Source organism: Helianthus annuus, chromosome 10, assembly GCF_002127325.2.
Source record: "Helianthus annuus cultivar XRQ/B chromosome 10, HanXRQr2.0-SUNRISE, whole genome shotgun sequence".
NCBI classification, from domain to species: Eukaryota; Viridiplantae; Streptophyta; class Magnoliopsida; order Asterales; family Asteraceae; genus Helianthus; species Helianthus annuus.
The window spans coordinates 115,983,772-116,055,860 of record NC_035442.2 but is presented as its reverse complement, the minus strand read 5'-3'; the positions used below and the strand labels follow the sequence as shown (position 1 = coordinate 116,055,860).

At 40.7% G+C, this 72,089-nt stretch overlaps 1 protein-coding gene and 2 long non-coding RNA genes across 3 annotated transcripts; all 3 read right to left on the bottom strand.

Moving 5' to 3' along the window:
* Nucleotides 1-59,853: 59,853 nt before the first annotated feature.
* Nucleotides 59,854-60,853, bottom strand: LOC110881807. Its single transcript, XR_004869389.1, has 3 exons — nucleotides 60,753-60,853; nucleotides 60,166-60,219; nucleotides 59,854-59,900 (listed from the first exon to the last, which is right to left on the bottom strand). It is a non-coding gene; the product is annotated as an uncharacterized LOC110881807 (long non-coding RNA).
* Nucleotides 60,854-63,218: 2,365 nt separating this feature from the next.
* On the bottom strand, nucleotides 63,219-64,952 carry LOC118482682. The gene is made up of 2 exons (XM_035978276.1): nucleotides 63,751-64,952; nucleotides 63,219-63,291 (listed from the first exon to the last, which is right to left on the bottom strand). Exons 1-2 carry the CDS (start codon nucleotides 64,950-64,952, stop codon nucleotides 63,219-63,221), a joined length of 1,275 nt encoding a protein of 424 aa, XP_035834169.1.
* Nucleotides 64,953-66,592: 1,640 nt separating this feature from the next.
* Nucleotides 66,593-67,621, bottom strand: LOC118482969. Its single transcript, XR_004869390.1, has 3 exons — nucleotides 67,533-67,621; nucleotides 66,946-66,999; nucleotides 66,593-66,680 (listed from the first exon to the last, which is right to left on the bottom strand). It is a non-coding gene; the product is annotated as an uncharacterized LOC118482969 (long non-coding RNA).
* Nucleotides 67,622-72,089: the final 4,468 nt, after the last annotated feature.

The window sequence follows — 72,089 nt, the reverse complement described above, 5'->3', positions numbered from 1 at the left end:
CAAGTTCGTCATCGTTTTCATCGACGACATCCTGATCTACTCCAAGAGTCAGGAAGAACACGAACAACATCTACGACTAATCTTGGAACTTCTTCGAAAGGAACAATTGTACGCCAAGTTTTCAAAATGTGACTTCTGGCTTCGTGAAGTCCACTTTCTAGGCCATGTGGTAAACAAGGATGGGATTCATGTTGATCCATCCAAGGTAGATTCGATCAGAAACTGGCCTGCACCGCGTACACCAACGGAAATACGCCAATTCTTGGGTTTGGCGGGTTATTATAGACGGTTTATCAAAGACTTCTCAAAGATCGCGCAGCCGCTTACGCTACTGACACAGAAGGGTGTCACATATCGATGGGGTAATACCCAAGAAGCCGCTTTTCAGCACTTAAAGGATAGACTCTGCAGTGCACCTATCCTCTTGTTGCCAGAGGGCACGGACGATTTTGTGGTCTATTGTGACGCATCGATACAGGGGCTTGGTTGTGTATTGATGCAGCGGGATAAAGTTATTGCTTATGCGTCACGTCAACTCAAGATTCACGAGCGGAACTACACAACGCACGATTTAGAGCTGGGAGCTGTTGTTTTCGCGCTTAAGGTATGGCGACACTACCTATACGGTACCAAGTGCACTATTTACACCGATCATAGGAGTCTCGAGCATATCTTCAAGCAGAAGGAATTGAACATGTGGCAACGTCGGTGGGTTGAACTACTGAACGACTACGAATATGCCATCAAGTACCATCCAGGCAAAGCCAATGTCGTGGCTGACGCCCTCAGTCGGAAAGATACTACACCTAGGCGCGTACGAGCATTGCAGCTTACTATTCAGTCTAGTCTTCCTGCTCAGATACGAGATGCTCAGGTAGAAGCATTGAAACCAGTAAATGTCAAGGCTGAAGCCTTACGCGGTTCAAGGCAGCGATTAGAACAGAAGGAGGACGGCGCCTACTATGTAACGGGGCGTATTTGGGTCCCACTTTATGGCGGTTTACGAGAACTTGTAATGGATGAAGCACACAAGTCTCGCTACTCGGTACACCCAGGCTCAGATAAAATGTACCATAATCTCAGAACAACGTATTGGTGGCCAAGCATGAAGGCCCACATAGCAACTTACGTCGGCAAGTGTTTGACCTGCGCGAGGGTCAAGACGGAATACCAGAAACCATCAGGCCTACTTCAGCAACCAAAGATACCACAATGGAAATGGGAGGAAATTTCCATGGATTTTGTTATTGGCTTGCCTAGATCCTAGCGTGGGAACGATACTATTTGGGTGATCGTGGATCGACTCACAAAGTCTGCACACTTCTTGGCAATTAAAGAAACGGACAAGTACTCCACATTAGCAGACATCTACTTGAACGAAGTGGTCTCGAGGCACGGGGTGCCCATCTCTATTATTTCGGATCGTGATGCACGATTCACATCAGAACTATGGCAAGCAACGCACAAAGCTTTTGGCTCGCGGCTAGACATGAGCACAGCATATCACCCTCAGACGGACGGGCAGTCTGAGCGCACGATTCAAACCTTAGAAGACATGCTTCGGGCATGTGTTATTGATTTCGGCAACAGCTGGGAAAAGCATCTCCCTCTAGTGGAGTTCTCGTACAATAACAGTTATCCCACCAGCATACAAGCCGCTCCATTCGAGGCATTGTACGGACGTAAATGCCGGTCACCTCTCTGTTGGGCAGAGGTGGGGGATAGTCAAATCACAGGTCCAGAACTTGTAGTCGATGCTACCGAACGAATTGCACAGATACGACAACGCATGGCGGCAGCTCGCGACCGTCAAAAGAGTTACGCCGATAAGCATAGGAAGCCTTTGGAATTTCAGGTCGGGGACCGGGTTTTACTTAAAGTTTCACCCTGGAAGGGTGTGGTTCGTTTTGGTAAATGAGGCAAACTCAATCCGCGGTATGTCGGACCATTCGAAATCACAGAAAGAATAGGCAAAGTGGCCTACAGACTGAACCTACCAGCAGAACTCGGGGCAGTTCACAATGTCTTTCACGTGTCAAATCTGAAGAAGTGTCTGTCAGATGAGACCCTCATAGTTCCTTTGAAGGAACTCACTATCGACGAGCAGTTACATTTTATCGAGGAACCTGTTGAAATCACGGACTGGGATGTTAAGGTCCTCAAGAGCACCAGAATACCTCTTGTTCGAGTTCGTTGGAACTCCCGTCGTGGCCCAGAGTACACCTGGGAACGAGAAGACCAAATGGAACTCAAGTATCCCCAGTTATTCCAGAACAATGCACCTACTACTGAGGCTGAAGCTACTACAGAATTTCGGGACGAAATTCCAAATCAACGGGGGGATGATGTGACACCCCAGGGAAACCAGTGAACGATACAACTTACCTAGCTTCCTCAGTAACCGCATGCTAAATTTCGGGACGAAATTTCTTTCAAGTTGGGGATAATGTGACAACTCGAGTTTCCGACTTTCACTTTCGCATTTATTGCACGTTGACTTTGACTGTTTAGTTGTTTGACCTGTTTGACTTGTAATTGTACGCGTTGTATAATGATGAAACTATTGTGTTTGTTGCATATATGTGATTGTTGATTATTATAAAACACTTAAACTACCAACTCATGAACGAACCCCGACGAAACAGAAATTGATTCGCCAAATAACGTCACGACGAAACAAGACCTGTTTCGTCAACCCAATCTCGACGAAAGGGGAGGGTTTCGCCGAGCCCGATTTGCCGTGGCCCAGTAACGACCCAACACGTTATATCAAGTATTTATCTCATGCCACTAGTTATTTGTTACAACCTTTGCAAACACAAAACCCTAGAACTCTCCTGCATTTGACGGCAGCCCTGTGTACCCCCAAGCTCTTGTGAACGATCAAACCTTCGTACCATCCACCTCGGTTAGTTGTGTGCTTGTTTAAGCGATTTCTTGATTCTTTGGTTTCTTTATACATGTTTGTGTATGCTTGATTTCTGAACGGATGTGTTTACATGTGTAGAATAATCTTGATTCGTTAGGCATGATAGATTACGTGACTTTGTGCGAAACATGATGTCGATTTAGGGATCCCAACAAACAAGACGGATTGATGTGAATAAGTGATTGGTAGAACTGGATTTAATGATGTTATGTCAGGTTAATGTTTGTTAATCTTGTTGATTGAATACTGATCGAATACGTGTTATGGTCATGAATCTATCTACGTTTAGTTAACTTGCGAATCATGTATTGATTAGAGGATGACTGTACCCTGAACGTTTTCTGTATGATTGCTGCTTGATGTTGATGACGGCTATTCCAATGATTAGGGTTTTCTGCAAACTGTAACTGATGTACATATTGTGACGTAACTGATGTATCACGAAATGAAGAGGTCGACGAAACACAAATGTGTTTCGTCAACATTAGTAACCACGAAACAGAATGTGCGGCGAAACAGGATTTGTAATTCGTCAAGGGTAACCGGCGAATCAGCAGTGTGTTTCGCCAAGGATATGAACGACGAAAGGGATGAGTTTCGTCGAAGAGGGCTCACGGCGAAACAAAGGGTGTTTCGCCGATTTGGTTAACCTGCACAGTAACTATTTCTGTTAAAACTTGACTGAGTTAACTAATTTTTGTTAGATATTATGCATGACTTGTATGATCATGAATACGTGCAATGTGCTACTCGGTGATTATTGAAGCGTTGTCCATTATAATTAGACTTACGTGCCAACTTCGTGAATACGAACTGATTATGTATACGTGCGTACCTTAGGACGTGATTGATTAACTGTGAGCACATACATAGCATACCGAGCAAACCAAGGTGACTTCACACTCTTACCAAGGCATGGGATTCCCAGGGTTGGGAATGGGATTGGATGATTTGCTTGCACTTACCTAGTTAATGGAACTTAGTGATATTGTCCCCGCGAGAGGAAGGTTATGGATGAAATACTGCTAGACTAGTGATACATATACTTCTCTTCGCACACACGCCGGGATTGGCTGCGATAATAGAACTAATCTTCGCACACATGCCTAGAATGGCCGCGAACTGTACACTAAACTTCACACACATGCCGGGTGGGCTGCGATACAAATATACCTAGTCTAGAATACTTGGGAAATTTCCCCTAATCTTCGCATATATGCCTAGAGGGCCGCGATACGAACTAATACGATACATGGTTTAATGAACGAACATAAGGCATACTATACTATTACGATTACTGAACTATCAACTGTGAACTCGCTCAACTAGTTGTTGACTCTCTGTTACATGCCTTGCAGGACCTTAGGTACTATGGAGCTTGCACGGGAGGCGCGGTCGTTGTGGGCATGGATTGTGAACGTTTGATAAACACTTTATGACATTACGTACTTTACTTATGTTGGGTTTTATTTATACGCTTCCGCTAAACAGTGATATTATACTTAAGTTTTGAACACCTTTCATATTGGTTGGTTTGAATGACATTCACTTATACTTATTATTTACATGTCAATATGATTGTTGGCTCGATCCTGGTCAGCCACGCCTCCGAGCGGTGATACTTCGCGTGTGGATTTTTGGGGGTGTGACAACTCTCTAAAATTTCTTCACCAAATGTCCTAAGTTCTTGTACGTTGTCTGCACTCATTGGGGGTGAAGGTTCTAGGACTGGGTTCGGAATCTGGGGTGCGGGTTCCTGGTATGGGGTGTAGGTGCCTGAAATGGGTAAGGATTCTCTAAAATCTCCCTAATGTATACATCGTTATCGAAATAGGGATCTAGAGGTTGTAACGCCCTCAACACGTTTTAACCGAAATCGCCACAGCGGAAATATGAGTCATAAAATTTCTTTTCTTGACAATCATACAACTTATTAATAAACCATTCGAATCAACTTGATTTAAATCTTATACATTATTCATACCTAATCAAGAAAATTACATTACAAATGGTTTCCAACATGTGATCACATCCCCGTACAATCCTTGATCTTAACTCGATCCTCGATCACTCGTCCGTCATGAATATCCGACTAACCTGCAGTCACCCGACATGTTAGTAATTGGTGACATCATATTCATTAGTATAAAGACAAAAAAAATATACATAACCACTTAGCAATCTATCATTTTATACAACTCCGATATAATATTCATTTGAGTTCATTCTTTACACCGAGCATCCAATCTTTGTAAGCCCAATACTTACGTATCTGCATTCCTGTTCCATTCTCAAGGCACACCATTAGTAACGTGACTATTCAAACATGTTAGAGCCATATATAAGCATATATACAAGATCCTTTCTTTCATGCACAACAAATCCTACTTCATGGATAAGTACCTACACATGTATGTTCATACACATTTCATACCTACATACATACATGCATACATACTTACGTACATACATACATACATACATACATACATACATACATACATACATACATACATACATACATACATGCATGCGTGCGTGCGTGCGTGCGTGCGTGCGTGCGTGCGTGCGTGCGTGCGTGCGTGCGTGCGTGCGTGCGTGCATGCATGCATGCATACATACATACATACATACATACATACATACATACATACATACATACATACTTTATTCCTTTGTGTACATTCAATCCCATTTAATACATACTTACATACTTTCATATATGTATACTAATACATTTATTTACATACACCCGAAAACATACATGCAAACATAAACATGTCTATACGTATATGCTTACATACTTACATATAGTTATACAATGCATATAACGTAGTTAGATAGCCTTCACACAAGTTTGGAGTTGAAGAATGCGAAAAATATGAAAGAACCAGCAATTGGCGCAAGAAGAAACCCATCTGGCGCAACCTTGTGCTAGTTCTGGTGTAATACAGAATACATCAGTCAGGGGCGCAACCTTGTGCCAGGGGGCGCAACCTTGCACCTGGTTCAGACCTGCAACTTTCAGCTTAACGAATTTTTACAATTTTGGTCATAACTTTCTCATTTTTTGTCCGTTTAACCTCCCGTTTCTTCCCACATGACCGTAAATTGGTCCTCTATCATAAGGACTCGAAATCTAACATCTGGATTAAGGAAATTTCTTAACCTATAAGCTTTCGGCTAAATATTCAATTACGAATTATTCGACCCGTTCATGTTTTTAATAAACAACTCCTATGTTTATGCCCAAAACTCACATGAATGTTATAACTATAAAACTTTTACATTATCCAGAGTGCCGTACATGGGGTTTATGAACCCGATTCCCGGTATACGTTAAACTTATTCATTTCAATCAATTTTACGTAATTGAACTTTATTAGCACAATTTCCTTACACAAAATTGTTCCCTTTAGTCATAAATCAAACCAAGTCTTTTTGCCCATTAACCCGTTTCCCCGCTTCTCGGTTCGTGCACTTAAAAGGAATTATACCCATTATCCGGTTACAATACCGTCGTCATAACTTATGCAAATCATACCCTAATTTAATAACCGTCATTTTGACCTGTTTGGTCCACTTAGCGGAAACCTCCACTTCTATATATCCAAACCTTTCTAGATTCCAATTTCATTCTTAATTAAACTAACACCCATCCATACTTTAATACACTAAGAAGTGATTCCGTAAAATCACTCACTTAATACTCTTTCTTGATATTATCATCAAAATCACGTTTCGACATATCTACTAACATTTTTCTTGCAATTAATCACTTTACTAATAAAGAGGGAGTCCGGGAAATTACTTACCTCGTGCGTCCAAATTTACAAATAGCTTCCGTTTTTACCTTCGACCCGTGGCGCTTCCATATTTGTGCTCATGTTGACATGACTCCTATCCGTACATGTCGTCACATTCATAACACGGTTAGCTTACATACATTCAATCGTTCGGCTTTCAAATCATGCAATATTTGACTTTCGTTAGTTTATTAGCGCATATATGGGATATGTATCATCATGCTTCATTACTACCATACACGGCACATAAATTAGTTAGTTCATAACGCATAAGTTCTTGCATACGAATTTTTACCTTCTAACTACAACCCTATACATAATCCATTCTCCTTTTAGATTACGCCATTAATTTACATAACAATTACATTCACGCATCATTTGCTTTCCATAACACATTTCACAAATTATTAACTTTACATTTTCCATATACAATGCAAGACTTCCTAATTAATTCAAAATTTACAAAATTAACCATTCAAGCATTTAATCGAACACTTGGTGTGCATACAATATTTTAAGCACTATGTACCTGTGCTTTATGCATAACCTACTCATTCACACCACACTTGATCAATTCAACCAATTTCAGTTAGCTTCTTAGCCTACATCAAGAACATCTACCAAAACTCTAATACTTATACATTCATCTTTCAATTTCTCATAAGTTTCATCATCTAAGAATTGCTAAAATCTTATCATGTAACTAGCACAAATGGGTTTTACTTCAATCCTTTGATATAATCAAATTCAAAGATAATTCACATTCTACATAATGATATTAACCCACATATAAACTCAAATTCATACAATTTTCATGGATTAATCAAAACCCACTTAACAAAAAGCATCAAAACCTAAAATTGAACTCACCTTATGATCAATACACTTAGATTAAATTGTATCTAGCCTCATGCATTCGATCTCTTCTCTAATTCAGCTTCAATTCTTGAGTTCTTGTATGGAATTGAAGGAGAAGGGTTTCCCTTAATCCTGCCCCTTTCTCGCGACCCACACACCTCACACACAATCACTGTGTTTTAATTTCCTTTCTTTTAATTATAAAATTTACACATTCAGCCCCTGAACAAGCTTTCATTGTCATTCTTGTATAATCCTTCTAAGTTTATAACTTCCTTCATATTTATTAAGAACTTAGCAAATTATTTAAAACATTTAACACCAAAATAATTTATTAAAAAATTGGGGTGTTACAGAGGGTCCAACCCTGGGTAGGCACCTAGGTTCGGCATGGGCATGTCTTCGTGTATCGGGTAACGTTGCACATAGTCCCTATTGTCGTCCCACCATGGGTCGTAATTTGGGTCTAAGAGATTTGGAGCCGGTACCCTAGGTATTTCTTCCAGGTTGAGGTTATGCATTTCTACTTGATTTTCAGGGTTTTCTATTTCCATTGGTTGGTTGGGAATTGGTGGTGGTGGTTGGGGTGCTAGTATTTGTTCCAGGTTAGGGTCAGCTAGTGGTTGCTAAGATATTGAAATTAGCTAAAATCCTATTAATCATGTCCTGGGCATGGGCATCGGTTTCTCCTATGGCTGCGGCTAGTGCTCTCTGTTCTTGTAACTTTTTCATACGCTTTCTACGCTCATGTGCTCCCCGACTGAACCATCCTCTCTTTTTCTGAGGGAATGGCTCTTCAGACTGAGCCTTAAATACGAATATTCCTTCTTCAGTATCAGCAGAGTACCCTGAGAGGGCAGGCTGTGAAGAGGTACGCGTCAGATGGTCCTTGGTCGCTCATACTGTAAACTAACAAATAGTCAAATAACACTTAACAATAAAATACAATTATGCACGTATTTTCGTAATTTATTTCCTAACAGATTGAATTTTGGTGTCAGCAGAACACTTCTATGGCTGAATCAGTGGCTTAGCTCTGATACCACCTTATGTCGCAACCCACGCCCCCTATCTGTCCTGGGAACGGGCGGCTGCGAACAACAATGTTGGTGGTATCGGTGTTTATTAATTTGGCAGCGGAAATTACATCAGGACCGTAGTTAGGAAATATTTTATCAGAGTAAAATACCACATTTTATATAAATAAACATATTGGGATAAAACCCAAGTTTTCATTACAAACTGGTTTATAGGGATAAATCTCATTTTATTGAAATAAAACGCCTTCTTTATTTAGGTAACTTTTCTAGCCACTTTTCCAAGCCTTCAGTGTTGTCCAGATGGCTTCTAATTGACTTTCACATTGTGTTACCTGAAACGCGTTTAAAACATTTTGTCAGTGAGAAATACTGGTGAGTGAATCCCAGTTCAATCAAGAAAAGTTTTATTAATTTAAACAGTATTGAGAGCGATTACAATGTTTACATCTACCCAATTACTCATTCAGTACTGTCAATCCTGACTGGTGAGTCATATTGCACATTAGCTAACTCTTCGTCCAATGGTAACGTGTCTCACATTTTTATACAAAACCCCAATATACCGGCAGTAATTGTAGGATTACAAATACTCAATCACTGCTAAATTGCATTGTAAAATGTTTAAGGTTTTGTAAAAACTGTTTACAAAAAGGAGATTACTCACATTGCTGTCTTAGGTTTTCTGTAAGGATTTCCTGAGAATTATCTATAATTTACACAAATGCACACGTGTTAGTATAATAACCCATTTTAACATTAGTAATACCCTCCCCGAGACGGCATTCCAACGACTACGTCGAGCAGAACCACGACAGCCGTTACGGAACCCTAGATCAATCGGGTAGCGTATCTAATACGTACCCAGGGGTTATGATACTTACAACGGAGCAGAACTTCGTTATTTAGGGGGATATTATACCCGAGTATAAGGTATACTATGTGAAAATTGAGAGAAAGATCGAAGAATTGAGCGACGTTAACTGAAGGCCCGAGCTCCCACTTTATAGGGCCAGATTTTGGGTTTTACGCGGCCCGCGTAAGACGTAGCAAGGAGCTACGCGGCACGCGAGACCCCCTAGGGTAGGCCCTAGCTCGTTCGAGTCAACCCTAGCTTCGACACGATGCATGACACGTGGCAGCACCGGGTGTCGCCTGATCGCCTTGCTGTCGCGACCTGCATAAGACGTAGCCATGGGCTACGCGGCCCGCAAAAAACTCAATTCTTAGGTTTCTATTTAATTTAGAATGTTATATCGTATTTTGGGCTCGGTTTTCACATACGGGGTGTATTTTAAGACATATTGGGATATTTTATATATTTTTAGGGTGTCGAAAAATTTAGGAGGGTGTCGGTTTATTTTAGGGTTGTTATAATGGTTATGTCTTCCCATTTCCAAACTGGTACCTCTAAAGGTTGCAATTTACCATACGGTTTTTGGTGCTCCGCCATCACTTGGGAACATGTCAAGCACTTAGCCACGTAATTAACAATGTCGCATTTTGTAACACCCCGTGTTTCGAAAGTCAAAGTCAAAGTCAAGATTGAAGTCAAAGGGAGACAAGATTGCTAATTGCGATATGTCATTCCTTGCTCAATTCCTGTTTTGACTTATTTGACTTGTGGGTAGTCTATTTTATGCTTCACGTTAGTTGTATTATGTGGAGTATCTATTGATAACCGAGGTTTATTCGATGTTTATCGCATGATTGATCGCTCATCGCTTATCGAAATCGCACTCGCAACCCGAATTATGCGCTCTAGATATTATTTTATGTGTGTATGCGCCTTATGTGTTACTTGTGCATGTTTAATTATGTTATGTTGTGGTGATTAATCGAAACTCAATCGCAATCGAATCGCAAACGTGAACGCAAGATAATTATGATGATTATATGTTGGATATAGTAGTTAGGATTAAAAGTAATTTGAATAGGAAACTCTATCGCATCGCAACGATCGCAATTGCTATCGAAACGGAAAAACTCGTCGCGCCGAACACTCGAATCAAGTGGCTAATCAACCGATCGACCAACCGCTCGATCGAGCTACCACTCGATCGACCAGCCATTCGATCGGGCTGCCAACTCGATCGACTAGCCACATTCCACCCTTTCCTTTTTGGGAATCCCTATAAATACCCCTGTCAACATCACAACTTACCACTTTTGCACTCTCTCGTCCGACCAGCGCTCCAACCTCACTTTTTCTTCGATTTCTTGCGATTCCGGTAAGATTTCAACCTAAATCTTGTACTTTCTTAATCTACACGCACTCCTACACCTTTCAATCTTTTGAATCTTAACTTTTAACCGTGAAATCACTAGATTTGAGGTGTTCCAGGATGATGTCATCATGGTGTTCTTGAGAACTTCATGTGTTAGCCTCAATCCACTAAAAACAACTTAGATCTGAACGAGTTCCACAGAAATAAACAGAGATCTTTCATAGATCTAAACATATTCACGATGAAAGGGATTGGAAGATGGTTTTCCAACTTTCTTTCAACTCTTTTACACTCAATGCACTCAAGACCGATAGAATCGGAGCTCGGACTAACCTTCCACTCATTATTGTGGTTGTGTTGGTTCAAGATCTAGATTCTATCCGCGAGAACACCGATTTCGAGTTAACCAAGAACAGCCGCCTTGAACCGGTTAACTGGTTGAACTTGGGTGATTCCTGTTCAACCGGGTCACTGCGGTCAAGATGGGGTTCTGTTGATTGGCACGTTGTCACACCGTCTCGATAAAACTACAAACTATCAAAATGACCAAGGAAGAAGAGGATCAGGTCGACCAGGTCGGAGTGTCGTCCGATCGGACTACGGTCCGAACGGATTACCACCCGATCGGGTTGCCACCCGATCGGCTTGCACTTTAGGTCCCACACTTAACCCATTTTTTTTTAAATATTAAAAGTTTGAACGTTGAATGAATTGTTGTCCAATCGAATTACCACCCAATCGGATTACTACTCGACTATGAGACAATTAGACTTTAGCACTTAACAATTTTCAACATGTTCAGTACAAACGGATTACCACCCGATCGGACTACCATCTGGTCGAGTGACAAACTGTTGTGAACTTGTTCTCACAGAAGTGTCCAACCAATCGGGTTATCGTCCAATCGAACAACCGTTCAATCGACCGACCTGAAAGGTAGAGATGCTTCTATATTTTCAAAATGCTACAACAAAAACTTCAAAAGACAAGCCATCATACACAAACACATCCTTCCCAAAGGAAGTAACAATCCACTCGAAAGGTCACCCGGTCGGATGACCATCCGAGCGGACTGTCACCCGAACGACTGGTTACTCGATCGGATTACCATTCGATCGGATTGCTGTCCGACCCACTGTCACTTGTATCGTCTTACGCGTCACTTATTGTTATACTATCGTTCTGATCAGGCTAACCTTACTCTCTAGCGCTCCCTTCAATCCACCAATCGCTGTGAGTATACTCGATCCCTTTTTGCTTTACGCACTTTTGGGTGTTACATACGTTACTTATTCTAAATCACATAAATCACACTATGCAATACTTTAAACGCTAACCGTTGCCGCATGTTATACGTGACTTAATGAATGCTTGTTTGTTATGTTTACACATGGAATGCTGTCTACCTGCCTTAGCTACGATAGTACTATTTGTTTGGACTCATCACCTGTTCACTCAGGGGTTATTAAGGACAATTTGTTACATGGCTCACAGTGGTGAGTGTGCATTACAAACTGCCTTGGGCAGTCAACCCGCAGTCATTGGTATCGATAGGTTCATATCGATAACTAACATGCCTCATTTTACACTGTGTACGTACTGGTTATGCGTAACGATTTCGAACTCTATTATATCTATTAAACTTGTATGCTCACCCGTTACACTATGTGTATTGACTTTTACTTTAATGTATGTGACAGGTGCTTCGGAATTAGGATGCTTATATGCTTAGCTTGCTGTGAAATCGAGGCTAGGAAAGGTCTAGAAACAAATAAACAATTGTCTGTATTTTGAAATCTGAGTTGTTGGAACAGAACAATTTGACTAGATCTTGTCTGTAATAATTATATTATCTTTTATGACATGGTATGGGACATGTTGCTTAAATAATTGGTAAATTATAGTTGTTATGGAAACTTCTGGACAATCTGTTTCGCTCAGTGTCGCGCCTCGATGATTCCGCCATCGGTTGGGGTGTGACAGATATGTGTCAGTGCCATAACTATAGGGAATTAGGCAAGACTCGACCTAGTCCGGGTCGACGTCTTAGAAATGACCTAGTCTATAGTTAGGAACTAACCGACCGACTTGTACATACCCTGTAAGGGTAGTGTACGAGCTTACTTGCTATTTCTCGCTATCCTCGCGCACGCTACACTATCACTGCACTCTAATTTTCGAAAATGAACAAGTGATTAGGTTGAGATTAGGTGTGAAAACCGCAAACTCTCGACTAAATTGCTTGTTCGACCTGTATTTTTATCTATAAACACGAGAATTTGCGTTGAATGAGGAGTGAAATCCATCTTTAACACAGACAGGACCAAAGTTGTTAAGTCAGGGGTGAAACCCGAACCTTGATGACTTGTTCCGATCTCTGTCTTGGTTTTACAAACTCTCACCAAAGTCTCAACGGACTCCAATGACTTGAAGTCACGATATGACTGGAAAGATGCGTGCCGATCGCCCAGCTTCGAGGCGAGAGCACAAGTCCCGAAGGCCAAAGTATGCATGAAAAGTCCTTGTGAATAGTCGAATCACTTTGGGTAGTCGATGTCTAATAGCCGCAGGCAATCTATTTCTCGATTTTTATATGTTTCGATTCTGAGCCCGCTACTGCCGACTCTGAGAATTGCTATTTTTGTGGATTTTATGTACCTGTTTATATGTTACGATTTTTGGTGATTTACTCGCTTTCGCCTTTCGCTTTGATCGGCACACATGACTCACACTGCACCTTTATCTCAATACGCTAACAAACCGCTACTTTGGTTAATCGCATGCTACGCTACTCTCTTATGTTATACTATACGCTATACTACGCGATGTATCGATATTCCTAAACGCTCGCAGACTTTGAATGATAGGTTTCTGTATTCCGACTGCATCTTGTGATTACATGAGTATGTGCTTCTGTGTTTCTGTGCCCTACGTGCTTATGTGCTTCTGTGCTTCTGTGCTTATGTAAATCAGTGATTATGTGACCATGTGGTTAAGTAATTATACGTGTTCCTGAGCTTTAGTAGTATTAGACTTGTGAGGTGAGATTCGATTATGTTGTGTTGAGTCCTGTGGCGATGTCTGATGCAGACAATGTCGTCATCTGGATCTCGCGCTACTCAAGCTGCTCGTCGAAAGCAAGCAGATAAACGCCTCGCTGCCATGGTTACTAAGCAAATGGCAAAGGTAGTGCCTCAGATCATGGGTGAATTGTACGAGAACATGAGCAAATCGTCTGAAGAATCCAGGACCGAAACCCCAAAAGCTGCTTTCAGCTTCAAGCAGTTCAAGGCATGCAGACCGAAAGAGTTCACTGGCGAAGAAGGCCCTACAACTTTATTCCAATGGCTCGACTCGATCGAGGTCACCCGGCATCAGAGTGGATGTCCTGACAATCTCCGCACTCTGAATGCTACCGGCGTCTTCCAGTCCTGCGCTTTAGACTGGTGGACGGTCGAGAGGAACAAACGCGGAAATGATGCAGCCTATGGTCTGTCATGGGATGAGTTAAAGAACGTTATGCTCGATGAGTTCTTCCCTCCCCATGAGCGCCAAACGCTGGAGGATGAATTCTGGCACATCAAGCAGAAAGATGGTGACAACGCTGCCCTCACTGCTCGCTTCAAGCAGCTCAGTATCATCTGCCCCGATTAAGTGAAGACTGCCGACATGACGATCAAGAAGTACATCCGCGCTCTGCCGGATTGTGTTGCAGATTTTGTGCATGCTTCCAAGCCAGCAACAATCGAAGAAACTTACTTGCTTGCCGCTGAAATCAACGATAAGCGAGTAAAAGCTGGTTTTTGGGATAAAGCTTCAAAGAACCTGCACCAAGCTACGACCGCCGCACCAACCGCTGACACCACCATCACCACATCGCAGTCATCAAAGTCCTCTCGCCACAAGAGGAAGAACAACAACAGCAGCTCCAGCAACAAGAACTGTGCTGTCACAACCACTGCTGCTCCACTTCAAGCCGTAGCGGCTCAGCAGCAACCCCAGCACCGATCAGCACCAGCTCCAATCACCTATGCACCGCCTACAAAGCGTGCATACACAGGCCCCCATCCTGCCTACCCGACCTGTACTTATCATCACCCAGTGGGTATCGCCTGCCGATTTGTGTGCACTGCAATATGTACGGCTACTTCACCGCAAACTGCCGTACTGGTTCCCGCCAAGCACCTGCGCAAGCTACTGCACATCAAGCTCTACTTCCAGCTCCTCAAGGCCAACAAGCGGCTCAGGCACCCGCGGCCAACGCCAGAGTCTGCTTTGCATGTGGTGATCCCAACCACTTCGCGAACATGTGCCCGAACAGGGTTGTGAAACAAGAGCCCCAGCAGGAGCAGCCTCAACAACAGCAACAATAGCAGCAACAGCAACAAGCCGCCCGTGCCAGAACTTTCAACATCAATGCGCACCAAGAACAAGCCGAAAACAATGTGGTTAATGGTACGTTTCTCGTGAACGGTATTTATCCTACGTGTTTGTTTGATACTGGAGCCCATAACTGTTTTGTGTCGTTTGAATTCGAGAATCTCCTTAATCGTAAGCGCTTTCCTCTCCCTTCGACGTTCGATGTCGAAGTCGCCACCGGAAGAACCATCGTCGTTAATTCCGTTCTTTGTGATTGTACTCTTGAACTTAACAATCACATCTTTCCGATTGACCTTATTCCGATGCAGCTCGGAAGTTTTGACATCATAGTAGGCATGGACTTTCTTCGTGAAAACCATGTTGAAGTTGTGTGCTTCGATAAGATGATTCGATTCGCCCTCGCTAACGGTGATGTATTATGTGTTTATAGTGAAACTCCTTCGAAAGATCTCAAGCTCATGTAATGTGTCCAAGCTAGCAAGTATCTCCGCAAGGAATACAAAGCTTTCTTGGCTAACATTGTAGTAGCGGAGAAGGAAAAGAAAAAGAAGATCGAAGTGAAAGATGTTCCTGTTGTCTGTGAATTCCCTCAGGTATTCCCTGATGATTTTCCCGGACTGCCGCCAAGTCGTGATATCGACTTTCGTATCGACCTCATTCCTGGAGCCAACCCTGTTGCTAAAGCCCCTTATCGACTCGCTCCGTCCGAAATGCGTGAACTTTCGAGTCAGCTCCAGGAATTATTTGATAAAGGCTTCATTCACCCGAGCACCTCTCCATGGGGCGCACCAGTCCTTTTCGTCAAAAAGAAGGATGGGTCGTTCAGGATATGCATCGAGTATCGGGAGTTGAATAAGTTGACAATTAAGAATCGCTACCCCCTGCCTCGCATTGATGTTTGATCAGCTACAAGGTGCTACTTGTTTCTCGAAGATCGATCTATGCTCAGGCTATCACCAACTACGTATTCAAGAGGAAGATATACCCAAAACCGCTTTTCGCACTCGATACGGCCACTATGAGTTCGTTGTTATGCCTTTTGGTTTAACCAACGCACCCTCGGTTTTCATGGATCTGATGAATCGGGTGTGTAAACCACTTCTGGACCGCTTCGTTATAGTGTTCATCGATGATATGTTGATCTATTTCAAGTCGAAAGCCGAACACGCGCAACATCTACGTTTGGTTCTCAAGCTACTCCAAGGGAATCAACTATATGCCAAGTTCTCCAAGTGTGAATTTTGGCTGGAGGAGGTTCAATTCCTCAATCACATTGTCAATAGTCAAGGTATTCATGTCGATCCCGCGAAGATTGAAGCAGTCAAGAGTTGGATTAAGCCGAAGAACCCGTCCGAAGTCCGTTCTTTTCTCGGACTAGCGGGCTATTATCGTCAATTTATCGAAGGATTCTCTAAGATCACTGTGCCCCTTACCGCTCTCACTCACAAAGACAAGCCTTTTGTTTGGGGAACTGAACAAGAGTCTGCTTTCCAAACCCTCAAGCACATGCTTTGCAATGCTCCCGTCCTTGCTTTACCCGACGGAAACGATGACTTCATTGTCTATTGAGATGCCTCAAACCTTGGTCTTGGTTGTGTTCTCATGCAACGAGACAAGGTTATCGCATACGCATCCCCTCAGCTCAAGATCCACGAGAAAAACTATACAACCCATGACCTCGAGCTAGGCGCAGTTTTTTTTGCGTAAAAGATTTGGCGACACTACCTTTATGGTACCAAGTGTACGATCTTCACCGATCATAGGAGCCTACAACATATCTTTGACCAGAGAGAACTTAAATGCGTCAATGCCGATGGGTAGAACTTATCAACAATTACGACTGTGAGATACGTTACCACCCAGGCAAAGCAAATGTCGTTGCCGACGCTCTCAGCAGGCGAAGCTATCTGCATAGCATTCCCAACATTCCCGCCCAGCATCATCTCGAAACCCTTATTCGCGAAGCCCAGCATGTGTGTTTTACTGAATGCACCTTGAAGAAGGAAAGGATTCATCACGATGGAGCCCATTTTGTTAACAAGTCGAATGGGATATTCCACTATCTGGACTGAATTTGGATCCCTAACCGGAACGATTTGCGACATGTTTTGATGGACGAAGCCCACAAATCCTGAAAGTCAAGGCTGAACATCAAAGACCCTCTGGCTTACTCGAACAACCCCCGATCCCTATATGGAAATGGGAGAGTATAGCCATGGACTTCATAACTAAACTCACGCGCACGCCATCAAGTCACGACAGCATCTGGGTTGTCGTTGATCGTTTGACCAAATCTGCTCACTTTCTACCAATACAAGAAGACTACAAGGTAGAACGATTAGGCCAAATCTACACCGATGAGATCATTTGTCGATATGGGATGCCTCACGACATCATCTCTGACCGTGATGCTCGGTTTACCTCGCGACTGTGGGAAATGTTTCAAGCGGCTCTCGATACTACGCTTAATATAAGTTCCGCATTCCACCCTCAGACCGATGGTCAGACTGAAAGAACGATTCGAACCCTTGAAGACATGCTTCGTTCGTGTGTCATAGATTTCGGTGGTAATTGGGACGCTTACCTGCCGTTAGTCGAATTCTCGTATAATAACAGTTATCATTCCAGCATTCAAATGGCACCGTTTGAGGCTTTATACGGAAGAAGATGTCGATTGCGTATTGTATGGCACGAGATCGGGCACTCGCAATTAACCGGTCCTGAGCAATTGCAAGAAACGATTGACAAAGTCCTCCAAATTCGAGACAATCTGCTGAAAGCTCGGAGTCGTTAGAAAAGTTACGCCGATAGACGACGCAAGCCCCTTGAATTTGACGTTGGCGACTGTAGGATCGTGATCTGACCCGAACGAGTCGTTCAGAGGTGTTCAACTTCGTTTCAGGTGCGGAATAACAAGAAACGGAGGTAGAAATAGCTGATTCTTCACTAAATATGCTGATTATATTGATTTGACAACGTTTACAGCTCGATCTTCACACCAGCAGCACTTCGGTATGGAATACAAGGCTATGTTCTATGTGGTTTCGCTCATATGACTCCTATTTATAGTGATGATGGTTTCGCTCCAAGGTACATGTCCTTATGAGCGAAACCCTAACATGTACGCATAAGCGAAACCCTAACCTATCCACATAAGAGAAACCCCTAGCAAATGTCCCTATGAGTGAAACCTGCTTTCTAAACACATATACTTCCTATTTTCTCGTAAAATGTGCCCTAATCTATACAATACAATGTAAGACTCGATACAAGACGAAGTCGACAGATGTAGTGCACCAACAGACTCCCCCTAGATGTTGACGAGTCGACTATCGAGTCACGGCAATGCTGTGTCTTCACATCTTCAGTCTTGATCAGTCTCTGGGCTTTTCTCTCTCTCTCTCTATCTTCATTAACAGACTCCTCTTTAACAATATCTGCTTGAATATCTTCAGACTCCCCCTCTCGATTTGCTGGCATTTCTTTGTTCATCAGCAACATTTATTTCAGGATCATAGTCTGGCTTTTCATGTTCTAAGATCGAAACTTGGCTCAAACTACAGAGTCCTCAATTTCCAGGATCGAAACTTGGCTAAACCTACAAATTCTTAACCCAGAAATAAGATTTTAACAATTTAAGTATAAATGAATTCACCAACTCTCTGAAATAATCAGATGACTCCATCTCAAAACATATACACCAACATCACTCTCCCTCAGATCACACATACATGATGAACCACTTGTTGATTTAAAAACACATTTTGACAATTAAGACACACTCCCCCTCACAACAATGTCATCATGTTTAGCACTTGAGATTTTGAAAATCAGCTTTCCAACATCAGTTGTCGAAAATCTTTTTGACTTTTTCAAAAGTTTATGCTAAAACACACACAAAATCTTTTTGGATTTTCTGAAAGAAAGTAAATGACACCACTTGTATATACAAAGACTGACACCAATTGTAGAAACAACAAAATGCAGAAATGAAATATTTACAAACAATATTTTTTGTGAGTTTGTGTAAGAGGATCATATCAGTTTTTGAGACATGTCACCAACACCGTTAAGCTGATTACATTATAAGTTCTAAATAATTCACCTAGATTGTCAGTATATCTGTCCACTTAAATGTTCACACAAATTTCAATTGATTCGAGATACGATGTTAATGTTTTAAGCTCTTGAACTTATTCGTGTGTCCTACTAACTTGAATATACTCCCGTATCCAGATCCCAATATTCAGTCTTACAGGTGAGTATACCACAGATGATATCTGTCAGGGGTTAAATGCGAGGGCCGTGAGAGCTCAGGTCGATACTTCCGTATACGCAAAGAGATGACGGCTTCGACTTTTCGGTGTGTCCCCTTTAGAGGATCTTTTGATTACAACAGCAGCGACTATCAATTTTATTGTTTCATCAGCTTGCTGAGGGCGATGCTATGTTTCAAGCATTTGCGGAAACCATTATCCGGGGACTAGGTCAGTACTTCCATACAGCAAATGTCCCGGGATAATACCCCAGATATCACTGAGCATAAAGACCTAGTATCTCAGAATAAGGGACCTTTCAAACAAGATTTCAGGGGTTACCTATATATCCAAGAAGTTGTTAACCCACAGAACAAGCGAAGTTTGAAATTTAGGTTTATATCTCATCACAATTTACTAAATGTGTAAAAACCTACTGGCACATCTTCAGTGAGATTGTTTATCACATTTTATCTTTACATTTCTTTAGCATGCTGTGACAGTCCACTGATGTACTATCATTTCCTCTTTTCACAGCAAAACTCATTTTTGGTTTTATCATGTTTTTGGCTTTTTCAAATTTTCTAATTGTTTTGGATTTTCTGAAATTTTCTACTCCCCCTAAAATTCAAACACATTAAAGAGAAATTTGAAAAACAACTAAGCTCTTGACCTACTTGAACACAAAACTAAACAAACTGTACAAAAACTTGACAACTGACATCGAATTGCATCGATTCGCCATCCACTCGGCATAATCAATCAGAACTCCCCCTTTCACAAACCATTTTCTCATTTAGATCTCAAAACACTTAAGTTTGTTTTAATCAAAATGATTTTTCCGGAAAATGAATTTGTGTTAACCTTTTGAAGGTTTGCCACTTGTAAGTTTATCACTTGTTAAGTATGGGGATATGGTTCATCATCTTGTTTATCAATCACATATGTAATAAATCAAGTACAACTTAATGTCCCTGATTTACCATTTGCAGTTCAGAAACCTCTGTACCACTTGTAAATGAATAACCACTTGTAAGATCACAAACAATACCACTTATAGGTATGACTAACAAATACCAACTGTAGGAATATTACGTCTACATTTACCAATCAGGATGCCAATTCCTGCTTCACACTTACCAACCTGGAAGCTCCGGCGTAGTCCTTTCACCTGTAAACATTCAAACATTTGCAAAAATTTTCATACAAACTCATTAAACATGAATGATGCCGATTTCTGATCCACAATACAAACTTGGGATCTCCGGCATAGTCCTAAGACTTTAAGGAAAACAAACTTCCATCCAAGTCTTTTCAGACTTGATGGCTTTCAATTCTTGCGCAGTGGGGTTGTATGTTGCCTTTTTAGTTGCATAAAAATCTTTAACCCCTTTGCTTTCCCAGTCAACATTTTCCCAAATATTTTCTTTACACTTCCATTAAATGTTTTCTCGACATCAAACTTAGTTTTCTCGTTATAAAATTGATTCGAGATGTCAACCTTTCCACCCTTCTGTTTAACCTCTTCAAATTTCAGTGATGGAAACTCATCATCATTCACTGAAATTTTTCCCTCAACCTGTGGCTCTTCTGGCTTTGTGGAACCATATTCATCGCCAACTTTATCATCAACCTTCTTAGCAACCCACACTTGGTTGTCTTTTTCTTTCTTTTTATAAAAATTCTTCTTCGAACACTCACCAACCTCATAAGTTGAGTTTTTAAAAACTTTAAGTTTTTCGGTTGGTGGTTCAACATCAACAATCTTTTCTTTCAATTTCTGAGAAACTCCCTGTTTTGTTTTAGCGTTTTTCTGACAGTTCCATGCAATGTGACCAACTTCATTGCATCTGTAACAGGTACGAGTTTCCTTTGGATATGACACTTCAGTTCCATTCTTTCTCTTCTCGGAAAGAAACTCCTGGTTTGACTGTCTCCAGAACAGTTTCTTCTGTTCTTCTTCTGAACTCCCACCTAACACAAATTCTGTTTTTGTTTTAGAATTTTTCATATTTTTATGATTTTCTGGTGGAATAAAGCCTAATCCTTTCTTTTTGTAGCTACGATTTTGGTTAGGTTTCTTTTGAAAACCAGAACCAGAATTGTAACCCTTTTTCTTGTTTAGACGTTGTTGAACTCTTGAAGTGTACTTTTTAGGTTTTCCAGTAAGATTTAAATCTTTTATTTCAGAAATATTAATTTATGTCATTTTGAAAACCTTTTTGATCATATCAAAATGAACACTTCTTATTGGAAATTCTTTGTCATAGTATAATTTGTTCGAATCATTTAAAGTGTATGCGACTTCAAATGTTTCATCATCCAAATTTGCTTTCGATAATAAAAACTCTTTACTGTAAGACCGTTTAACCGACGACTTTTGACTGTTGACTGACGAATTTGACCCTCCAGACTCAGACTTTGACTCGGACTCCTCATCAGTATCCAACACCTGATCGACCACCTTTTTGATTAACACAGACTCATGACCAGTGTCAGACGAGGTAAATGTGACGTCAATGTTTTCTAGTAATTCATCAGTTGTGTCGGTTTTTAGCTTTATATTGACTGCTTTTTCTAGTTGCTCCTCGTTTGGTTTTCTAGGTGAATATCCTTCCCAAATCGGAGGCGGACACTTGTTATAGCTAACAGTCGGTTTCTTACCACTATCTTTCTTTTTCTTTGGCTTCTCGTCTTGAAAAGCTTCCATACCTGCAACAGTTGGGTAAATACGATCAATGAGATAATCAGAACTAGAATAACTTTGCAATAAACGTCTAATTCTCTCATTTTGTATTTTTTCTGTCTCCAACTCTTGCTTCCATTTAGCACTCTCTTCGATGTAGAAGTTTATAGCTTTCTGATTTGTCATCATGACTGCATTCATCATCGTTAGTGCTTGTTCTCTTTCTGAATTTGTCTTTTGGAGACCAGTTACTGTTTTGTTCAAGACATCATAAGATTCTTTCACATAGTTGAGGTTGAACAATAACTGCTCCTTCTTCTTCTCATACTCAGCTATTATCTCGTCTTTTGTTGCACATCCCTTGCATGCTTCCAAATACTTCTCGCAAGGCTTTACAACTTCAACAATCTTCTCAATCTCGATTGTCTTAACTACTTCAACCACCTTTTCTGCTTCTATCACCTGCTCACTCTCTGTGACAACCCTCACAAAACCAGGTATCCGTACGACTTAATTAATTATTAATTGCTGCCTAATTACGGTGCTTGACTGAGATTACTGCTACTTGATTGTTGGTACTTGTACATATCTGCATCATACTTTGATATTCCTGTCACTACACTACTTATTTATTGAACCTTAGTGACAAACATGATGCACAAAAGCACAGTAGCACTAAACGGATACACAGTGAACATGCTGATATAGCCAGCATCAGGCAAACACTGCCTCTAAAGGCCTGAATGAGCCAGAATTATTTTACTACACCCATAGTGTGTGTAGGGATACAAGGGTTGTATGATTACGTCTCTAGGAATAAGATATAGAGATTTGGATGTGCCTAAAACGAACTTTAAGCACAAAACACAGCACTTTTATCAACACACTAGCTTCTAGCTAAGTAATAAAGTGCCAAAATATGAGGAATTATTCCCGACACTTTGCAGAATAAATTGTGTCGCTAAAAATATTATTTATGACGCTTAACGGATATCTTAAGCACTTTAACGGATTACTATCCAACCGAACAACCGGACAATACCCGGAACATAAAAATATTGCCAAAATTAATATTGGTATTTTTCTGAGCCAGTTAGGGTCCCTGATTACCCTAACACCCGCTTCCTAATGCATTAAACAACTAACGGGGTTAGACCTCACACTTAATGCACTTAACGTAACTGAACCGTAACTGAACGATTGAAAACGAACCGGATGTCATTACATCCTAAAGATTTCGGCCAACCAAGGAAGGACGAGAGTACGAGTTTTATTATTTTATATTGGATTGCACGAGGATCGAGACGACTTTCTCTATAAATAACATCACCTCTTACACACACAAACACACACACACTTCACTCACTCTCTCTCTCCCTCTCCCCTCTCCCTCTCGGCCGAACACTATCACCACCACCCACCCGCTTTCGAGTTCAAGTCTTGCAATTCCAAGGGTATACAAGTGTCGGTGGTTACGTACAACGGAGCTCGGAACAAACGGAACGCGGAGGACCTCTACCGTTTGCTATTATCCACGCAGTTTTCGCCATAGATCTTCCCTAGCCCCGAGCTAGAGGTATAACGTTTAAAACTCATTTTTGGTCATGTCTAAAGTGGTTAAAAAGATATTTGTCGGTTGAATGTCGGTAACCCGCTTGATGAAACTTTAAAGTCTTCAAAAACGTGTATTTCGTTGGATAAAAGCACATAACGCGTGTAAAAGTCGTAGTACTTGAATATGTTGATTAATATGGCCCGATCTACGATGTGGTGGCTCTCATCATCGTTTAACCCGACTTTGTCCGGATCGCGTATCTTGACATACACTTGTTTCTTGTGTACAAGGGTTAAAAGGTGAAACTCCACCACACGGGAAACATGAACTTGTGTAAAAATGTTTTGACATGAAAAATAGTATCTAAAACAAGCCGATCTACGGATGTACAAGTGGTATATTCGTAGGACCGGGTGTCGAGAAAATCACGTTTTTATAAAAATGGGTAAGATATGAATAAGTATGATTTTCTATAAACTACAAGTGTAGAAACACTTGTACATAAAAGATCCGACAAAAATATTGAGTTTTTACAAAAGTTGTCGGGAAGTTGTGAAGAGTGATTGTTTCTAAAAACGGGGTTTTTACAAGACTAAGTTATTATATGAATAGATCCACTAATATAAAGTGATCTACAAAACGACTCTTGGAAAAATTACAAGTTCGTGTGGTAATACGACCTCGCAAAATAATCGACAATTTGAAGTGTTAAAACTTGTTTAGCATGTTGGAAAATTGTTTCGGTTGATTTGATAAATTGTTGAGATGTTTTTGTAAAAGAAAATGATACGCTTGAAAGCGTGGCCACCTCCAGTTACAGGGGAAACTCTGGCGAAATTTTCTAAAAATCCAACACCTAGAATATTTACAAGTGTTGGAATTATTTTTGAAGTATTTACAAAATATATTTCGCCATGACTTTATTAAATATTCGGAGGTGGGATTTTCACAAAAATAAACGTGATAAATATTTATTCAATAAATATATTTTTTTCACAACACTGTTTATGATTATTTTGTGAAAATGTATAAATATTATTTTTAGAGTAAAAATAATATTTACAAACTTTGTCGAACTCAAAATAATACAAACGCTTATACGACAAGCATAAAAGTTACAACGGTAATTTCTATTGCCACCTAATCATTAAAACGTAACTTACGCTTTACGCAGAAATATTCATCGACACGTATGTTGTCAACGTATTATTTTGGAAAAGAATTAAGTAAAGAAAATATATTATTTTTGAGAAAAATAATTATATTTTGGAATAAGAAATAAAATATATTAAGTGGGACTTAATGAGATAATATGAATACACATGTATTTAAATCCCCCATCCTTGGGAAGGAAAGTAAAATACCAAGTATACACACGAAGCGGTTGTCTAACCGTTTCCCAAAAATATCAACTATGAAGCTAAAGCACGGCCATCCGTCTAATAGAATTAGCACATGTAGGTCGTTGCGCAGCACACGGATATTCGGATTACTGATTTAGTGACGCCTTCACTGTGAGTTCATGTCCCCCTTTTCTCTTAACTGTTTTCAGTTTTATAAACTGCGGGGGTGAAATACATGTTACAATGATTATGGATATGTTATACATGGTATGGTTAGCGTAAGGAGGGTTACTTAGATCATGTGAATGGGTAGGCGGAAACTTGAGGTCATTAATCCTCAAGGTAGGACCGAGGGGCAGGAGCGGTAGATCTATTTGGGTGTAGCGAGCCCAGTCCCAGGTCCAGCAGAACGGACCTTGGGATGACTTTGTTCCCGACGCATAAATTTGCTAGGTTTGAGCCTTCCTACTTGCATTTACACATATCAATGGCCTTGCAAACCATTGGTGATCTCTTTTTCCTTATTTGCTACATACCAGGGTTTTTGATAAAGATAAAGGTTTATTTACTCATTTTCGCATGAACTCGCTCAACATTATTGTTGATTTTTCAACTTACATGTATTTCAGGGAATTAAGGATCTGGCACGGTTTAGCAGGATTTCCCGCTGCATTTAGACTCAGAGTCATCCGGGTTCAAGGCTTATGGCTCTTTCCTGGACAAGCCATAGCCCCTGAACCATGTTTATTTATGCTTGCATTATGGTAGTAGTTGTACTGTTTAAGACAAGTAATGGTTGTTGGGTGTTTACCCATTTAGACAATGTTTGACAATTTTATTTTCAATGGATGACTTTGCATGATTTTAAATTCATATAGCTTGTTATGGTTAAGCTATGGTATTAAGAAGTCACACCAAATTAACCACGCTTCCGCAAAGCCAGGGTGTGACAGCTTGGTATCAGAGCTCTGATCATAGCGAACTAGGGTTCATTTTGAGTCTAGACTATGATCACTAGGGCTCTCACGAAAATATTTTTCTGCATACCACTTAAGTCCAGATCCAAAACTTTTTATAAATGTTGAGCATATTTTATTATTTTAGGCTCAGTCTGGGAGGCTGAGGCTCGGTCTGGGAGGTCGAGGCTCGATCCAATCGATCGAGGTAGTTGTCTAGTGGGACTAGGGAGTCAGTCTGGGAGGCTGGGAAATGTTTGCTAGTGGGACTAGGGAGTCAGTCTGGGAGGCTGGGGAAAAGTTGGCTAGTGGGACTAGGAAGAACAGTCTGGGAGGCTGGGAGGCTAGTGGGACTAGGAGGAATATGTGATTATTATGTGGTAACTTGTGTGATTACCTGATTTACTGATATTTGTACATACTTGTGATTGTATTACAGACTCATGGATACCTCAGATACAGGAGATTCGGACACTACTGGACCCCGACCCATGGAGTCAGACGAGAGTATGTCATCAGAGCACGAGGTGCACACCTCGGATTATACCAGTACAGACGACGACGACTTCCAGCCGTTCGCACTACCTGACGGCGTCGATGAGCCCATCGTTGGTGGTCCTGCTGCGGATCTTCCTCTCGCTGTGATTCCCGCCCCGATTCCTCTTGCATCCTACCCAGCTTATGAGCTTATGCTTGATGCCGAGGCTGGTGATGATATTGATCTTTTCGATGATGAGCTATACGAGGACGAGGATCCTGACCCAGCTCTATTGCCCGCTGGCGGTCTTTTGATGATCGCCGGTGCTCCTGTCGGAGACTCGCCTGTTCATTCTCCAGCTCCAGACTCCTTTGAGTCTGTGGCATCTGCTCCATCACATGTGGCGAGCACGCAGCTTTTCGTTCATGACTCGGATCCTGACCAGGCGTCATCTGCCGCCCCTATGCCGAGCTTTGTTTTTGAGCATGACGATATCGAGGATTCTGACCCTGTATTTCCTCCTGGATTCGATCCAGACCGTGATATTGAGTTCGTTCATATGGACCAGCCTGTAGAGGACCCCGTTGACCCTGCCGACCCTTTTGATCCTATCGATCCGGACTTTGACTTCGATATGGCGTTTGACGATCCCGAGCCTGCAGTAGCTCCAGAGCAGGCCGCTGCTTTCGATCCCGCACATGAGCATGGTTTGGCACATGCTGATGTCCCTGTTGATCCTATTTTGGCGGGTCAGCCACTTGGCGATGTTCCTATTGATGATATTCCTTTGTTAGATGCTGACCATGTTGTTGATCCTCTTGTTGACCCTCTGATCGCTGACATTCTAGTTGACCCTCATGTCGATCATATTGATCCTGTTATTGCTCACGTTGATCCTGTTGTTGCTCACGTTGATCCTGTTTTAGCTCCTGTTGATCCCTTACCTATTGAGCCCGAGCATGCTCTGTTTGCAGAGCACATGGATCCCCCTGACGAGGAGGCTCAGCACGGTTGGATACCGGCTGACGAGGATGTTCCGCCGCTTCCTCCTCACCGCACTGATGCTCACCATCCTGAGTTCTCGTTTCAGATTCCTTCTGTCATACCTCCAGCGGGGCCTGGAGAGGGCTCTTCCGCCCATCCATTTGGCCATGTATCGATGCCCATGCCTGTCATGCCTCAGATATCTCCTGTTTCAGCATCCACTTCATCTTTTCCTGTTATGCCTTTTGGCACTGCCAGCGAGCCTTCTTTCTGGTCTTCGCTACCCGTTATGCCACCCGTTGATCCACCTCATATGGGGCATACCCTAGAGGATCTTTTGATGTCATTTGTACACCAGCATGATTCCCATTCTCAGCGTTTACAGGAGCTCGAGAGAGCTCAGATGCCTCCTTATCCATATCTTGGTCCGTCATCCTCATCTGCTCAGCCATTTCGATCATTTCCTCCTGACATTGTTGCTCGACTTTCGATCCTAGAGCAGCAGATTGCATCCGTGATCCGCACCCAGCAGGCCTTGGAGGAGGATTGGCTTCTCTTTCGCCGCCTACATTATCCTCCACCACCACCACCATTCTAGAGATCATCGACGTTACCAGGGTAGACACCGGTGAGACAGCCGCGATTGTTATGCACAGCTTTTGAAGACCATTTGACCACACAGATTTTTGTTGATACATGTGATGTATTGTTTGTATGTAACACTGATATGATGTATTTTGTACAGGGGTGATGTAACCCCTATGTGATTGATGGATGTACTAACACACTTACTATGCTTATGGTCTTGATATATATGCAATCGCCGCATTCTCATCATATCTGATTTACTTGATTGATTATTTTTATATTTGGACATGGGATGTTGGACATGGGATGTTGTGTGTGATATACTGATAACATGAGATGTTATATGCTATTACTATTACTATATACGTATGATTTCTATGGCCTAATCGACGTACGCATCTTTAGAAAATGGCACCAAGACGTCAACCGCAGCCGATGCCCACGACTCAAGAAGAACTGCAAGGAATCATTGCTGCCGCGATTGCTCAGTATGCTGCATCGCAGGGAGGACCCAGCTGGAGTAGCTCCAATGGCAATGGCAACCAGAATCCCACTCATGGTAACCCTAAGTCTTTAAGACGTACCATGGTCTAATTGGACTCCTGTAGCAATTACTAAAGCAGTCCCTATATTGAAACGAATGTGCAGGGTGCACCTTCAAGCAGTTTCTGGATTGTAAGCCCACAAACTTCGACGGCACGGGTGGTGCTGTAGCCTTCGTTCGTTGGGCAGAGAAGACTGATTCCACCATCCGTATGAGCAAATGTGCGATCGACCAGCAGGTCACTTACATTTCAGGGCTGTTTCTAGACGGAGCCCTATCTTGGTGGAACCTTCAAGTGCAAACTCTAGGCGAAGCCGCCGCCTACGCCCTGTCTTGGGCCGAATTGAAAGAGCTTATGCGAAGGAAGTACTGCTCTCGCGCGGAGATTCAAAAGCTTGAAACTGAGTTTTGGCACTTAAAGATGGAAGGGTCGAAGATAGCGGAATATGTTCAGAGATTCCACGATCTGTCTCACGTGGTACCTTATATGGTAACACCCGAGTTTAAGAGGGTTGAGCGCTTCATCTGGGGATTGGCTCCTCAGATAATCAGTATGGTGACTTCTTCCAAACCTGCAACCATCACAGAAGCCATTGATCTCAGTGTGGCTCTTACTGAAGAAGCGATTCGGTTAAACAAGTTCGATGAGATTGAACCCAAGAGAAAGGAGACTCATGTGGAGTCATCTAGTGGTAATAAGCGGAAGTTTTCGAGTTTCAAGCAAAGCACCGGGACGGTGGTCAAGAAGGGAGAATCGAATGCACCAGCTCAAGATTCAGTTGGTGGTGGAAAGAAGAGCAGGGGATACATGGGTGCACAGCCCAAGTGCAACACATGTCAAAAACATCACTCCGGTCGTTGTGGGTTGAAAGTTTGTGAAGCATGTGGAAAGGTTGGCCACCTGAAGGAGACTTGTTGGGCAAATGCTGGCCGGGGAGGTCAGGGAGGAAATGGAAATAGAAATACCCGTGGTGGTAATGGGAACCGCCCGCAAGGAAATCAAGGAAGAGATGGAAACCGTGCTAACCAAGCAGGCACCGTGAACCGAAACCAGGGAAACCACCAGGCTGGGAACAATGGTGGAAACGGGCAGAGGCCCGGGTGTTTTAATTGTGGAGATCAAGGGCACTTCAAGAGGAACTGCCCGGAATTGACCCAAGCTCGTGGAAGAGTTTTCAACATGGAGGCCAGGGAAGCGCGCCAGGATCCCAATGTCGTTACTGGTACGTTCCCCGTAAACCAACGCTATGCGTCTGTTTTGTTTGATACTGGTGCCGATTATAGCTTCGTATCGCTAGAATTTAAGAACATGCTTGGTTTAGCCGCTAGTAAGTTAGATATTCCTTATTCGATCGAGCTAGCTAATGGGAAGTTAGTAGAAGCCAATGAAGTGATTAGAGGTTGCGTAATCGAGTTAGGAGAGCGTGAGTTTGCTCTCGATCTACTACCAGTCCAGTTGGGAAGCTTCGACGTGGTAGTAGGGATGGATTGGTTAGCAAGTAACAAAGCAGAGATTGTTTGTCACGAGAAGATTATCCGTATTTCGACCGACGATGGTGAGACCATTGTTGTTCATGGAGAGAAGCGTGAGACGCCGTTGCGAATTATCAGCTGTCTGAAAGCAAGAAAGTGTTTGAAGAAAGGGTGTGTTGCTTTTCTAGCACACATCGTGGATAAAAAGGCTGCTGAGCCGAAGATCGAAGACATCCCTGTCGTAAGGGAGTATCCGGAAGTCTTTCCAGAAGATTTGCCTGGCTTGCCGCCTCAGAGGCAAGTGGAATTTCGCATCGACTTAGTTCCAGGCGCCGCGCCTGTGGCTAAGGCACCTTATAGACTTGCCCCGTCTGAGATGCAAGAACTATCAACACAACTTCAAGAGTTGTTAGATAAGGGTTTTATTCGACCAAGCTTCTCGCCTTGGGGAGCTCCAGTTTTGTTTGTCAAAAAGAAGGATGGTAGTTTCCGTATGTGCATTGACTACAGAGAATTGAACAAGTTGACGATCAAGAATAGGTATCCTTTGCCAAGGATTGATGATCTGTTTGACCAACTTCAAGGTTCAAGTTTCTACTCCAAGATCGATCTTCGATCTGGATACCATCAACTTCGGATACAGGAGGAAAGTATTCCGAAGACAGCCTTCAGAACTCGATATGGGCACTACGAGTTCCTTGTCATGCCGTTTGGTTTAACAAACGCACCTGCAGTGTTCATGGATTTGATGAACCGAGTTTGTAAGCCGTACCTGGATAAGTTCGTGATTGTGTTCATCGACGACATCTTGATCTACTCAAAGACGAAGGCAGAGCACGAACAACACCTCAGAACTATTTTAGAGCTACTGAAGAAGGAGCAGTTGTATGCCAAATTCTCTAAGTGTGAGTTTTGGCTGAGAGACGTGCAATTCCTTGGGCACGTGGTAAATGAAAGTGGAATTCATGTGGATCCAACCAAGATCGAGGCGATCAAGAATTGGGAAGCGCCAAAGACGCCAACCGAGATCCGGCAATTCTTGGGTTTGGCTGGTTATTATCGAAGATTTATTGAGGATTTTTCAAAGATCGCTCAGCCATTGACGCTCCTCACGCAAAAGGATAAAAAGTTTGATTGGGGAATCAAACAGGATGAAGCATTTCAGTTGTTGAAGGATAAGCTCTGCAACGCGCCAATCTTAGCTCTACCGGAAGGTACCGACGATTTTGTGGTATACTGCGACGCATCGCGTCAAGGATTGGGTTGTGTGTTGATGCAACGTCAAAAGGTTATCGCCTACGCATCACGCCAACTGAAGGTACATGAGAAGAACTATACCACGCACGATTTGGAGCTAGGCGCAGTGGTTTTTGCTTTGAAGATTTGGAGACACTACCTTTACGGGACAAAGTGTACGATCTTTACAGATCACAAAAGCCTCCAACATATATTCAACCAGAAGGAGTTGAATATGAGGCAAAGGCGATGGGTTGAGTTGCTGAACGATTACGACTGCGAGATCAAGTATCATCCGGGGAAGGCGAATGTGGTCGCCGATGCCCTAAGTCGCAAGGAGAGAATCAAGCCCATAAGGGTTAGGGCTATGGAAATGATTATCCAAACCGATCTTTCCTCGCGCATTCGAGCAGCGCAAAAAGAAGCTCTCAAGGAGGAGAACCTTGAGAAAGAATATCTCCGTGGGATGGAGAAGATATTGGTTCCAAACAAGGAAGGAACGTTATGTTTTGAGAAAAGGATTTGGGTTCCTTTGTTTGGTGATTTAAGAGAGGTTATTTTTGATGAAGCTCACAAGTCACGGTACTCTATCCACCCGGGAGCGGATAAGATGTACCAAGATCTTAAGGATTATTATTGGTGGCCTAGGATGAAAGGCGATGTTGCTATTTATGGGAGCCAATGTTTGACTTGCGCTAAGGTTAAGGCAGAATACCAGAAGCCTTCGGGACTTCTGCAGCAACCGAAAATTCCCCAATGGAAGTGGGAAGAAATATCCATGGATTTTGTTACAAAGCTGCCAAGAACGCCTAAGGGCCATGACACTATCTGGGTGATAGTGGATCGATTGACGAAGTCAGCACACTTCTTGCCCATCCGTGAAAAGGATCATACAAGCAAATTGGCTGAAATTTACATGAGAGAGATTGTCACTCGCCATGGAGTACCCCTCTCGATTATTTCTGATAGAGATGGAAGGTTCGTATCGAGGATATGGCAATCCTTCCAGGAAGCTTTTGGCTCGAAGCTGAATATGAGCACCGCTTTTCACCCGCAGACCGACGGCCAAAGTGAGCGGACGATTCAGACATTGGAAGACATGCTGAGAGCATGTGTGATGGATTTAGGCGGTAGCTGGGATAAGCATTTACCCCTGGTTGAGTTTTCATACAACAACAGCTACCACACCAGTATTGGTGCCGCGCCATTCGAAGCTTTATATGGGCGCAAGTACAGGTCGCCGCTCTGTTGGTCTGACGCAGGTGATAGACAACTGGTAGGTCCCGATGTAGTTCAGGAAACTACAGATAAGATCGCGCAAATCCGAGATCGCATTAGCGCGGCTCGTGATCGCCAGAAGACCTATGCAAATCTGAAAAGGAAACCTCAAGAGTTTGAGGTTGGGGATATGGTTTTGTTGAAGGTATCACCCTGGAAGGGTGTAGCACGCTTTGGGAAGCGTGGGAAGTTGAATCCACGCTACATTGGTCCTTTTAAGATTTTGAAGAAAATTGGAACAGTAGCATACAAGTTGGATCTACCTGCCGAGCTGAATAACGTTCACGATACATTTCATGTATCCAATCTTAAGAGGAGTCCAACTCAAGTTAACGTTGCCATTCCTACCGACGAGATTCATATTGATGACACGCTCCACTTCGTTGAAGAACCTGTTGAAGTCACGGATTGGAAAGTTAACAAGACCCGCCGGAGCAGTGTCAAGCTCGTCAAAGTTCGCTGGAATGCTAGACATGGTCCTGAATTCACCTGGGAGCGTGAAGACCGAATGAAAGAGAAATACCCCCATTTATTTCCAGAAGACCCTGCTTCTACAAGCAGAATTTAAAATTTCGGGACGAAATTTATTTAACGGGGGGAGAATGTGACAACCCTCACAAAACCAGGTATCCGTACGACTTAATTAATTATTAATTGCTGCCTAATTACGGTGCTTGACTGAGATTACTGCTACTTGATTGTTGGTACTTGTACATATCTGCATCATACTTTGATATTCCTGTCACTACACTACTTATTTATTGAACCTTAGTGACAAACATGATGCACAAAAGCACAGTAGCACTAAACGGATACACAGTGAACATGCTGATATAGCCAGCATCAGGCAAACACTGCCTCTAAAGGCCTGAATGAGCCAGAATTATTTTACTACACCCATAGTGTGTGTAGGGATACAAGGGTTGTATGATTACGTCTCTAGGAATAAGATATAGAGATTTGGATGTGCCTAAAACGAACTTTAAGCACAAAACACAGCACTTTTATCAACACACTAGCTTCTAGCTAAGTAATAAAGTGCCAAAATATGAGGAATTATTCCCGACACTTTGCAGAATAAATTGTGTCGCTAAAAATATTATTTATGACGCTTAACGGATATCTTAAGCACTTTAACGGATTACTATCCAACCGAACAACCGGACAATACCCGGAACATAAAAATATTGCCAAAATTAATATTGGTATTTTTCTGAGCCAGTTAGGGTCCCTGATTACCCTAACACCCGCTTCCTAATGCATTAAACAACTAACGGGGTTAGACCTCACACTTAATGCACTTAACGTAACTGAACCGTAACTGAACGATTGAAAACGAACCGGATGTCATTACATCCTAAAGATTTCGGCCAACCAAGGAAGGACGAGAGTACGAGTTTTATTATTTTATATTGGATTGCACGAGGATCGAGACGACTTTCTCTATAAATAACATCACCTCTTACACACACAAACACACACACACTTCACTCACTCTCTCTCTCCCTCTCCCCTCTCCCTCTCGGCCGAACACTATCACCACCACCCACCCGCTTTCGAGTTCAAGTCTTGCAATTCCAAGGGTATACAAGTGTCGGTGGTTACGTACAACGGAGCTCGGAACAAACGGAACGCGGAGGACCTCTACCGTTTGCTATTATCCACGCAGTTTTCGCCATAGATCTTCCCTAGCCCCGAGCTAGAGGTATAACGTTTAAAACTCATTTTTGGTCATGTCTAAAGTGGTTAAAAAGATATTTGTCGGTTGAATGTCGGTAACCCGCTTGATGAAACTTTAAAGTCTTCAAAAACGTGTATTTCGTTGGATAAAAGCACATAACGCGTGTAAAAGTCGTAGTACTTGAATATGTTGATTAATATGGCCCGATCTACGATGTGGTGGCTCTCATCATCGTTTAACCCGACTTTGTCCGGATCGCGTATCTTGACATACACTTGTTTCTTGTGTACAAGGGTTAAAAGGTGAAACTCCACCACACGGGAAACATGAACTTGTGTAAAAATGTTTTGACATGAAAAATAGTATCTAAAACAAGCCGATCTACGGATGTACAAGTGGTATATTCGTAGGACCGGGTGTCGAGAAAATCACGTTTTTATAAAAATGGGTAAGATATGAATAAGTATGATTTTCTATAAACTACAAGTGTAGAAACACTTGTACATAAAAGATCCGACAAAAATATTGAGTTTTTACAAAAGTTGTCGGGAAGTTGTGAAGAGTGATTGTTTCTAAAAACGGGGTTTTTACAAGACTAAGTTATTATATGAATAGATCCACTAATATAAAGTGATCTACAAAACGACTCTTGGAAAAATTACAAGTTCGTGTGGTAATACGACCTCGCAAAATAATCGACAATTTGAAGTGTTAAAACTTGTTTAGCATGTTGGAAAATTGTTTCGGTTGATTTGATAAATTGTTGAGATGTTTTTGTAAAAGAAAATGATACGCTTGAAAGCGTGGCCACCTCCAGTTACAGGGGAAACTCTGGCGAAATTTTCTAAAAATCCAACACCTAGAATATTTACAAGTGTTGGAATTATTTTTGAAGTATTTACAAAATATATTTCGCCATGACTTTATTAAATATTCGGAGGTGGGATTTTCACAAAAATAAACGTGATAAATATTTATTCAATAAATATATTTTTTTCACAACACTGTTTATGATTATTTTGTGAAAATGTATAAATATTATTTTTAGAGTAAAAATAATATTTACAAACTTTGTCGAACTCAAAATAATACAAACGCTTATACGACAAGCATAAAAGTTACAACGGTAATTTCTATTGCCACCTAATCATTAAAACGTAACTTACGCTTTACGCAGAAATATTCATCGACACGTATGTTGTCAACGTATTATTTTGGAAAAGAATTAAGTAAAGAAAATATATTATTTTTGAGAAAAATAATTATATTTTGGAATAAGAAATAAAATATATTAAGTGGGACTTAATGAGATAATATGAATACACATGTATTTAAATCCCCCATCCTTGGGAAGGAAAGTAAAATACCAAGTATACACACGAAGCGGTTGTCTAACCGTTTCCCAAAAATATCAACTATGAAGCTAAAGCACGGCCATCCGTCTAATAGAATTAGCACATGTAGGTCGTTGCGCAGCACACGGATATTCGGATTACTGATTTAGTGACGCCTTCACTGTGAGTTCATGTCCCCCTTTTCTCTTAACTGTTTTCAGTTTTATAAACTGCGGGGGTGAAATACATGTTACAATGATTATGGATATGTTATACATGGTATGGTTAGCGTAAGGAGGGTTACTTAGATCATGTGAATGGGTAGGCGGAAACTTGAGGTCATTAATCCTCAAGGTAGGACCGAGGGGCAGGAGCGGTAGATCTATTTGGGTGTAGCGAGCCCAGTCCCAGGTCCAGCAGAACGGACCTTGGGATGACTTTGTTCCCGACGCATAAATTTGCTAGGTTTGAGCCTTCCTACTTGCATTTACACATATCAATGGCCTTGCAAACCATTGGTGATCTCTTTTTCCTTATTTGCTACATACCAGGGTTTTTGATAAAGATAAAGGTTTATTTACTCATTTTCGCATGAACTCGCTCAACATTATTGTTGATTTTTCAACTTACATGTATTTCAGGGAATTAAGGATCTGGCACGGTTTAGCAGGATTTCCCGCTGCATTTAGACTCAGAGTCATCCGGGTTCAAGGCTTATGGCTCTTTCCTGGACAAGCCATAGCCCCTGAACCATGTTTATTTATGCTTGCATTATGGTAGTAGTTGTACTGTTTAAGACAAGTAATGGTTGTTGGGTGTTTACCCATTTAGACAATGTTTGACAATTTTATTTTCAATGGATGACTTTGCATGATTTTAAATTCATATAGCTTGTTATGGTTAAGCTATGGTATTAAGAAGTCACACCAAATTAACCACGCTTCCGCAAAGCCAGGGTGTGACACTCTCAACATTCTTCTCAGCAACACTTTCAACATTCTCTTTCTGAACAACATCTTCAGATTTCATTTGCTGTTGTTTTTTAGCAGCTCGTTTCTCCTTCAGTTTCTCCATGCGATCTGCAAAATAGAAATGAAAACTTTCAGGAGATAGATGAGATTTAGCAATATTATATGCTTTTCCTCCTCATCATCACTACTGCTATTATCTGGAGGTGACTGATCAAACTGTACAGATTTTTCAGAACTAGCATCTGATACATCAGAATTTGACGGTGTTTGATCAAATACAACTTCCTTTTCTGTAACAACATCATTCTGTGCACTTTCTTCTGAACTCTGTGAGCTTTCCTCAACATTTTTAGAACTTTCATCAGAAACAACCGACTCTTCTTCCACATTCTTTACAGTCTCTCCAATAGACTTCATCCAGGTGGCAAACATGTCTGGTTCTCTCACAATCTTAGCAATGAAAGCTTTATACTCTCCTTTTTCATCAATAAACATATCCCAACTGAAGCCTTCAGGTAGTCTTTCATCATCTTGATCGACTATACACGCTTTGCTATCAGGTGATATGTAGTTGTTCCAGTTGAAGTCTACCAAACATGCTCTCTTAGAATCCTCAATCTTCCTACCATGAGCCGTCAGTGAATCTTGTGATTGACCAACCTGCTGATAAATAGCTTTCCGGTAGTAGTCGTCTTTCCCGAACGAATTCTGAGCACCACAAGCCTCCCTGTTCTTGCACTCTCGTTTGAAATGACCTTTCTCCCTGCATCGAAAACAAGTAACTTTAGATTTATCAAAACCTAAAGTAGATATATGAGCATCAAGAAAATCATTTCTCCCAGTAATTGTCTTAAACTTTTCAGCACGCCTAAGAACACTCGCTAGATACCATTTGATATCCATCAATTCCATCTCTTCGGCGTCTATTTGATCATAATCCTCCTTTGTGAGCATAGGATTTCCGATCCGACCAGCAACAAGACCCTCATAAGATAACAATACAGAACCAAGTAGAGCCATGTGGTCTTTTGCAGTTTCCTCAGAAAAACTTTGACCTTCTGGAAGATTTAGAGCGATGTTGCACTGAATCATGTAACCATTTCCTGTCTTTGTGCCTTGAGACTAAAAGCTTGTATTTGACTCTTTAGGATTGACACTCGGAAATGATGAGAATCCACTGCTGCTTTTGTTTGATCCCTGATCAATCTTTTCTGTAGAATCCCCAGCACTAAACGCAGTCTGGATTTTCGGACTTCTCTCAGTTTCTGGAACTGGAATGCTACCCTTGTAGTACATCTTCACGTCCTGTTGACCACTCGGACTGTTCATCCTAGCAATCTTCTGCTGTTCCAGATCCTGACTCTCGATCTTTTCGATAAACTGAGAAATCGTTAGCCCATCATAGACATCGGTATTCTTTAGAATCATCAAATACGTTCCCCACTCTTTCTGCGGTAACGCATCGGCAAGCTTATCCACCCACTCTTCACGATCTTTAGTAATACTCAACATTGACATTGATCGCACTAGGTGGCAGTAGCGTTCTATCAGCTTCTTTGTATCCTCCCCTGGTAAGCTGCTAAACAAATCAAACTCTTTCTAAAGGAGTGCCTTCTTGCTTTTTATCATATTCTCACTACCCTCAAATTTGACTTTAAGAGCATCCCAGATTGACTTTGCAGTTCTGTCATGCTGTAACAGAATGAATATGTCTTCTTTGATAGCTTGTTGCAACAGACTGATCATCATTTTCTCAGCATTGTACATAACCCGTTCCTGATCCGTGAACTCAGATAACTCTTTAAGAACCTGCAAATTTGTTCGAGGTAATACGTATTTCTTCAGAATACATTCCCATGACCTAAGATGATTTGCCTGTACCCAGTTCTCGAATCTGTCTTTCCACCCGTAGTATTCGTCGATACTCATCAGTTTCGGGGGCTTTTGGGTGGTTCCCGTTTCATTTTCTAAGTTCATAGCTTGGGCAATAGCAGCAGGACCAGACAATGTTGCAAACGCGTTATAAAACTCAGTATCCATGATGACTTAGCACGTTTTTCAAAATCAGTGACAAATAAGCGAAATCAGGTGTTTGTGCACAATGAGCGAAATCCCAGAAGTCCTAAAAGCGAAATCAGGATGTTGAATGTACTTAAGAGCGAAACCCTGATGGTCCTTATGAGCGAAAACTCATATAAAGTGCCTCAGGAGCGAAACCTCATGTTCCAAAGAGCGAAACCCCTTAATCTTGTAACACAAGAGTGAAACCCTGATGATCTTTGGAGCGAAATCCCAGAATTAGGTCACAAAAGTGAAACCCTAATGACCTTTGGAGCGAAACCTCTCAATTTTGGTGACACAGGAGCGAAATCAGGGTCTTGAATGTTCAAAAGAGCGAAATCTGATGTACAAAAGAGCGAAACCCTCTCCTAATGTCCATAAAAGCGAAACCTAGTCTGAGGTCAATTTTGTCCATTTTTACTTTGAATTTAGGTCTCAAATTCTCAGGGATTTGTCTATGTTCAATTTCACACAATCTGTGAAATTTTGATCCAATTTTGACCGGTAAAACTCTCTGAAATGATGAAAGAAGGTGTAGAAGTAAGAAATCTCGATAAATTCCAGCTAATCTCTGCAGAACTCCTCCTCCTGAGCTCTGATACCACTTGTAGGATCGTGATCTGACCCGAACGAGTCGTTCAGAGGTGTTCAACTTCGTTTCAGGTGCAGAATAACAAGAAACGAAGGTAGAAATAGCTGATTCTTCACTAAATATGCTGATTGTATTGATTTAACAACGTTTACAGCTCGATCTTCACACCGACAGCACTTCGGTATGGAATACAAGGCTATGCTCTATGTGGTTTCGCTCATATGACTCCTATTTATAGTGATGATGGTTTCGCTCCAAGGTACTTGTCCTTATGAGCGAAACCCTAACATGTACGCATAAGTGAAACCCTAACCTATCCACATAAGCGAAACCCCTAGCAAATGTCCCTATGAGCGAAACCTGCTTTCTAAACACATATACTTCCTATTTTCTCGTAAAATGTTCCCTAATCTATACAATACAATGTAAGACTCGATACAAGACGAAGTCGACAGATGTAGTGCACCAACAGCGACTACGTACTCCTAAAGGTATCACCTTGGAAGGGTGTGGTCAGATTCGGCAAGAAAGGGAAACTAGCGCCTCGATATGTTGGACCTTTTAAGATTCTGGAAAGGATCGGAAAAGTCGCCTACAGACTCGAACTACCGGAGGAACTGAGTAACGTCCACCCGACTTTCCATGTTTTGAACCTCCGAAAGTGTCTGGCTGAGCATGATTTAATTGTACCTCTTGATGATCTTCAAATAAACGAAACACTACACTTCGTAGAGAAGCCTGTCGCGATCATGGATCGCCAAACCAAGCAGCTCAGACGCTCGCGCATTCCTATTGTGAAAGTCCGATGGGAGGTAAACGAGGCGCAGAGTTCAGTTGGGAACTCAAAAGCGACATGAAGGCAAAGTACCCGCAGTTGTTTGTTACGGATGAAGCCTAATTTCGGGACGAAATTCCCTTAAGTGGGGGAGGCTGTAACACCCCGTGTTTCGAAAGTCAAAGTCAAGATTGAAGTCAAAGGGAGACAAGATTACTAATTGCGATCTGTCATTCCCTTGCTCAATTCCTGTTTTGACTTCTTTGACTTGTGGGTGGTCTATTTTATGCTTTACGTTAGTTGTATTATGTGGAGTATCTATTAATAACTGAGGTTTATTCGATGTTTATCGCATGATTGATCGCTTATCGCTTATCGCAATCGCACTCGCAACCCGAATTACGCGCTTTGGATATTGTTTTATGTGTGTGTGTGCCTTATGTGTTACTTGTGCATGTTTAATTATGTTATGTTGTGGTGATTAATCGAAACTCAATCGCAATCGAATCGCATACGCTGAACGCAAGATAATTATGATGATTATATGTTAGATATAGTAGTTGGGATTAAAAGTAATTTGAATAGGAAACTCTATCGCATCGCAACGATCGCAATCGCAATCGAAACGGTAAAACTCGTCGCGTCGAACACTCGAATCAAGTGGCTAATCAACCAAGTGACCAACCAATCGACCAGCCGCTCGATCGAGCTACCACTCGATCGACCAGCCATTCGATTGGGCTGCCAACTCGATCGACCAGCCACATTCCACCCTTTCCTTTTAGGAAACCCTATAAATACCTCTGTCAACATCACAACTTACCACTTTTGCAATCTCTCGTCCGACCAGTGCTCCAACCTCACTTTTTCTTCGATTTCTCGCGATTCCGGTAAGATTTCAACCTAAATCTTGTACTTTCTTAATCTACACACACTCCTACACCTTTCTATCTTTTGAATCTTAACTTTTAACCGTGAAATCACTAGATTTGAGGTGTTCTAGGATGATGTCATCATGGTGTTCTTGAGAACTTCATGTATTGGCCTCAATCCACCAAGAACAACTTAGATCTGAACGATTTCCACACAAATAAACATAGATCTTTCATTGATTTAAACATATTCACGATGAAGGGGATTGGAAGATGGTTTTCCAACTTTCTTTCAACTCTTTTATACTCAATGCACTCAAGACCGATAGAATCGGAACTCGTACTAACCTTCCACTCATTCTTGTGGTTGTGTTGGTTCAAGATCTGGATTCTATCCGCGAGACCACCGATTTCGGGTTAACCAATGACAGCCGCCTTGAACCGGTAAACTGGTTGAACTAGGGTGATTCCTGTTCAACCGGGTCACTGGGGTCAAGATGGGGTTCTGTTGATTGGCACGTTGTCACACCGTCTCGATAAAACTACAAACTATCAAAATGACCAAGGAAGAAGACGATCAGGTCGACCAGGTCGGAGTGTCGTCCGATCGTACTACTGTCCGAACGGATTACCAACCGATCGGGTTGCCACCCGATCGGCTTACACTTTAGGTCCCACACTTAACCCACTTTTTTAAAAATATTTAAAGTTTGAACGTTGAACGAATTATTGTCCGACCGGATTACCACCCGATCGGATTACTACTCGACTATGAGATGATTAGACTTCAACACTTAACAATTTTCAACATGTTCAGTACAAACGGATTGCCACCCGATCGGACTATCATCCGGTCGAGTGACAAACTGCTGTGAACTTGTTCTCACTGAAGTGTCCAACCAATCGGGTTATCGTCCGATCGAACGACCGTTCGATTGACAGACCTGAAAGGTAGAGATGCGTCTATGTTTTCAAAATGCTACAACGAAAACTTCAAAAGACAAGCCATCATACACAAACACATCCTTCCCAAAGGAAATAACAATCCACTCGAAAGGTCACCCGGTCAGATGACCATCCGAGCGGACTGTCACCCGAACGACCAGCTACCCGATCGGATTGCCATCCGATCGGATTGTTGTCCGACCCACTGTCACTTGTATCGTTTAACGCGTCGCTTATCGTTATACTATCGTTTTGATCAGGCTAACCTTACTCTCTAGCGCTCCCTTCAATCCACCAATCGCTGTGAGTATACTCGATCCCTTTTTTGCTTTACGCATTTTTGGGTGTTACATACGTTACTTATTCTAAATCACATCAATCACACTATGCAATACTTTAAAAGCTAACCGTTGCCGCATGTTATACGTGACTTAATGAATGCTTGTTTGTTATGTTTACACATGGAATGCTGTCTACCTGCCTTAGCAACGATAGTACTATTTGTTTGGACTCAGCACCTGTTCACTCAGGGGTTGTTAAGGACAATTTGTTACATGGCTCACAGTGGTGAGTGTGTATTACAAACTGCCTTAGGCAATCAACCTGCAGTCATTGGTATCGATAGTTTCATGTCGATAACTAACATGCCTCATTTTACACTGTGTACGTGCTGGTTATGCGTAACGATTTCGAACTCTATTATATCTATTAAACTTGTATGCTCACCTTTACACTATGTGTATTGACTATTACTTTAACGTATGTGACAGGTGATTAGGATGCTTATATGCTTAGCTTGCTGTGAAATCGAGGCTAGGAAAGGTCTAGAAACAAATAAACAATTTTCTGTATTTTGAAATCTGAGTTGTCGGAACAGAACAATTTGACTAGATCTTGTCTGTAATAATTATATTATCTTTTATGACATGGTATGGGACATGTTGCTTAAATAATTGGTAAATTATAGCTGCTATGGAAACTTATGGACAATCTGTTTTGCTCAGTGTCGCACCCCGATGATTCCGCCATCGGTTGGAGTGTGACACGTTTCATTCCAGGCCACCAATATCCTTTCTTCAGATCTTGATACATTTTTGTTGCTCCGGGATGTACCGCATAACGAGATTTGTGGGCCTCCTCTAGTAACAGTGATTTCACTTCACATAACCAAGGTACCCAGATTCGGCCATACCTGGTCATGATGCCATCAGTATTCTTTAATTCATCAACTAAGCCTTTCATTCTTTCCTTCCTCGGATCACTAGCATTTAAGGATTTTGTTTGGTCAAGGGTAATGCTATTCTGGAAATATCCTGTATAAACCTTCGATAATACCCAGCCAAACCCTGAAAACTTCTTACTTCACTCGGGTTCTTAGGAGGAACCCAGTTCATAACGGCCTCTACTTTAGTTGGGTCTACCAAGACACCATCCTTATTAATGACGTGGCCAAGAAATTGCACCTCTCTAAGCCAGAAGGCACATTTTGAAAACTTTGCGTAAAGCTTTTCCCTCCGAAGAGTTTCTAATACTTCACGCAAATGGGTTGCATGTTCGGCTCTACTACGAGAGTAAACCAGAATATCGTCTATAAATACTATTACAGACTTATCCAACATGGGTCGGCATACTCTATTCATAAGATCCATGAATGCGGCCGGCGCGTTAGTTAGCCCAAATGACATTACTAAAAACTCGTAATGTCCATATCGGGTTCTAAACGCGGTTTTCGCAACATCTTCCTCTCGTACCCAAAGTTGGTGATATCCCGAGCGCAGATCAATTTTTGAAAACTAGCTCGCTCCTGGCAATTGGTCAAAAAGGTCATCTATTCGAGGTAGAGGATATTTATTTTTCACTGTCAACTTGTTCAACTCTCGATAGTCGATGCACATGCGCATTGTACAATCTTTCTTTTTCACAAAAAGTACCGGGGCTCCCTAGGGTGACACACTCGGGCGAATGAAGCCCTTATCGAGCAATTCTTGTATCTGTGTCATTAGCTCTCGCATCTCAGCAGGAGCTAATCTATAGGGAGCTTTAGCCACTAGCTTGGACCTCGGGTTTAGTTCAATTCGGAATTCCACATCTCTCTCGGGTGGTAATCCCGGTAATTCATCTGGAAACACAACCAGATACTCGTTTACAACTTCAACTTCTCCAATTTCAGGTACCTTATGTCTTGTGTCCACAACGTAAGCCAAATATGCCTTACCCTCATTCCTTGCGTACTTAACCGCATCGACAATCGTGCACAGTTTTGTCTCTAATTTTCTTTCCCCATGGATACTTATTCGAGCCCCATTAGGTGACAACACATGAATGACTTTCGCCTCGCATCGTATTTCCGCGTGATAACGGGATACCCAATCCATTCCTACTACTACTTTAGATTCCCCCAAAGTCATAGGAATAAGATCTATTTCGAAATCTATGTTCTCTATGGTGATCTTACAATATTTACAAACTTCATATAACAAATAACTTTTGCTATCCGCTACTTCTACTTCTAAGGACACAGGCATTCGTTCTTTTCTAAAGGAGGGATGACACATAAGTTCATCTGACATGAAAGATCTACTAGCACCGGAATCGAATAACACATTCACGGGTATTTGGTTGATTAAGAAAATACCTGATACAACATTCGGTAGAACCTTAGCTTCCTCGGTGGTAATCTGAAACATCCTTCCCCAAGCCTTCTGATTTTCATTCTTCTTTTCATCTTTTTGCCCCTTTTGTTTAAGCTTTGGACATTCGGCCTTGACGTGACTAGGAGTAAAGCAATTGAAACACGTCCTCACGGGACTAGGGCACTTATAGTAAGGATGCCCCTCCTGACTACAGTTTTAGCATCCCTTCTTTCCCAATAGACATTCTCCGGTGTGAAGCTTTCCACAAGTTTTGCATGGAGGAATACTGCTTTTAGATCCTCCCTTATTTCTAGTGTCGTGCTGCTTAGGCTTCTTGGATGGACTAGTAGTTGTCGGCTTTTCAGTCGCTCTTTTCTCCCCCCTTTCCACTTGTCGCTTCAGTTCTATCTCTCTATCCCGGGCCAAGTTGATAAGTTCATTCAACGTTTCACACTTCGAGGGGGTAATGAATTCCCTATACTCGGCCTTTAACATGCCGTAATACCGGTTTATCTTCATCCTTTCAGACTTGACAAAATCGTCACAAAACTTTAGCTTATCAAAGAAAGTGTTGGTGATTTCATCAATAGATTCATCCTGTTGGCGAAGACGCAAGAATTTATCTTGTATTCTATCAATTGCCGACTGCGGGCAATGATACTTTAGGAACAACTCCTTGAATTCTTGCCAAGTTAGTGTTTGGAGTCTTACTTCCCCTAACTCCTTACATTGGGTATCCCACCAATCCTTGGCTTGTTGCTGAAGCTGACCCGTAGCAAACATTACTTGATCTTCTTTCTCACATCGGCTACGTATAAACATGGCTTCGATGTTTGCTATCCACATTTGACACTTTATCGGATCAACCTCCCCATTATATGAGGAGGGATTACATACCATAAAATCCTTGTATGTACACCTTCGTTCCTTACTTTTAGTCCTAGACCCTTCAATCATTTCCTTTAACTCCTCAATCTTGCTAGTCATCATTTCATTTACAACCCCTAAGACATGGCTTTCGACTTCTTGAGCTAACTTAGGAAGGTTGGCATGTATAACCTTTTCTGCCACCTCCATCATCTTATTATCGAATGCCTCTTGCCGTGCTACTTCAGCATCATCAACATTACTTGTGTCCATCATCTACATAAAACATTCATTCTATACATTAGTGTTCCCTTTTATACCCTTGTTCAATACATACATACTCCTTTTTATCATACTACATTCCCCTTTGCAATTCATACTTTGTACATTATCGTCATCGGCGATAACTTCGTCTTGTTTAGATCATTTTCTTTTATCTTAACAATTCATACTTTCTTCCTTAGTATACAATTTCTTCATTATTATTGATACAAAAACGACCTCAACTTTGATTACGGGCCTTAAAAATTGGTTTAAACAAGTTCTACATTTAAAATAAACAATAAAAAAAATTTTGCCAGCATTTGAAGCCCTCGCGGGCCGCGATGGATATCTCTTCAAGCCGTCGCGGGCCGCAACAGCTGTCGCGCGACACCACTGTGATCCATGTTAGGTGTCGCGCAGCGCGGCGCCTTCTTTTTCACAGAAGGTTCAGTTCTGTGCTGCTGCATTTGCCCAGATCTAACCTTTTTCTAATTACAAACTTTAAAACCTCATAACTATAGTTCTACTAGTCCGTTTTACCCGATTCTTTTTCCTACGTGTCCGTAATTTAAATACGGAACCGTTTAACATCATCATTTGTCTTAAATCTCAGTTCATAACAAAATCCCATAATTCCTTTTTATTACTCGCTAAGATTATAATCATATTTACAATTTGCTTACTTGCATAGCACTTCGGATCGAACACACCATCACATGAGCTCTTGGTTTGAGTTCAAGCAATTTTATCTCTAATACTTGAATCCCTCAAACCTTGGCTCTGATACCAACTTGAAACGCCCACTATTTCATACATTCGAAAGACTACAACATGACACATATCTTTTTCACAAATAAAGAAAATTTGGGCATGACCCGTTCGTACCATAAACGATTCCCTGTTTTAACCAAATTTCATTCAAAAATAAAGCGCAAAGACATCTTTTGAAAAGACGAGAAATACAACCAAACAAAAATTCATTACAAGTATTTTGGCGATACCGCCCAAAATAAGTTTTAACGAAAATACCTAAGTTACTACAAAAATCCTAACTTAGTTTAACATTACATTACAAAACCATTTTGACCCTTTTCAAGTAAGCGACTTAAACCGGAAGCGCATATGTAGTTGACGTGGTGCGTGTTCGATCCAAGAAAGAGGCCAAAGCACTTAAGCTTGAGATTTACCTATTATTACAACAAAGAAAACTTGTCAATAACTTTACATAATACAACTTAAAATTCTACCAACATTATCATTCAATTCTTCTAACATTCATTCTTTTAAGCGGTCGACCCATTTAGATACGGTTCGACATGCTATCATACTGTTTCATACTTATTCCATACTAATCAACCCGTCATAACGGATCATTCTCATAAACCAAATCGTGAACATTCCCATTTTATTCCAATTGACCCGTTCAATACGAATCAATATGAAATCTTATTCTTGACTACAATTTCAATTAAGAACATACCTTCTATAAATTTTAACTTGAATCTAACAGACTATAAGACTAACAATAAACATGGATTTGTAATGATAACTATACAACTATTAACATTACATAAACTTGTAAGTAATTGAACTTACCTCGTTCTTGAGATTTTTGTTGCGAACCCGAGCTTCCTCCTTCTTCCTTGTTTCCTACACATAATCCCATTCTTACTTAGATCATGTCATTTATTTACATAGCTTTTGTATTCATATGAAATTCGCATTCCACACACACCCTTTTTACAACTAGCAATTCCATATATTACACACAAGGCAAAACATCCAATTCACTCAATTTACACGAATCAATTATTCAAGCATTTAATCGAACACTTGGCATGCGTACATCAATTTTAGCACTAAGTACAAGTGTTTATGCATAATTTCTCTAGTAGGCTTCACAACTCTTTTTATCAATCTAAATCACATAACAATCATTCTACAACATGGTAATTCATCAATTATCTTAGTATTCATACATTCATCTATCACAACAACTCAATTTATTCAATTACAAGATTACCATACTACTAGGTTAAATGGGTTATACTTCAAACCTTCATTACGAACGAATTCAGACATAGAACATCTTCTAAATGATAATTCTAATGCATACATAAGCTTAATTTCATACCTATTCACATATTGATCAAAACCCACATTCACTAACTAGGAACAAATCATAAAATCAGACTTACTCTATGTAGGAGACTCTTAGATGGTTGAGATTTTGATCACATGCATTCGAATTAGGGCCAGAAACTCATTCAATCGTTTGTGATTTGAGAAGCAAGGGCAAGAAGGGTTGTTCCCTTCCTGATCGTTCCTGGGTCGCACACCCACACTCCAGACACATTCAATCTTTTATTGTCTTATTTATTTGCCAATTTACACATTCAGTCCCTTGGAATTTCTCAAGTTATCATTCTAGTACATTTTCCTAACTTCTTAAACTTCCTTGTTTATTATAACTTAATAAATTTTATTTAAAACTTTTAAACATTCAAATAGTCTATTATTAGATTTTTGGGGTGTTACAAACCTACCCCCTTAAAAGAGGTTTCGTCCCCGAAACCTTAATACATACCAAATAAAGACGGGTAGTGCTTCCGCATTTCATCTTCCGATTCCTATGTTAGATCCGATCCTTTCCGGTGTTGCCATTGAACTAAAACTTGTTGAATGGCTTTGTTTCGTAGATGTGTTATTTTGGAACCTTTGATAACGACCGGCCTTTCAAAATAGTTCATTTTCTCATCCAGTTCAATATCATCAAGCAGCACATACGCTGCTTCATCCGCGAGGCATCTTCTTAGTTGTTACACGTGAAAAGTGTTATGGATTCCATCTAAAGCCGGAGGTAATTCTAATTGGTATGACACTTTACCAATACGGGCTATAATTTTGAACGGTCTAATGTACCGAGGACCCAATTTCCCCCGTTTACGGAACCGTATTATACCCTTCCACGGCGAGACCTTTAGGAACACTCGATCCCCTTCTTGAAATTCAATAGGGCGCCTTCTTTTGTCCGCATAAGATTTTTGTCGGTCTTGCGCTGCCTTCAAACGAGCCCGTACTTGATCAATCTTTTCATTCGTTATCGCCACAACATCTTTAGGAGCGAGTTCTCGTTGCCCGATTTCTCCCCAGCATACAGGGGTTCTACACTTTCTACCGTATAACATTTCGTATGGCGCCATTTGGATACTACTCTGATAACTGTTATTATACGCGAACTCTACCAACGGCAAATGGTCGTCCCAGATCCCCCCAAAATCTAGGACACAAGCCCTCAACATATCTACTAACGTTTGTATAGTTCTTTCCGACTGTCCATCCGTCTGTGGATGGTACGCGGTACTCAGTCGCAAGTTTGTGCCCACATCTTTGTGAAATCTATGCCAAATTCGAGACGTGAATCTTGTGTCATGATCCGACACAATAGACATGGGTACTCCGTGACGAGCTATTATTTCATTCGTATAAATCTCTACCAACTTTTCAGATGAAATAGTTTCTCGTATGGGTAAAAAGTGAGCACTCTTAGTAAGTCGGTCGACTATAACCCAAATAGCGCCGTGACCTCGTTTTGTTTTAGGAAGCTTTGTAACGAGATCCAAGGTTGTCGCAACCCCCGCCCCCTATCTGTCCCGGGAACGGGCGGCCGCGAACAACAATGTTGGTGGTATCAGTGTTTATTAATTTGGCAGCGGAAATTACATCAGGACCGTAGTTAGGAAATATTTTATCAGAGTAAAATACCACATTTTATATAAATAAACATATTGGGATAAAACCCAAGTTTTTATTACATACTGGTTTATAGGGATAAATCCCATTTTATTGAAATAAAACGCCTTCTTTATTTAGGTAACTTTTATAGCCACTTTTCTAAGCCTTCAGTGCTGTCCAGCTGGCTTCTAATTGGCTTTCACATTGTGTTACCTGAAACGCATTTAAAAACATTTTGTCAGTGGGAAATACTGGTGAGTGAATTCCAGTTCAATCAAGAAAAGTTTAATTAATTTAAACAGTATTGAGAGCGATTACAATGTTTACATCTGCCCAATTACTCATTCCGTACTGTCAATCCTGACTGGTGGGTCATATTACACATTGGCTAACTCTTCGTCCAATGGTAACGTGTCTCACATTTTGTATACAAAACCCCAACATACTGGCAGTAATTGTAGAATTACAAAGATTCAATCACTGCTAACTTGCATTGTAAAATGTTTAAGGTTTTGTAAAAACTGTTTACAAAAAGGAGATTACTCACATTGCTGTCTTAGGTTTTCTTTAAGGATTTCCTGAGAATTATCTATAATTTACACAAATGCACACGTGTTAGTATAATAACCCATTTTAACATTAGTAATACCCTCCCCGAGACGGCAATCCAACGACTACGTCAGGCAGAACCACGACAGCCGTTACGGAACCCTAGATCAATCGGGCAGCGTATCTAATACGTATCCAGGGGTTATGATACTTACAACGGAGCAGAACTTCGTTATTTAGGGGGATATTATACCCGAGTGTAAGGTATACTACGTGAAAATTGCGAGAAAGATCGAAGAATTGAGCGACGTAAACTGAAGGTCCGAGCTCCCACTTTATATGGCCAGATTTTGGGTTTTACGCGGCCCGTGTAAGACGTAGCAAGGAGCTACGCGGCCCGCGAGACCCCCTAGGTTAGGCCCTAGCTCGTCCGAGTCAGCCCTAGCTTCGACACGCTGCACGACACGTGGCAGCACCGGGTGTCGCCTGATCGCCTTACTGCCGCGGCCCGCGTAAGACGTAGCCATGGGCTACGCGGCCCGCGACAAACTCAATTTTCTTGTTTTTATTTAATTTTTAATGTTATGTCGTATTTTGGGCTCGGTTTTCACATACGGGGTGTATTTTAAGACATATTGGGATTTTTTAAATATTTTTAGGGTGTCGAAAAATTTAGGAGGGTGTGGGTTTATTTTAGGGTTGTTATATCCTCCCCACCTTGTTTTAGAGCTCGTCATCGAGATCTACTGGAACAAGTGTGGATATTTCCTTTGCATTTCTGATTCAAGTTCCCATGTGTATTCTGGTCCTCTTTTGGAGTCCCATTTCACTTTGACTAGAACTAATCTCTTGTGCTTGAGATTCTTGACTTTCCGGTCTTCAGTCTGTAGAGGCCTTTCTACAAACATAAGTTGTTCATTTACCTCTATATCCTTAAGAGGTACTATAAGTGATTCATCAGTTAAGCATTTCTTGAGATTAGATACATGAAATACATCATGTATTCCTGCCATTTCCTCTGGCAGTTGTAGCTGATAGGCTACAGGTCCTATTTTTCTAATAATCTCAAAAGGTCCAACATACCTGGGAGTTAGCTTTCACCTTTTGATGAATCTTACGACTCCTTTCCAAGGAGAGACTTTCAGTAACACTTTATCTCCTATTTGAAATTCCAACGGTTTACGTCTGTTATCAGTGTAGCACTTTTGTCGATCACGTGCTGCTTTTAGTCGTTCCTTGACTTGCATGATCTTGTCAGTCGTTTCTTGCACTATCTCAGGTCCAGATAGTTGTTTTTCCCTAATTTCTGCCCAACAGACTGGGTTTCGGCACTTTCGTCCATAAAGTGCTTCAAATGGTGCAGCATTGATACTGGTGTGATAATTGTTTTTTGTAAGAAAATTCTATTAACGGTGAGTGATCATCCCAATTACCTCTGAAATCAATTACACAAGCTCTAAGCATATCTTTCATTGTCTGTATTGTCCTTTCGCTTTGTCCGTCCATTTGAGGATGATAAGCGGTGCTTAGATTCAACTTGGTTCCCATTGCTTTTTGGAAACTTGCCCAAAAATGAGAGGTAAAACGACTATCCCTATCAGAAATAATTGATAAAGGAATTCCATGCAATGAAACTATTTCATTTACATACAATTTAGCTAATTGTTCCATACTGAAAGTTTCCTTCATTGGTAGAAAATGGGCTGACTTAGTTAGCCTATCTACAATCACCCAGATTGTATCATTACCTTTCCTTGTTTTGGGTAATTTGGTAACAAAATCCAATGTTATCAATTCCCATTTCCACACGGGCATTTCTAATTGCTGCAATAAAACTGAGGGTTTCTGATGTTCAGCTTTAACTTGTGAACAAGTTAAACATTTAGAAATATAAGCTGCTATACCATTTTTCATTCCTATCAACCAAAAAATCTTTCTTAAATCCTGATACATCTTATCACTTCCAGAATGCATCGTATACTTGGACTTATGGGCTTCTTCTAATATATAGTGGCGTAGGTTTCCTACTTTAGGTATCCATATTCTTTTCTTATGGAATCTCCAAATTCCATCGGTTCCTTGTTCTAATTCCTTAATCATTCCTTTTAGCTTTTCAGTATCATCCTTGATTACTGATTCTTGTGCTTTTCTAATTTGTTCATTTAAATCTACTTGTAGATTTAATTTAAGAGAACGTACCCTTTTTGGCTTTTCATGATACTTTCGGCTTAAAGAATCAGCCACTACATTTGCCTTTCCTGCATGGTACTGGATATTACAATCATAATCACTAAGAATCTCCATCCAGCGTCTTTGACTCATATTCAACTCTTTTTGCCCGAAAACAAACCTTAAACTCTTATATATGATCTGTGAAAATGGTAAACTTACTACCGTAAAGGTAATGTCTCCAAATCTTAAGGGCAAAAATTATGGCTCCTAATTCCAAATCATGGGTTGAATAATTCTCTTCGTGGTTCTTAAGTTGCCTTGATGCGTAAGCTATAACCTTATGACGTTGCATCAATACACATCCATAACCTAACTTAGAAGCGTCACAATAGACTACAAGGTCTTCAGTTCCTTCTGGTAACGCTAGTATTGATGCGTTGGTTAATCTTTGCTCAAGAATTCTAAATGCTTTTTCCTGTTTTGGTCCCCATTCAAACTTAATGGATTTACAGGTTAGCTTTGTTAAGGGAATGGCTATTCTAGAAAAATCTCGAATAAATATTCTATAATAACCGGCCAATCCTAAGAAACTTCTAACCTCGGTTGGTGACTCAGGGGTTTTCCATTTGGTAATTGCCTCAATCTTTGTGGGATCCACATGAATTCCTTCATGATCAACTAAGTGTCCAAGAAACTGTACATGTTCTAACCAAAACTCGCACTTTGAAATTTAGCACAAAGCTTTTCCTTTCTTAGTAAACTTAGGAGTGCGTGCAAATGCTTTGCACGTTCCTCTTTACTCTTAGAGTAAATGAGAATATCATCTATGAAAACAATTATGAATTTATCCAAATATGGCTTACATATTCGGTTCATCATGTCCATAAATGCAGCTGGGCATTGGTTAAACCAAATGGCATGACAGTAAATTCATAATGGCCAAACCTTATTCTGAATGCGGTCTTAGGAATATCCTCTTCCTGTACCTTTAGTTGATGATATCCTGTCCTTAAATCGATTTTAGAGAAAAATCGAGCTCCGTGCAATTGATCGAACAGATCATCGATTCTTGGTAATGGATACCGATTCTTAATTGTGACCTTGTTCAATTCACGGTAGTCAATGCACATACGCATCGATCCGTCTTTCTTTTTAATGAATAAAATCGGTGCTCCCCGTGGCGATGAGCTTGGCTGTATGAATCCTTTCTCCAATAATTCGTCTAACTGTTTCTTCAGTTCCTGCATTTCTGCGGGTGCCAAACGGTAAGGTGTTTTGGCAATTGATGCTGTCCCTGGTAGTAGGTGGATTCTGAATTCAACTTCCCTATCCGGTGGTAGTCCTGGTAATTCTTCTGGAAAGACATCGGAAAACTGGGATACTACTGGAATATCCTTTAGTTCTTTTCCTTTAGTGTTAGTGATTATAGAATATCAAATACACTATAGATCCTTTTCTTATACAACTTGTTGTTTTCATCACAAAGATGAATTTTGTGGATCTAGATGGTTTATTTCCTTTAATTGTGATCTTTTCACCCTTTGGTGAATTTACTTGGATTGACTTTTGATCACATAAAATACTGGCTTTATTGGCTATTAACCAATCCATTCCTAAAACGACATCAAATCCTGCCAGATTCATTGGGTAAAGGTTTGCAATAAACTTTTGATTTAAAAACTCTATTCTTGCTCCCTGCAAGATTTCAGAAATCCTAACCGTTTCTCCATTTGCTGTCTCTACTAGACATTCTTGTGGGAGTTTAGTTAATGATTGATTAAGAATTTTGCAAAATGAAGTATTAATAAAACTTTGGTTCGCACCAGAGTCAAATAATACTTTAGCAAAAACATCATTAACTAAAAACGTACTGGCTATGACGTCTGGGATCATCTTGGCTTCATCTGTAGTCAGAACAAATGCTCTAGCATTTTTGGTGTTCTTGTTGTTCGTAGCTGGAGCTAATTTTGGACAGTTTGGCTTGATATGACCTTGTTCTCCGCAGTTGTAGCATATCCTGTTGTTGGCTTTCTTCCTGCAATCTTCTTTCTTGTGTCCAGATATTTTACAAAAATTGCAATATATGGAGCATATTCCAGAATGCTTCCTTTTGCAATACTTGCAATAAGTTGCAGATGAAGAACCTACATTTCTCCCATGGTTGGAATTTCCAGATCGGAATTCCTGGGTAAGTCTTTGGGCTAGGTTCCTCCTTTGGTCTTCTTCTCGTGTACGCACTAACTCATCTGTCAATGTATTTGCTAGTTCTATGGCTTCTTCTATGGTTTGAGGTCTAGCTGCCTTGACTACATGCCTAATTTCCCCGATTAATCCCCAGATATAACGAGAGATTAATACCGGTTCAGGTGATGCAAGGGTTGGTACTATTCTAGCATATTCAAAGAATGTAGTAGTATAACCCTTACTATCTACCCCGGTCATCCTAAGGTTCAGGAATTTATTTGCTATCTGTTCCTTTTCATTGGGAGGGCAGAATTTCCTTTACCATGTTCTTAAATTCCTCCCATTCCATGTTGTAAACCCTATCACTTCCCCTTGACTGGAGGATAGTGTTCCACCATTCTAAGGCTGAGTTCTTAAACAGATTGGAAGCAAACATTATTTTATCCTCTTCGGCACATTTTCTTATTTTTAAAACAGCCTTAGTCTTTTCTATCCAACGTAGAGTTGCAATGGGTCCTTCATTGCCCAAGAATTCTATTGGTTTGCAAGACCAGAATTCTTTGTAAAAACAACCATAAAGCATGGTTCTTCTTCTTTTGGGAATGGGCACTTGAAGTACGGGTTCATTGTTCACGTTGTGTTCAGGTTCAATTGGTCACTTACTACTATGTTTACTTTTATTATCAGCTTCCTTAACAGTTTGGATAATAAATGGCATCGCATCTATTATTCCTTGTGCCACTATGTGTTGGCTGGCACTATTATCCACTTGGTTTCCATTTTTATTGTTGTTTGGATTCTCATTAATCGGGTTATTGTCATTCTGAATATTATCATTCTGGTTTTCCTGGTTCACTTCGTTGTCCATCTGAATTTTAAATATTTACCACATGTTAATATCACAAAATAATAGTTAATACAATCAGACAACACGCAGATTGATCAAAAACGTCGAGCATTGCGACTTTACTTTTTCTTATAAGATAATATGCATCTAGTACAAACCAACACTGGAAATTAAAATTACAATACCAACTGAAATAAAAATTACCCTAGTAGTAGTAGGCATCCGTAGTTTTTAGTTTTTTTTTTCATACACACATAGTTATTATTATATTATTACTACCATCTTCACCATCACATTCAAGGATATGGATTCATCCAAAAATCCATATTGCGCTCGTCGTACTTCCATACGAGTCGCTCTCCCACCTGTCGCATTCTCTCGCTACTCTCTAAAATTTCCTCACCAAATGTCCTAAGTTCTTGTACGTTGTCTGCACTCATTGGGGGTGCAGGTTCTAGGACGGGGTTCGGAATCTGGGGTGCGGGTTCCTGGTATGGGGGTGTAGGTGCCTGAAATGGGTAAGGATTCTCTAAAATCTCCCTAATGTATACATCGTTATCGAAATAGGGATCTAGAGGGCTCCTAGGTTCGGCATGGGCATGTCTTCGTGTATCGGGTAACGTTGCACATAGTCCCTATTGTCGTCCCACCATGGGTCGTAATTTGGGTCTAAGGGATTTGGTGCTGGTACCCTAGGTATTTCTTCCGGGTTGAAGTCATGCATTTCTACTTGATTTTCAGGGTTTTCTATTTCCATTGGTTGGTCGGGAATTGGTGGTGGTGGTTGGGGTGCTAGCATTTGTTCCAGGTTAGGGTCAGCTGCAGTGATTGTTAAGATATGGAAATTAGCTAAAATCCTATTAATCATGTCCTGAGCATGGGCATCGGTTTCTCTTTTGGCTGCAGCTAGTGCTCTCTGTTCTTGTAACTTTTTCATACGCTTTCTACGTTCATGTGCTCCCCGACTGAACCGTCCTCTCTTTTTTTGAGGGAATGGCTCTTCAGACTGAGCCTTAAATACGAATATTCCTTCTTTAGTATCAGCAGAGTACCCTGAGAGGTCAGGCCGTGAAGAGGCACCTTCGCTTCTAGGTGAACCACACAATTGACGGTACGCGTCAGATGGTCCTTGGTCGCTCATACTATAAACTAACAAATAGTTAAATAACACATAACAATAAAATACAATTACGGACGTATTTCCGTAATTTATTTCCTAACAGATTGAATTTTGGTGTCAGCAGAACACTTCTGTGGCAGAATCAGTGGCTTAGCTCTGATACCACCTTCTGTCGCAACCCCCGCCCCCTATCTGTCCCGGGAACGGGCGGCCGCGAACAACAATGTTGGTGGTATCGGTGTTTATTAATTTGGCAGTGGAAATTACATCAGGACCGTAGTTAGGAAATATTTTATCAGGGTAAAATACCACATTTTATATAAATAAACATATTGGGATAAAACCCAAGTTTTCATTACAAACTGGTTTATAGGGATAAATCCCAATTTATTGAAATAAAACGCCTTCTTTATTTAGGTAACTTTTATAGCCACATTTCCAAGCCTTCAGTGCTATCCAGCTGGCTTCTAATTGACTTTCACAATGTGTTACCTTAAACGCGTTTAAAAACATTTTGTCAGTGGGAAATACTTGTGAGTGAATCCCAGTTCAATCAAGAAAAGTTTTATTAATTTAAAAAGTATTGAGAGCGATTACAATGTTTACATCTACCCAATTACTCATTTAGTACTGTCAATCCTGACTGGTGAGTCATATTACACATTGGCTAACTCTTCGTCCAATGGTAACGTGTCTCACATTTTGTATACAAAACCCCAACATACCGGCAGTAATTGTAGAATTACAAAGACTCAATCACTGCTAAATTGCATTGTAAAATGTTTAAGGTTTTGTAAAAACTGTTTACAAAAAGGAGATTACTCACATTGTTGTCTTAGGTTTTCTGTAAGGATTTCCTGAGAATTATCTATTATTTACACAAATGCACACGTGTTAGTATAATAATCCATTTTAACATTAGTAATACCCTCCCCGAGACGGCATTCCAACGACTACGTCGGGCAAAACCACGACAGCCGTTACGGAACCCTAGATCAATCGGGCAGCGTATCTAATACGTATCCAGGGGTTATGATACTTACAACGGAGCAGAACTTCGTTATTTAGGGGGATATTATACCCGAGTATAAGGTATACTACGTGAAAATTGCGAGAAAGATCGAAGAATTGAGCGACGTAAACTGAAGGCCCGAGCTCCCACTTTATATGGCCAGATTTTGGGTTTTACGCGGCCCGCGTAAGACGTAGCAAGGAGCTACGCGGCCCGCCAGACCCCCTAGGGTAGGCCCTAGCTCGTCCGAGTCAGCCCTAGCTTCGACATGCTGCACGACACGTGGCAGCACCGGGTGTCTCCTGATCGCCTTGCTGTCGCGGCCCGCGTAAGACGTAGCCATGGGCTACGCGGCCCTCGAAAAACTCAATTTTCTTGTTTTTATTTAATTTTTAATGTTATATCGTATTTTGGGCTCGGTTTTCACATACGGGGTGTATTTTAAGACATATTGGGATATTTTAAATATTTTTAGGGTGTCGAAAAATTTAGGAGGGTGTCGGTTTATTTTAGGGTTGTTATAATGGTTATGTCTTCCCATTTCCAAACTGGTACCTCTAAAGGTTGCAATTTACCATATGGTTTTTGGTGCTCCGCCTTCACTTGGGAACATGTCAAGCACTTAGCCACATACTTAACAATGTCGTGTTTCATTCCAGGCCACCAATATCCTTTCTTCAAATCTTGATACATTTTTGTTGCTCCGGGATGTACCGCATAGCGAGATTTGTGGGCCTCCTCTAGTAACAGTGATTTCCCTTCACATAACCAAGGTACCCAGATTCGGCTATACCTGGTCATGATGCCATCAGCATTCATTTTTAATTCATCAACTAAGCCTTTCATTCTTTCCTTCTTCGGATCACTAGCATTTAAGGATTTTGTTTGGTCAAGGGTAATGCTATTCTGGAAAAATCCTGTATAAACCTTCGATAATACCCAGCCATACCCAGAAAACTTCTTACTTTACTCGGGTTCTTAGGTGGAACCCAGTTCATAACGGCCTCTACTTTAGTTGGGTCTACCAAGACACCATCCTTATTAATGACGTGGCCAAGAAATTGCACCTCTCTAAGCTAGAAGGCACATTTTGAAAACTTTGCGTAAAGCTTTTCCCTCCGAAGAGTTTCTAATACTTCACGCAAATGGGTTTGCATGTTCGGCTCTACTACAAGAGTAAACCAGAATATCGTCTATAAATACTATTAAAGACTTAACCAACATGGGTCGGCATACTCTATTCATAAGATCCATGAATGCAGCCGGCGCGTTAGTTAGCCCAAATGACATTACTAAAAACTCGTAATGTCCATATCGGGTTCTAAATGCGGTTTTTGCAACATCTTCCTCTCGTACCCGAAGTTGGTGATATCCCAAGCGCAGATCAATTTTTGAAAACCAGCTCACTCCTTGCAATTGGTCAAAAAGGTCATCTATTCGAGGAAGAGGATATTTATTTTTCACTGTCAACTTGTTCAACTCTCGATAGTCGATGCACATGCGCATTGTACCATCTTTCTTTTTCACAAAAAGTATCGGGGCTCCCCAGGGTGACACACTCGGGCGTATGAAGCCCTTATCGAGCAATTCTTATATCTGTGTCATTAGCTCTCGCATCTCAGCGGGAGCTAATCTATAGGGAGCTTTAGCCACTGGCTTGGACCTCGGGTTTAGTTCAATTCGGAATTCCACCTCTCTCTCGGGTGGTAATCCCGGTAATTCATCCGGATATTCGTTCACAACTTCAACTTCTCCAATTTCAGGTACCTTCTGTCTTGTGTCCACAACTTAAGCCAAATATGCCTTACCCTCATTCCTTGCGTACTTAACCGCCTCGACAATCGTGCACAGTTTTGTCTCTAATTTTCTTTCCCCACGGATACTTATTCGAGCCCCATTAGGTGACAACACATGAATGACTTTCGCCTGGCATCGTATTTCCGCGTGATAACGGGATAACCAATCCATTCCTACTACTACATTAAATTCCCCCAAAGTCATAGGAATAAGATCTATTTTGAAATCTTCGTTCTATATGGTGATCTTACAATTTTTACAAACTTCACATAACAAATAACTTTTGCTATCCGCTACTTCTACTTCTAAGGGTACAGGCATTCGTTCTTTTCTAAAGGAGGGATGGCACATAAGTTCGTCTGACACGAAAGATCTACTAGCACCGGAATCGAATAACACATTCATGGGTATTTGGTTGATTAAGAAAATACCTGATACAACATTCGGTAGAACCTTAGCTTCCTCGGTGGTAATCTGAAACATCCTTCCCCGAGCCTTTTGATTTTCATTCTTCTTTTCGTCTTTTTGCCCCTTTTGTTTAAGCTTTGGACATTCTGTAAGGTCTAAAACTTAAAAGACACTAACGAACTTCATTTGACAAAGATACCAAACGGGTCAATAATTCGTAAATAAAAAATCTGCATTTAACCATGACATAACTAACTAGGGGTTACTAAAATAGTTTACAACCCAACATTTCATAAACACTAACATAGTCTTCGACTACGAGTTCGACGACTAACAACAACCAAGTTATGTTACCTACAAAAAGACCCGTTTTAACAAAAGTTTTAACCAAATACTAATATCCTTGCGGAAGCGTGCATCAAGAGTGTGTTCGATCCAAGTAACGCCATTTAACAAGTCGCTTTACCTACATACAAGCAAACCGTTAGACGATCTTATTACAAAAATTTATACAACATCAATTACAATTATGGACCTTGAGTCAACCTTTTAAACCTTCTTTCAAACATAAGCTTCTCTAACTTCTCGCATAACCCTTCTAACTCATTCGACCCATATCTAAATTACATAAACGGCTTACAATAACTTGTTACAATTAAACAACTTCAACCATTTAACAATAATATACTACAACATTACATGCTAGTGATACTATGTAAGTGAGAACTTACCTTTATCGTTCTTCGTTTGAGACTCGGAACGGCTTGAGCTTTCCTCCTTAATTCCTACAATCCATAATTACATATTTAGTGTCACGTCTTTCTTTCCATTCCATTATCAATAGCTTCACTTTAACAACTAGCTAACTCTCTATTTTAGTCATTTAGCAATATACAACACATGATCAACTCATTCAAGCATTTTGACAAACACTTGGTGTGCATGCCATTAGATAAACATAAGGTACAAGTATTGTATGCATAACATGACTAGTTCATGACAATAACATCAATATCATTAATTTCAATCAAGTCTCATACAACCTTTACCCTAATTCGATTCCACATAACATCATCTTGTTAATAACATCATTATACAACATCATTATACTAATCTACATCAAAATTCCATGTTACATATCACTACCATTCTATCATAAGTGGGTTTTTCATGCTCAACATCAATTCATCCAAATACAAGAGTAAATTGTGTTCTAAGTGATGCAATTAACCACAATCATGCAACTTCTCATATAAATTCATTGAATTCTTGAAACCCTATACATTCATAGTCATCAAAAACATGAAATTCTTGTTACCTTATGCTTTAATGGACCTAGGAGATCAAGAATCTACCAACATGCAAGAGTAATTGTCTTGATTAGGGCCTCAATTTGTGCAATTTAGTGAATAAAGAAGGGGGGTTCATCTTGTGCTTGCTCCTGGCGACATAAACACACGCATATGTGTGTGTGTTTGTGTTATTTGTTCTTTTAATCACTTAACTTCTCTTATTTACATTTCTCCCCCCCCCATGTATGCACACTTAATTTAAATGGCTCATAACTTACTCAACCTAGTTAATAAAGTTCTAATTCACATTCTTACTAAACTTACATTCCTAGTTATTTCTTATAATATACCGTGGCAACGTACATAATTAAATTTTGGGGCGTTACAAGTCCATCCCCCTTAAAGAAGGTTTCGTCCCCGAAACCTAATTTACGTACCGAATAAGGACGGGTAAAACTTTCTCATTTCATCCTCCGGTTCCCAAGTGAGATCCGATCCCCTTCTATGTTGCCATTGAACTAACACTTGCTTGATTTCCTTGTTGCGAAGAGTCTTCACCTTGGTATCCTTTATAGCTACTGGTCTTTCTATGTAATTCATTCTCTCGTCTACCTCGATGTCTTCGAGAGGCACGTGAGCCGTTACATCCGCAAAACACCTTCGTAATTGTGACACATGGAAAGTGTTGTGGATCCCTTCTAATGTTGAAGGCAATTCTAACCGGTAAGCTACTTTTCCCACTCGAGCTAAAATCTTGAATGGTCCTATATATCGGGGACCCAACTTACCTCGTTTACGGAATCTAATTATGCCTTTCCACGGAGACACCTTCAAGAACACTCGATCCCCCACTTGGAACTCAATATGGCGCTTCTTTTTATCTGCGTATGACTTTTGTCGGTCTTGCGCCGCTTTTAATCGAGCCCGTACCATGTCAATCTTTTCATTGGTTATAGCTACTACATCCTTAGGAGCGAGTTCTCTTTGTCCCACTTCTCCCCAACAGACAGGGGTTCTACACTTTCTCCCATACAACATTTCATACGTCGCCATTTTTATGCTACTTTGGTAGCTGTTGTTATACGAGAATTCCACTAATGGCAAATGTTCATCCCAATTTCCCCCGAAATCCATAACGCATGCTCTTAACATATCCACAAGAGTTTGGATGGTCCTTTCGGATTGACCATCCGTTTGTGGATGATACGCGGTACTTATATGCAATTGTGTGGCCATTTCTTCGTGAAATTTCTGCCAGTAACGGGAGATAAATCGCGTGTCCCGATCGGACACAATAGAGACAGGTACACCATGGCGGGAAATGATTTCATCTACATAAATTTCTACCAACCTTTTTGAGGAATAAGTCTCCCGTATAGGTAGAAAATGGGCGCTTTTGGTAAGTCGGTCAACAACGACCCATATTGCGTCATGCCCTTTTTTCGTTCTAGGAAGTTTGGTCGCAAGATCCATGGTTATATCTTCCCATTTCCACACAGGGATTTCTAAAGGTTGCAATTTTCCATAGGGTTTTTGATGTTCCGCCTTTACTTGGGAACATGTCAAGCATTTAGATACATACTTAACAATATCACGTTTCATTCCCGGCCACCAATAATTTTCCTTCAAATCGCGATACATTTTAGTGGCTCCGGGATGGACCGAGTAACGGGATTTATGCGCTTCCTCCAATAACAAGGTCTTTGCTTCGCAATAACGTGGTATCCACACCCGCCCAAACCTCGTTCTTATCCCGCTCGCGTTTGCTTCAAGTTTATTTTCAAACCCTTTCGTTCTTTCACCTTTCGGATCACCTTTATTCAAAGATTCGTCTTGCTCTTTCTGTATCGTTTCAAGAAGATTTGGGGTAACTATCATTCTCATCGATTTCACTCGAATAGGCGGTGGGTATTCTTTCCGGCTTAGTGCGTCCGCCACCACATTAGCTTTACCTGGATGGTAAAGAATGTCACAGTCATAATCTTTAATCAATTCCAACCATCTTCGTTGCCTCATATTAAGATCCTTCTGCTCAAAGAAATACTTAAGGCTTTTGTGGTCGGAATAAATTGTACACTTTGCTCCATAGAGGTAATGCCTCCAGATTTTTAAGGCAAAAACAACCGCCGCCAGTTCCAAATCATGGGTAGGATAGTTAATCTCATGCTGTTTTAGTTGTCTTGAAGCGTAGGCGATGACCTTGCCTCGTTGCATCAAGACACATCCTAACCCCTGATGAGATGCATCCGCATATATCACTAAATCTTCAGTCCCCTCTGGCAGGGTTAAGATAGGAGAACTTGACAATTTCTCCTTTAACATTCGAAAAGCCTTCTGTTGTTCATCATTCCATTCGAACCTTTCTTCTTTCTTTGTTAGTTTAGTTAAAGGAAGGGCTATTTTGGAGAAGTCTTGAATGAACCTCCGATAATAGCCGGCTAGACCTAAGAAACTTCTTACTTCAGTGACATTTTTCGGGGGTACCCATTTCATCACGCTTCCACCTTAGAGGGATCCACCAAAATTCCCTTTTCGTTAATTACGTGTCCTAAAAACTGCACTTCCCTAAGCCAAAACGCACACTTAGAAAACTTAGCATATAATCTTTCCTTTCGAAGCGTCTCGAGTACCTGACGTAAATGACTTGCATGTTCAGACTCGCTACGAGAGTATACTAAAATGTCATCAATAAACACTATGACGAACTGATCTAGCATATTTCGGCATACCCTATTCATTAGATCCATAAAAGCGGCCGGAGCGTTAGTTAACCCGAATGACATTACCAGGAATTCGTAATGTCTGTAGCGAGTTCTGAACGCAGTCTTAGGTACATCCTCTTCCCTTACTCGTACTTGATGGTAGCCCGATCGCAAGTCGATTTTTGAGAACCAACTTGCCCCTTGTAGTTGATCAAAGAGATCATCCATTCTCGGAAGTGGGTATCGGTTCTTTACCGTGAGTTTGTTAAGTTCCCGATAGTCGATGCACATTCGCATCGACCAATCCTTCTTTTTAACGAACAAAACAGGAGCTCCCCACGGGGACACGCTAGGGCATATGAAACCCTTGTCGAGAAGTTCTTGTAATTGGACCATTAATTCCCGTACTTCCGCGGGTGCCAACCGGTAAGGGGCTTTGGCTGCCGGTTTGGCATTTGGTTCTAATTCGATACGAAATTCGACCTCCCGCTCGGGTGGAAGTCCCGGCAATTCATCCGGAAATACTTCCGGGTATTCATTCACTATCTTAGTATCTTCAATTCTTAAGGCTCCTATTTTAGTATCGACAACATAGGCTAAGAATGCTTTACTTCCATTCCTCACGTACTTAACTGCTTCTAAGATAGTACAAAATTTTGCCCCTACTTCCCTTTCCCCATGAATGGTTACCCGTTTCCCTTTAGGAGATGTCACATGAATAATTTTGTTTTCGAATAAAATTTCTGCGTGATAACGGGATAACCAATCCATACCTACCACTACTTTAAATTCCCCTAAATCCATGGGAATCAAATCAATATCAAAATCTTCATCATCTATAGTGATTCTACAACCTCTACATATTTCGTGCAAAAGGTAACTCTTACAATCGGCAATTTCTACTTCGAGAGGTGTACACATTCTTTCTATCGTGAATAAAGGGAAACGTGCAAGCTCACTAGAAATAAATGATCTACTGGCTCCGGTATCGAATAATATATAAGTGGGTATAGAGTTTATCATATAGATACCTAAGACCACATTCGGGTGAGCCCTTGCTTCTTCCGTGGAGATTTGGAACATTCTTCCCTTAGCTTTCACGGGTTCTTCTTTCTTTCCTTCCTTCTTCACCCCTTGTTTAAGCTTTGGGCATTCAGCTTTCACATGGCCCGATTCGTTACAATTGTAGCATACCCTCTTGGGATTCGGACAGTTGTAGTACGGATGCCCTTCTTGTCCGCAATTGTAGCACCCCTTCCTTCCCAATAAACATTCACCGGAATGGGGTTTTCCACATGTCTTGCATCGTGGAAACCCGCCCTTGGAAGCTTCTTTCTTTCCTTGATCGTGCGTCTTAGGTTTCTTAGAAGAACCTTGCGATGACCCCTTCTCGACTTGCCTTTTCTCTCCACGTTCGTCTTGCCTCTTTATTTCAATTTCCCTATCCCTCGCTAGATCGATGATCTCGTCCAAAGTTTCACATTTTGAAGGAGTTATGAACTCCCGGATTTCAGCCTTCAGCATGCCATGATAACGGATAATCTTCTTTCTCTCCGTTCCAACTATTTCTTCACAAAACTTCAGTTGATCAAGGAAGGTGTTCGTGATCTCATTGACAGATTCATCCCTTTGTCGGAGTCGGAGAAAGTCTTCTTGGATTCAATCCACCGCTGATTGTGGACAATGATACTTGACAAAAGGTTGTTTGAATTCTTGCCAAGTCAAAGTTTGAACTCGATTTTCTCCGATCTCCTTACTATACGAGTCCCACCAATCCTTAGCCCTTCGTAAAAGTTGCCCCGTGGCGAACATGACTTGATCTTCCTTGTCACAATGACTCCGAATGAACACCCCTTCCATGTTAGCTATCCATCTTTGGCATTCTATGGGATCAATTTCCCCATTAAAGGTCGTAGGCTTACATGCCATAAAATCCTTGTAGGTGCACCGTCTTGCCTCTTTCTTGCCTTGAATTCCGGCTATCATTTCCTTCAATTCATCCACTTTGCCCGTGATCATATTCTCTACCGTGCTTAGTACTTGGCCCTCCACCTCTTGTGCTAGCTTGGAAACGTTTGCATCAATTGCCCTCGTTACTTCATCCGAAATCATCTTGTTTAACTCGTTCCGAGTTATACGTTCTGTGTTATCTGTGTTTCCTCCACTTGCCATCTACAATTTAAACATTCATATTAATCATTGTTACTTTCATCCGCCTCATCTTTCTATATATACATCATTTGTTCTTAATAGTTCATTTTCACAAGTCGTGAACCCATCCAATCCCTTTTTACAAACATTCTTAATGTGTCACTTACTTTATCCATTCGCATGTCAGAACTCCTCATTCTTTTGCACGTTCATTATTAAGGCACGTTAGTTATCTTGAATTTCTTAGTTTCATAGTTGATTCGGGGTACTCTTTATGTTTAACGAGTGCCATAATCGAATTAAGTGCCTTATCATGAATAACAACAAGTTCAGCAAAAACAATTAGGGGGGGACCCGTCGCCGACGGCACTGAGTGCGTCATCGACGGGCTCGGGAAAACCCCGTCGCCACATCTTGCCCGTAGGCAGGTGGTTAAGCCGTCGGGTGGGAGGGTGCCGTCGCCGACGGCATATAGGCCGTCGCCGACGGGCTTCCTGATGTGCAAACGCGGATTAACCAAAAATTTCATTTCCAGCCCCCTTTTTCCATCCCGAAACGGTCCTGGGCAGTCCCGAAGCCTTCCATAGCACCCATTATCATCTAAACCCATGTCATACTAGTAACTAAACCATAACCCATTCCCATTCCTGTCTACAAGCATGAAATCCTTAAATTACTTACTTGCGTGGCGCTTGGAACGAACACATTTTCGCAAGAGCTTTCGGTTTGAGTTCGAGCACCATAAATTACTCGAATCTCTCAAACCTTGGCTCTGATACCAACTTGTAAGGTCTAAAACTTAAAAGACACTAACGAACTTCATTTGACAAAGATACCAAACGGGTCAATAATTCGTAAATAAAAAATCTGCATTTAACCATGACATAACTAACTAGGGGTTACTAAAATAGTTTACAACCCAACATTTCATAAACACTAACATAGTTTTCGACTACGAGTTCGACGACTAACAACAACCAAGTTATGTTACTTACAAAAAGACCCGTTTTAACAAAAGTTTTAACCAAAAACTAATATCCTTGCAGAAGTGCATCAAGAGTGTGTTCGATCCAAGTAACGCCATTTAACAAGTCGCTTTACCTACATACAAGCAAACCGTTAGACGATCTTATTACAAAAATTTATACAACATCAATTACATTTATGGACCTTGAGTCAACCTTTTAAACCTTCTTTCAAACATAAGCTTCTCTAACTTCTCGCATAACCCTTCTAACTCATTCGACCCATATCTAAATTACATAAACGGCTTACAATAACTTGTTACAATTAAACAACTTCAACCATTTAACAATAATATACTACAACATTACATGCTAGTGATACTATGTAAGTGACAACTTACCTTTATCGTTCTTCGTTTGAGACTCGGAACGGCTTGAGCTTTCCTCCTTAATTCCTACAATCCATAATTACATATTTAGTGTCACGTCTTTCTTTCCATTCCATTATCAATAGCTTCACTTTAACAACTAGCTAACTCTCTATTCTAGTCATTTAGCAATATACAACACATGATCAACTCATTCAAGCATTTTGACAAACACTTGGTGTGCATGCCATTAGATAAACATAAGGTACAAGTATTGTATGCATAACATGACTAGTTCATGACAATAACATCAATATCATTAATTTCAATCAAGTCTCATACAACCTTTACCCTAATTCGATTCCACATAACATCATCTTGTTAATAACATCATTATACAACATCATTATACTAATCTACATCAAAATTCCATGTTACATATCACTACCATTCTATCATAAGTGGGTTTTTCATGCTCAACATCAATTCATCCAAATACAAGAGTAAATTGTGTTCTAAGTGATGCAATTAACCACAATCATGCAACTTCTCATATAAATTCATTGAATTCTTGAAACCCTATACATTCATAGTCATCAAAAACATGAAATTCTTGTTACCTTATGCTTTAATGGACCTAGGAGATCAAGAATCTACCAACATGCAAGAGTAATTGTCTTGATTAGGGCCTCAATTTGTGCAATTTAGTGAATAGAGAAGGGGGGTTCATCCTGTGCTTGCTCCTGGCGACATAAACACACGCATATGTGTGTGTGTTTGTGTTATTTGTTCTTTTAATCACTTAACTTCTCTTATTTACATTTCTCCCCCCCCCCATGTATGCACACTTAATTTAAATGGCTCATAACTTACTCAACCTAGTTAATAAAGTTCTAATTCACATTCTTACTAAACTTACATTCCTAGTTATTTCTTATAATATACCGTGGCAACGTACATAATTAAATTTTGGGGCGTTACACATTCGGCCTTGACGTGACCAGGAGTAAAGCAATTGAAGCACGCCTCACGGGACTAGGGCACTTATAGTAAGGATGCCCCTCCTGACCATAGTTTTAGCATCCCTTCTTTCCCAATAGACATTCTCCGGTGTGAAGCTTTCCACAAGTTTTGCACGGAGGAATACTGCTTTTAGATCCTCCCTTATTTATAGTGTCGTGCTGCTTAGGCTTCTTGGATGGACTAGTAGTTGTCGGCTTTTCAGCCACTCGTTTCTCCTCCCTTTCCACTTGTCGCTTCATCTCTATCTCTCTATCCCGGGCCAAGTTGATAAGTTTATTCAACGTTTCACACTTCGAGGGGGTAATGAATTCCCTATACTCGGCCTTTAACATGCAGTAATACCGGTTTATCTTCATCCTTTCAGACTTGACAAAATCGTCACAAAACTTTAGCTTATCAAAGAAAGTGTTGGTGATTTCATCAATAGATTCATCCTGTTGGCGAAGACGCAAGAATTCATCTTGTATTCTATCAATTGCCGACTGCGGGCAATGATACTTCAGGAACAACTCCTTGAATTCTTACCAAGTTCGTGTTTGGAGTCTTACTTCCCCTAACTCCTTACATTGGCTATCCCACCAATCCTTGGCTTGTTGCTGAAGCTGACCCGTAGCAAACATTACTTGATCTTCTTTCTCATATCGGCTACGTATAAACACGGCTTCGATGTTTGATATCCACCTTTGACACTTTATCGGATCAACCTCCCCATTATATGAGGAGGGATTACATGCCATAAAATCCTTGTATGTACACCTTCGTTCCTTACTTTTAGTCCTAGACCCTTCAATCATTTCCTTTAACTCCTCAATCTTGCTAGTCATCATTTCATCTACAACCCCTAAGACACGGCTTTCGACTTCTTGAGCTAACTTAGGAAGGTTGGCATGTATAACCTTTTCTGCCGCCTCCATCATCTTATTATCGAATGCCTCTTGTCGTGCTACTTCTGCATCATCAACATTACTTGTGTCAGTCATCTACATAAAACATTCATTCTATACATTAGTGTTCCCTTTTATACCCTTCTTCAATACATACATACTCCTTTTTATCATACTACATTCCCCTTTGCAATTCATACTTTGTACATTATCGTCATCGACGATAACTTCGTCTTGTTTAGATCATATTCTTTGATCTTAACAATTCATACTTTCTTCCTTAGTATACAATTTCTTCATTATTGTTGATACAAAAACGACCTCAACTTTGATTACGGGCCTTAAAAATTGGTTTAAACAAGTTCTACATTCAAAATAAACAATAAAAAAAAATTTGCCAGCATTTGAAGCCTCGCGGGCCGCGACGGATATCTCTTCAAGCCGTCGCGGGCTGCAACAGCTGTCGCGCGACGCCACTGTGATCCCCGTTAGGTGTCGCGCAGCGCGACACCTTCTTTTTCACAGAAGGTTCAGTTCTGTGCTGCTGCATTTGCCCGGATCTAACATTTTTCTAATTACAAACTTTAAAACCTCATAACTATAGTTCTACTAGTCCGTTTTACCCGATTCTTTTTCCTACGTATCCGTAATTTAAATACGGACCCGTTTAACATCATCATTTATCTTAAATGTCAGTTCATAACAAAATCCCATAATTCCTTTTTATTACTCGCTAAGATTATAATCATATTTACAATTTGCTTACTTGCATAGCACTTCGGATCGAACACACCATCACATGAGCTCTCGGTTTGAGTTCAAGCAATTTTATCTCTAATACTTGAATCCCTCAAACCTTGGCTCTGATACCAACTTGAAACGCCCACTATTTCATACATTCGAAATACTACAACATGACACATATCTTGTTCACAAATAAAGAAAATTTGGGCATGATCCGTTCGTACCATAAACGATTCCCTGTTTTAACCAAATTTCATTAAAAAACAAAGCGCAAAGACATCTTTTGAAAAGACGAGAAATACAACCATACAAAAATTTATTACAAGTATTTTGGCGATACCGCCCAAAATAAGTTTTAAGGAAAATACCCAAGTTACTACAAACATCCTAACTTAGTTTAACATTACATTACAAAACCATTTTGACCCTTTTCAAGTAAGCGACTTAAACCAGAAGCGCATATGTAGTTGACGTGGTGCGTGTTCGATCCGAGAAAGAGGCCAAAGCACTTAAGCTTGAGATTTACCTATTATTACAACAAAGAAAACTTGTCAATAACTTTACATAATACAACTTAAAATTCTACCAACATTATCATTCAATTCTTCTAACATTCATTCTTTTATTTTCTTATTTATTTGCCAATTTACACATTCAGTCCCTTGGAATTTTTCAAGTTATCATTCTAGTACATTTTCCTAACTTCCTTGTTTATTATAACTTAATAAATTTTATTTAAAACTTTTAAACATTCAAATAGTCTATTATTAGATTTTTGAGGTGTTACACCTTCTTTACTCTAACACCACTTAGATCATGTGAAGTGATCCACAAGTGCACACCCTGGGTGTGGTCACCATCTGGCCCATCAACAATGAGACACCACTTTTGCACTTTTGGGTGTGAACACCATGTCGATTGGACGTGGTTTTAACCACAATTGAAGGGCGAAAGGGAGGGCGTGGATCAGCATGGTGGGTTTCTTCCGACGTGGCATGGTGGCCACACCCGTGTCCACCATCCACTACAGATGGTCTCATAATCGACCAACACAAACCAACCTATATTCTTGCATAACACAACACATATTCCAGCATAAAATAGTAATCATGTTATGATCCTAAACTAAATTACATCATAGCATTAAAAGCCTCAAGAGTACAAAGGGTTCAAAAAGTAAAAGCAAAAAAAATTTTAGCAATGAGTAATCTTGTAAATCCTAAATATGCCCATAGCCCATAAGTGGATCAAGCAGCCAAAGCCCAAGAAGAAAACAGGCGCAGGCCTCCGGCCCTTGTATGCCCAACGTTTCAAAAACAAAGTTAATAGCCCAACCCAACATCCTCATTTGCTGTAGTAAATTTTATTTGTATTTTTTGTTGAATGAGAAGAAAAAAAAATGGAAAGTAATAACTGAAATCGCATCGAGTGGCGTTAACCATTACACATTTTTTAAAGGAGTGTTATAACGCTGATGTGACAGAAAATGTCATAAAACAAAACGTGATCCACTATAATTTAATCGAGAGGGGCTGTCACGTGTGGATTGGATTTGATTACAACTAGTCCACCTGAAACCGGATCTCGAGTTTATATTTTGCAAATAATATTTGGGGGGTCATAATAACTCATATTAATTACCATTGAAGCATGGAAATGGGCCATGGCCTAATAAGCGTAGCAACCTCTTCTGATTCTCTTCTCTAAAAAACAGACAAAATTTTGCTTATTTGAAAACGATTTTATAACCGATTACATACCTGTTTTAATTTCTTGGATTTCACATTAATTACACAATAATCTAACTATGTTGGTTGATCTAGATTTTGATGTTGTTTAATCGTCGTATGAATTAACTTCGATTTTTAGTTTGTTAAAGGGACAAAACTTAAAACTTTGTCCCTGTGAAGTTTGACTGCATAACTTTTTAGAATTTCCTCACTGGTCAGTTTCATAATTAAATAACTTTAGACTAAAACATGAAAATAGGTTTTAAATATAGAAAAGTCAGTCCCTGACAAAGGTATCAGACGTTAGTGTCAGGGTTCGTCAATTAAGTCCCCACGTGGCACCCTTATTTCCCGTCAAGGGCCAGCCATTTCGTCTCACTTATTGATATGGATAACTGGTTTCGTCTTACCATGGACTCATTAGAGGATTGTCCCTACCAGTGGGACCCACCCGAGAAGTGCAAACGCTTTTTTATTTTTTATAGTTACTCTCGTTATATTTGTACACCGGGAATTTATAAATTTAATTTCAATAATCGTTGTTTATTAAGTTTTCAGCCTGGACCTTGTGACAGCACAATTCAATGTTCATCAAGAGGGATAGATCAAACTTGAGTTATCATTTTTTCCTGTGTCATACCCCTGGTGAGCATTTCCAATTGTGTTTCTGCTTCGTTTTGGGCCCGGTTTGGGTGCTATTGTTTTCTTGTAGCTTAGCATTTAAAACCAGAAGTGTCGAAATGGGTCGCCTGTGTGATGGATCAGGATGTGCCGACACATACGTCTTTTTATCCAT

Coding starts and splice junctions, on each gene's coding strand:
- LOC118482682 (XM_035978276.1), bottom strand. CDS start 64,952: ATGCTGAAGGCTGAAATCCGGGAGTTCATAACTCCTTCAAAATGTGAA. Junction 63,292..63,750: donor CCGTGGGGAGCTCCTGTTTT/GTTCGTTAAAAA, acceptor GTTTTGGCTTAG/GGAAGTGCAGTTTTTAGGAC.